The sequence below is a fragment of the Passer domesticus genome, chromosome 9 (genome assembly GCF_036417665.1).
Source record: "Passer domesticus isolate bPasDom1 chromosome 9, bPasDom1.hap1, whole genome shotgun sequence".
Lineage (NCBI taxonomy): Eukaryota > Metazoa > Chordata > Aves > Passeriformes > Passeridae > Passer > Passer domesticus.
In genome coordinates, this window is record NC_087482.1 from 8,397,749 (window position 1) to 8,467,152 (window position 69,404).

The window sequence follows — 69,404 nt, forward strand, 5'->3', positions numbered from 1 at the left end:
CAGTGTGTCCTTCCATGTGCTCTGTGCAGCCAGGGAGAAGAGCAGAGAGGGAAGGGGCCGGGCCCAGGGCTGTGCCCCGGGGCTGAGCCTTTGGCAGCTCCTTTGCCAGCCCCAGGGAGCCTGAGCTGCTCCTGCTGCCACTGCCAAGCCCTGGCCCTGCCCGGGGCTGGCTTTAGAGCTGCTGGCAGCTCCAGGGAATCCTTTCTGCCCTGACTGCCCTGCAAGGGGCTCCTTCCATCCCAGTGTGGGGCCACTGCAGGCACGAGGTCCCCCTGCCCCTGCCCCTGCTCCTGAGTGGGAGGCAGAGCTGAGGGAGTGCCTTGGAGGGCAGCAATCACCCAGGTGCCCTCACTGCCACTCAGGCCTGAAGGAGAACCTTCAGCAGGGTCAAAGGAACTGTTCTGTCCTGCCTTTCTTTGCAGATGACCCTGATGATGATCCTGATGATGAAGATGAGCCTGTTGACAAAGATGATCCTGTGGACGAAGACTATCCTGTGAATGGAGATGATCTGGATTCCCTACGCATACCCATTACTGAGCCTCTGGGAGATGCTGAGGGTAGGTCAAGGCCTTTCTCCTGGGAGAGCTGCCAGCTCAGAGCCCAAAGCTGGGCCGGGGGGGCATTGCTGCAGGTGCCAGCACAGAACCATGCACGTGTGTGCCCTCACCCTGCGCGATCCCCTCACCGCTCCTGCGGCTCAGTGGTGCCCGTGCAGATCAGCAGAGATGGCAGAAGCTTCTGTGGCTGTTGTGTTACAGGTGTGTCTGCAGGGAGGACTTTGGTGGATGTTGCACGCAGGCCCAGCTCCCATGGCAGGGGTGAGTAGCGTGTGCCTGCTGACCCCACAGGCTGAGCCCTCGTTTTGTGGGATCCATTCCTGGGAAACGGAAATATTTCTCTTAAGGTCCTCCAAGAAGGAAGAAGAAACCTATAGGAGCTAGTACATCCCTGGAGGAATCCAAACATCTGGAAAAACTCCTGAGTGGTGTGGACAGCCAGCATGGTGGGTGCATTTCCCTCATGCTTCCCCTGGGACTCAGCAGCCGGGGGCATTGGCTGCACATCTGGACACGCCATGCCCGGCACAGTGGGAAGGCATCCATGCATCACAGGCCATGCACACCCTAAGATCCCCTGCAATTTCCCAGTCTCTGCGCACATCTGGAGGGGCCGCTCTGTGCAGGAGGGAGGGCCCTGGAGCAGCTCCAAAATGCTGGCCATTTTCCTTCTCCTTATCCATGTCTTCAACAAGTGTTGCCTGGAGCAGAATGGCACAGCACAGAGGAATTACGGTGTGCAGGCTCAGGGGTTTGGGTACTGAGCAGGCCTGTGCCAAAGGGCAGCAAGGTGCCTGCAGGCCCCAGCTCTGGGGGAAACAGAGAACATCCTGCCTGTATCCACCGTGCTGCCAGCTCAGCAGTGCAGCACAGCACGGGCTCACGCTCCCCATCACTCCCACAGATGCAGCTAGCACCTCAACACATTCTGACATCATCTGGAAAAGCATGAGAAGAGTTTTCTGCTGGGGAACACCTTGTTTGATTAAGTTGATGGCCATTGTGGCTGGTGCGGCACTGTGCCTGATGATGTGCTGTGCAGCAATCTGGTATTGCTGGAAGAGAAAATCGTGAGTGTTTTGCGATTCTCTGCCTCAAACAGCTTCCTTTAAATGCTGCTCATAGTCAGGGAACATTCCCAGAGAGTCTCCAGTGGAGCTGTGGCCAGTCCATGATTCTACAAATAGCTCTGCGGAGCTTCCATTGGCCTCTCAATTGCTGGGCCTTGTCCTTGGGGCCCTCTGGGGCAGCAGCCAGAGCTGGCTCCCACTGAGGCTGCCTGGCCAAGAGCAGCCCCAGGGGCACGGGGCAGAGGCAGAGGGAGGTGGGGAGGAGAAAGAGTAGGGCCGAGGTTGCCCTTGAAAGGCAGAGGCGCTCTGGGGCCCGCTCCTGGCCAGGGACCCTGCCCAGAGCCGTGCCCTGCTGGCCGGGGCCTTGAGGGGCAGCTGTCCAGCTGGGCCCAGCTGTGCCAGCAGCTCCAGCCGTGCTGGGGAGCCTTGCCAGCTCTGGGCCCTGCTGTGCAGGAGGCTCCCTGTGTGCCACTGGCAGCTGGGGCCTCAGCCACCTCCTCTCTTCACAGGTGCTCCTGTGCATCTTCAGAAAATTATCCTAAAAATAGAGACAACGACAACTTGACAATATAACCCAGCTCTTCACTTCTGCCCCTATCTGCCCTGCCGTGGCTGCACCACCATAATGAAGGCATCCCCAAATCCATCCCTCCTCAACGAGACCCTCTGCCCCGGAGTCCCCTGGTCCTGTTCCCCGGCCAGGACTGAAGGTGGGCAGCCCTTGTCTGGCAGGGCAGGGCTTGGCCCCTATTTTATGTTTAAATAAAGAAATAGAGTTTTCACAGCTATGTCCATGTGGTAGCACCAGCAAAGCCCCCCCGGCACCAGCACTGACTGAGCTCCATGCCCAGGAGCAGCCGTGGAAGGCCACGGTGTGGGCAGGCAGGAGCCAGGCAGGGGCTGCTGTGCCCAGCGCAGGGCCCCGAGGGGAAGGGGGAGCCCATGCTGAGCGTCCCTGGGCTGAGGGCAAATTTCCTTCCATGGCATCATCTGGGCCTGGACCTTACGAGGCACAAAGGGATATTTTGGGGTCCCTGCAGAGGCGTGCAGGGATCTCTCATGAGGCACAAAGGAGTATTGATGACCTCTCCTAAGGTGTGCAGGGATCCCTCATGCGGTGGGCAGCAGGGTTAAATTTGAGGGGGTTTTTTACTCTTCTCAGCACAGCACAGGGACACTTGGCCGAGGTTTTGTCAAGCTGGGAGAAAGCCTCTTGCAAAGGCTTGGGCCCAGCCTGTGGGCACAGCGGGCGGGCGCAGCCCATCCCCTGGGCCAGGCCGGGCTGCTCAGGCCGGGCCGGGCCGGGCCAGGCTCGGGCCCTGGCAGGGAAGGGCCGCGGCCCTGGGCTCTGCTGAGGCTGCTGAGCTCCGGCCTGCCCTGTGCTGCAGCCCAACACATTGACAGCCATGGCCGTGCCCTGGGCCACCGCAGGCACCCGGGGCTACAGCTGAGGCCGCGCCTTCTCCCACTGAAGGGAGGCTGGCTCTGTTCCCTCGCAGGGCACAGCTTAGCTCCCAGCACCTTTGTGAACCTGCCTGCCGGGGAAGTGCTGGGGGGCAGAGAGTTCCAACCCTTCTCACTGGGAAGTGTGTCTGATTTTTTTCCCTCTAAATTTGTGTCCTGGCAGAGGTTTAAGTTTGCTTGCTCTCAGTAGGGCGCTTTTCTTCTTGGCAGTCAGTGGGGTTTCAATGCAGCCAGGGTTGAAGGAGGATCTCTGGCCGCTTGGGCTGTGGTTGTGGGACTGGCTTCAGCCTTCCTTTGGCTGTGATTTGCACCGGTGCTTGTGCAGGCATTTTACAGTAACTGGCTTCAGTTCTTTCCTCTTGCCCCCAAAAACCGAGAATAAACCTGTTTAGCACCAATGTTTGGGCTCCTAAACAGAACTGTTCTCATTCTACAAGTGTCACAGACACATTTTATGAAAAATCCTTTTTCCAGGGTCTTTTCTCCTGTGAAGCTGGGAAGCTTCAGCTTCTCCATGTTTTGTTGCTTTGGAATGTGATTTGGAGAATTGTTACCCAGCATGTGAAATTGTTTTTACTTGATGAGCAATGACAGCCACCTGTGTTAAAGCTGTGAACAGTCACAAGATTTGTTATTCATTCCTTTGCTTTCCCTTCCAGCTTTTTGATGAATTCTTTCTCTCTATTTAGTATAGTTGTAGTGTAGTACTTTAATATAATATCCTCATATATCAGCCTTCTGAAACATGGAGTCAAGATTCTCATCTCTTCCCTCATCCTGGAATCCTCAAACACAGGTATACCCAAGTCTTTCAGGCTTGCTCAGTGAATGAGCAGCTGATTGAAGTACAAAAATACTGAGAAACCCCACAGTCCCTTCCTAGGAAGAAACATCTCCCCATCTAAACCTCACCTGTCTTTATCCAGTTACAGGGGAAACAGACATATATATATATATATATATATATGTATGTCTGTAATAAAATAACTTCAGCTTTAAATGAAATCTCTGTATTTATCCTTTTCCTATGAAATTTTGGTTAGAAAGAAGTTTTATTTTACACAGTTACATTTAGTAAAGACATTAAATAACAGATGCTTTTAAGATGCCAAATACTGGAACTGCAGCAAATTCCTCCCTGACTGACATTCATGAGTGCCTGCTCTCAGGGAGGAATCAGAAGGTCCTGTCCAGAGGGTGAGAGCAGATGTATGCCCTCTTCTCCAGGATCTGCTTTGCAGCTTTTTTAATGGAATCATCCAGGTTTTCATCAGCATCTGTGGAGAAAGAGAGAAAAGTCAACTAAGGGACCACAAAGAGCTGTTGTAAATTTCTTTCAAGAAGTGTTTTTGAACACAAATGCAAGAGTGTGAGGGCCAGGAAGAAACTGAACATTCTCTATTGAAAAAGATTGGTTATTACAGACTGAGCTTCAGAGACCCAATGCCCAGCTGGTCAGTACTTCCCAAAGAGTCCAAATCCCTCATTTCTATCAGCTACTTGTCAGAAGTATATACATGAAATGTAGATATTATATTCCTCAATAAGGAACGCTGGCAGTTGGCTTTAGCTATGAAGTGAAGAGACTCTTTTCAACAGGTTCCAGCTCTGCTGCTTGTTTCAAGTAAAAGCGGAGCCAAACTCTTCTGTTGGTCACATCAAACTCACCTTTTTTTGATTACAGTCTGAAAGACAGAAGAGCGTAAGAACTATTTTATAGTACTTACATTTTTCTAATTGAGCCATGGCATAATTATTCTTGAAATAGGCTTCTGTGCAGAAGATATTTGTAAGAAGCACCTGAAAAAGGAGTAAAACTGAGTTTAAAAATAGTGAATGAATTTCATAACAAAAACCATGTAGTAAGAATACAGTAATTGAAACATCTCAAAGCTCTTTGATGATGGTGCCCTGAACCCCAGTCATGTGCAGTGCAGCCTCAGCTGTCCCTTTGAGGCCAGAGAACTGCCAAGGCTCAGGGCTGGGATGAGCCTTCGCCCAAAAGCTACTCCAAGACTGATTGGGAATCAATCCAGAGCAGGGCTCACACAAAGAGCAAAGTCTCAAGGCCAAAGCCAAACCTTCATCACGTTGGATTTGTTTTCACACTGATCTGGAGCAAATTTTTCTTGTGCTGCAACACCACTGTTACCATGAAACTTTACATGAGCTACTAAATAAGCACTGTCCTTTCCTGTCCTGAGCTGTGCTGCCCAAATACTGTTGTGCTTATGTGTTTTTATTAATGATTATATGGAAAGAGCTTGGGAAGAACTGCATGGTGTTAACAGATTTGAGAGAACGTGCAGAGTTGTGGTGAGGTTCTAAATGTCTGTGTATGTGTTAAAGAAGTATTTTAAACATGTTGAAAGTGTGCAGCTCAACAAGCAGAGCCCCTGAGAGGCTCCTGCACTCTGGCAGGTTTAGCCACGTTCTGCTGCACTTTTATGGGAGAGTTTGCTGTAATTCCCCAGAGATGCAGCCTGCCTGCTGCCAGGAGCACAGCCTGAGTGGGAATGGTTGGTGCTGAGGGACACTCACCTCGTGGTCATGGTTCCTGAGCCCGATGCTGATGGAGCGGCTGGCCCGGGAGATGGCTGCAGTCATTGCATACAAATTAATCACCACATCTGCCACTCTCTTCAGCACCAGCTGCTCATCCACTATTGTCTGGGAGAGAGAAAATCATTATCTGCTTGTGGTTTGCCAATTTAAAACTTTAACCAAATATCACTGTCCATACTTCATGTTTAGGTCCAGCTTTATTTCGCATAAACCGGTTCTAGCCTAGGTCAGAAATTATCATTGTTAGTTTTGGGTTTACTAAGCTGCACCTTTTAAATTCTACTTGTAAAATTGTAATATTGATGTGTGCCTTAAACCACTTTGTTAAATGCCTGTAGCAGCAGGATTTGTGCTTACACAAGAAGAAAACAACCAATTCACTGAGGGTGCTGGTACTTTGGTTTTGGTTCTAACAATGTAACTTGCCCATTACACTGAGTACCTAATGTCAGTGTGTTTTCTCACACCCAGTGAGAAGGTGTCATGTGAAGGAAGTGCTGGTCCTGCCACACTCAGTCCCCTGCAGGTTCCAGTGGGGCCCTGAGCATAAACTATTCAGTAACAAAGACAACAGACAAAATAAATAGTTACCTTGCCAAACCTACTTAGCAGGCCCCTGACTGTAGTTCCAAAATAATAAACGTTTTCTTCAAGTTTCTTGGCATTCTCCTATAAAACAAAACACAAAATAGAACAATTTGAGTAGTCTTATAACAGAAAAGCAACATACCCCCACCCCCTTTAAAGAGGATACTGGATTTTCTCTTTTTTAACATTCATCCACCTTGCTGCTAAAAGCCAGACAGGCGCATTTCTTTCTCTCAAAGATCCATTACAATTTTCTGGAGTTTACCCTCAGTAACTTTTAGTATAGGCTTATGATAACAAAAGTAACTAACAGAACGCCCCATGAAAAATATACCTTATCTTTTTCCTATTAACAGAACATTCATTTTTGGTCATAAAAACCTTTTCCTAAGTGATTAAGCAAGTATGTGTATGTGTAATTCACAGTCATTCTGACCTGAAACTCTGTTCCAATTAAACAGGAAAAACTCCTGTTTTGTAACTAACCTTATAACAAAGGGCAGCCATTAAAAACGCTTTCATATGGTGAAGGCTCAATTTATACAAATTATCCAAATGGATCTAAAACTGGATTTGGTATAAACACAGGCTTAGAGCAGCCTTCATCCTCCCTTGATACCTGGACAATAACTGTAACTTCTTACCCTGTCATGGTGCCAACATCTGCTTACCCTGGAAAATCTCACTGCCCCTAGGTATACATTTTGGTTTGCAAAAACAGGAGATGAAATTGTGGCAAGCAGCAAAGGGAACAAACACAAGAGCTCAGCAGAGAGGCCCTTACCTGGAGGCTGGGATGCACCACCCCACTGTCACCTACAAGCCCCAGATCCACCTTCCTGCCCAGGGTGTCCTGTAACCTGGTCAGGAACTCCCCCAGCGCCACTCCCACGTTTCCTTTCTTGATTGCTCTGAAATGTTGGGGAAAGAATGGCTGTTAAAAAAAATTCCAAGAGGTTCAGACACAACCAGTTGGAATTCCAAATACTTTAGCACCAAGTCCTGATCCACTGCTGTGAAGTCTGGAGAACAACTGTGGAGCCTTAAGAGTCATCAGCTGCTCTCCAAGACACCCACAAGGAATTCCAGAGACCAGTACTCAATATGCACAATGCAGCTGTTGTGTCAATACAACTTCATTCAGATACAAAATATTAATTACTGGTCTTGAAAGAAATAATTACAGCTTGTGTAAAAGTCCAAGATAAAATGCATTAAATGCTACAATTCCTAAATCTATGAACCATCCCATTAAAAACACAGAGTCCCTGTAACAGTGAACTTTTACAGACAATAAATAGAAATACTGCAGGTATTCCCTGCAGTTTGTCCTCTTATCTATAAAGTTATCTGATTCTGTTTAGTTTATTTAAAACTATTAAGAATAAATAAGAACATACTTAATTTTGTCAGTTAAGATCTTCCCTGCATGCTGCATCCCTGTCAGTGCAATGTACATTCTCAGGATTTCATTGGTGCCCTGGAAAAAGCAGAAGAGAAAGTGAGAAGGTGGGTAACCAGAGTTTACAATAGTGTTTTCCAAGCAGGTCTGTTGTGCCCCTGTGCTCTTCCCACTGCTCCAGTATCACATGATGACTCTCCCCACACATAAACTGCCGCCTTTTGCTTTATCTCAGTTTTAATTCTGATTTCATGGGGCATTGCAGAAGTTGAGCCCCTCATCATTAAACACACAAATATACCCCAATGTAAAAGAAAACAGACAAAATGCATTTTGATTAAAAATGCTCTGCACTGTTCCAGTGAAGGAATATTTGAATAGTTGTAGAACTGCTCAAAATGAGCTGAGTTAAAATCAAGTCTGACAGTGACTCTGATGTGCACATGATGGGTCACTGACAATCCAGCTTGGAAAGAGAACAAGCTTCAGAACCAACCTTTCTTTTAATTTAAATAGCCATCAATAAGTTAATTAAATGTCTAAGTTGATCTTTTATGAGTTTCTCTGCTTCTCTCGTGAGAAGCACACAAGAGGAAAGGTTACTGCTGTAACTCACACTGTGGTCAGTCTGTAAAAGCCATCATAGCTTATTTGATTATAGGGAACTACTATTGATATTCCAAAGAAAACAAGGTTAGTCCTGCAGTTTTACTGTTAGAGACTTTGCAGCTGAAGGAACAAGATCCTGGTCAATCAAACCTTCAGGTTTCTACTCCCCTTTATAGGAGGTGTGAACTGCAGTTTGCAGAAAAAGGGGATCCTGGTACTTGCCTCAAAGATGAGCAGGATCCTGGTGTCTCTGAGGTAGCGTTCATAAGGATAATCCTTCATGTAGCCAAGGCCTCCAAGGATCTGCAGAGCCTCACTCACACATGCCCAGGCACCTTCAGAGCTGAACACCTGCCATGGAACAGGGTTTGATCAGCAGAGAGTAGATAATAAATCAGCAATAAACACAGGATGCCCTGCTCTGGGGTTGTATCCACAGGACACTGCTGCAGCGTTTTCTGTGTGTTACACCGGTCCTGGAGCAGTATCCCTGTGGCTCAGGGGTTTGTCAAATTTAGTGATGCAATGCACAGGGCACTCTCCACATTCCAGGGACAGGGGCAGCCCCACACAGGGAGAGCAGCTGCAGCTGCTTGGCTGGAGCCCAGAGCAGGAGTTTTCTGCAGTGACCATGAGGAACACCCTGACAGCCACAGCCTGGATATTCCACAGGGTTTGTTGTGCCATCAGCTCCCTGGGAAAGCTGGCACAGCAGCAGCTTGGCCAGGATGGCAGCTGGAGTGTGACTGAGTGTCCCAGTGCTCATGTGAGGCCTCCTCAAACGCCAGCTCAGCGGCTGTGACATTCTCAACCTGTTCCCTGCTGGTTTTATTTTGCACGAGTCTGAGCTTGTGGGGTACAGACAGAACAGTATCTGTCATTCCACCTGGCTGCAGTGCTTCTCTCCTCTAAATGCAGCCCTGAGTTCTCAGCCCTCTGCAGGCTGAACACTGAGCCTTTTCCCAGCCCTGGTTACCTTGACCATGGCAGCCTCGACGGAGCAGTCAGGGAAGCCTGGCCTGTCCATCATCCCTGCAGTCAGGTAAGCCATGCTCTCCATCACGTAGGCTTTCACAGCCATCAAACAAAACTTCTCCTGCCACACAGCAACAGGAGGAATCGTACAGAAATTCAGATGCAAAAGTCCACAATCAACCCTCAAACTTAAAAAAACCTGCAGTTCTTATATGTTTTACATCATCAAATTAATCAATCAATAAAAAGTACCACTTTGAAACAACAATAAATAAAAAATACTTTTATACATTTATCATTCTGGACATTTAAAAGATCAGTGTACAGAAGTCAGCACCAGGTTCACACAAATTTCTAGCAAATCCTTTAAACCAGTACAGCCAAAATACACCCAATGCAATCTATGTCCTGGCACTTCGCACAGAGATTTAGGTGTTTCATGTTTTGTTACCTGAATTAATCCAAACTGGCTGAGTTTCTTATTGAATTGTTTCCTGGTGCAAGCATACTCTGATGTCAGTTCTTCAAAGAAAGAAAAACAAGTCATTCTCAGAAGGGCTGTGACAGACCATTCCAGCAGCTGGTGTCCTTCCCTGGGCGGTGACATTCCAGTCTGTGCCCAGGAGCCCCCTGGCTGTTCCAGAAGCAGCACTTTGTGAAAATCACCCTCACACTGATGTTGTTGACCAAGTGTGGGACCAGCCTGTCAAAGGCTTTTGAACCAGAGGTATGAACCTGTACTCTTAAGAGAAGTGATCAGGTTTGGTGCTAATTGGTTAGAGAGACTTCTGTTACTGTTTTGGCTAATAATTGGCAGAAAGCAGTTTTAGCCCTAGTTACTGTGTGCAGCTTTGAGCCAGTTATTCAGGTGGGAGGTTCCAGGGGAGATTACACCTTCTAAAATCAATAGTACAGAGGTTTTTTTGTTGGGAATAACATTTTACCTCAGGGAAGTCCAACAGAGGCAATAACCTCCCACTCTATGAACTGAATCTACACTGTACAAAAGGAAAAAGACCTTTATTTCAAAACCTCTGCAAGCAGGCTTTTAATTTAATTTTTCAAAACCATATTTTCGTGTTTTAAAGATATCAAAGCCTGTTATGACAAGGTCAAGACTCCTGCTCCCACTCTGAATGTCTTGCATGATCTGCCTCAGGCAGAGCAGTTTCTGCTGGCACCCAGCCATGCAGAGCTCCCAATTCACCCACCTATCGACTTCTTAATCATTCCAGCAGATGCACTGCCCATGCTAAATCTTCCACTGTTGAGGATATTCATGGCAACCTGTGAAGAAACAGATGGGGTTTAGGCCACATTCTCCTTAGGTCACTGCTTCCTGCTTCTGTGTTCCCTGGATTTCACTCCTCACTGGGACACACTGCCAGTCCTGGAGAGTGCCCTCACATCAGCCACCACAGCTCTCAGCATCCCAAGGAAAATGCTTCAAAACTGGGCTTTTCCTGCCACCCATTACATCCAATTTTGTATCTGAAGTAGATGATCCGGTGACTTGGAAATAATCTCTAATTAGATGAAGGTAAAATGTAGATAAAAATGCATTTATCTGCAGCTGGTAAACAACATTCCAGCTGGACAGCACGGCTCCAGTTTATCAGATGAAGAAAACCACAGTATTTCTCCTTGCAGCTGACCTGTGATGGCTGCTCTCTGCCTCAGGTGGCTTTCAGCAACACATCACAGAAGGGATAAGAAAGGAGGTATAGAAATGAAATACAGACCAATAACGTAAAAAAAATAGATTTTGGAGTCTGGTGTCTGTAGTGTTGTTTCTCAACATGGGTGACTCATGTCAAAGCCTGTTAGGAAAGAAGTCACTGTCCTACATTTTAACTTGTCAGGAAGGCACCATAACAATCTTCTTTTAATCTCTACTACATTAAGGAAAATAATTTCTTTTAGCACTTAGGCCTGGACTTGCCTGCTACAGCAGGAATAAGAAATGGAGAAGGAGTAAGAGCAGGTTAGCAACTCCCCAGGTCACACTCTCAGAGAAAGGTTACACTGCAAGGCCACCTGTGGTTTTCTCTCCTGGGGTCCTGCCAGCATTTCCCTGTGCAACAGGGCAGCCCTGGAGAAGCACCTGACAGCCAGGGCACCTTGGAGCTGGGCATGCCTCCAGCACTCCCTGTGACATCCACACAGCCTGTGCCAGGGTGTCTCCCTTCCCACATTCTGCTCTGGAACCAGCAGAGGACATGTCCTCCATTCAGGGCAGAAGGGCAGCTGAAGTCACTCCCTCTTCTGAGGGGACACCACAACAAACAACCAAAAGCCCAACAAGAAGAGAAGAAACACAGAAATCTGAGATGATGGCACACTGTGCACTGTCCAGTGACACCAATTTACAGATCAATGGGGGAATATCTCCTCCTGTACCCTAGAGTGTGGCAGTGCTCACACCACCCACAAGGAAACTTCAGCACGGGGGGAAACAGCCTCCTTCAGACTTCTATAAATCACCAGTAGTTATTCTCCACTGCTTACCTTAAATCCCCCTCCAACTTCTCCAATTACATTCTCTATAGGCACTTTGGTGTTTTCAAAATGTACTTCACAGGCTGAAACACAGAATTAACACTTGATCAAATATGACACAGAAATACTTAAAAGACATTCAGGAACTTAAGTCACTATTTGTAGCAGGAAATGAAGTCTTCCTAATGCATTGTTTATGACAGAATTATACATGCTTCGCCAAAGAAGTGAGAATTTGGGAAAAGGCTGTAGTTGACATCAGTTATTGATGTAAAATATTTAAAATATTATGAATATACACTGTGTAAACAGAGAACTACAGTTTGGTCTTTATTTCTAGTTCTAAGGAACTGACTGAACAGTCACCAAGATGGTGAAAAGATGCAATCATTACAAAGCTTAGAAGAGCTGAAGAACGTGGACTTCTAGATTAAACCTATTGGCCACTGAGACTCCTGAATAATTTCTTTCGCTGCACAGTGAATGAACTCCACAAATTGGATTTCTTATTTCAGACCCTGCGTCAGGAAGGGCTCCTGGGAAAAGCCAGCTAAAGAAACATGAAACTTATACTGTAACATGGAATACGTATTGATTTGCCCCTGAATTCAGATGATCCAACCAAAATAAAACCTTAAACTATGAAAACAAGTTCTGCTAACAGTTTTAGGTGGCTCTTACTGTTGGAGCCTCGAATGCCCAGTTTATCCTCGGGTTTCCCATGGGTGACGCCCCCGAAGTCCCGCTCCACGATGAAAGCAGTGATTTTATCCTTCACCTGCCCGTCCTTGTCCACAATCTCTGTCCTGGCAAACACTGTGAAAATACTGGCCAGGCCACCATTGGAGATCCAGACCTGTTTTGAGAGAGGGAAGATGTGTAAGAAAGGTAAATGTGCTGATTTTGTGGGCACAGCCCTCCAGGGTTTTGTAACAGGCTGGGAAAAGAACAGAGTGCTGAAAAATTGCTGTTCCTTCCCTTCAGTTCTAATGAGGGTCTGCTCCCAGGGTGAGCACATTTCTGAGGAGAGCTGACCACATGTGCTCAGTTTAGAGCAACTTTAAAACCAGAATGTAGTATCAATATGCATTAAATTAAAATCCACAGTGCATTTCCACAAAAGCTGGTCCATCCTGCTGCTGCTGGCACCTGAGAGATACAGGGGCAATGCAGACTGGACAAACCCTGTGGCCAAAAATTAACTCTGATGAGAAATTCTCTGATCAGCCTCTCCCCCAGGGTGGGTCTCTTCACACCACAAATGGATCAACAACTACAGACCAAGTCTGCAACGCATCCAATACTGCTGAAACCAGGACATCTCTGATTTCTTCAAGACTGGCTTTTGTCACGGTTTCTTTTAACAGAAAGGTTCCAAGCAGACCTATTTCTAATTAAATATCAAGTTTTATTTTAAAATCTAGCCTGCAGAATGAAGAGATGTCAAATACAGGTTCAGGTTTCCTTTTACCTAAGCTGTCATGGAAGGGGCTGATTTACTAAGAAACCAACCCGCCCTGAAGCTGAACACACAAATGGCCAACAGAGAAAGAACCCAGGGTAGTTTTCCATTTTCCTTACCAGGAGTTTAATGCAGTAATTCTCTAACAATAATTTTCTATTCCCTTTGTGCCTAATCTTTTTGACAGGGTCATTCTCCTCTAGCTTGGAAACCTCCCAGTTCCAGACTGATGCAAAAGACAAGAACACTTCCTACATTTGTAAGAAACCCCTTTCCTGTTCCCAGTCTGTGAGTAGGTACCTTGGAGCCATTTAACAGGAAGTGTTTCCCATCTTCACTCAGGGTTGCCCTTGTCTGGATGGATGCAGCATCACTCCCACTAGAAAACAAACAAGTTACGAATGTTTAAAGAAGTAAACATGCTTTAAAAAAACAAAACTGCATATTCCCCCTCTTCCTATTCTGTAAAAAGGAGGGGGTCTCAAATAGCAGTATATAAATTTTAGCTTTTAACTAACAAGCAAGCTCACTAGATTGAACAGTTCTAAAAGTTACCTGAGGGGACATTTCTTCTCATTACCATGTTATCAGGATTATAACCTGACCAGAATGTGTAGAATGCCACAAAAGCAACATTTTGGAGCTACACTTTGAGCTATGTGAACACACAATGAGCCTCTCACTTAAGTGACAACAAAAATTCTTCCTTTTAGTTTTGGTAGCTCCTTCAAAACAGGCTTTTATATTTTGAATAAGAACTGAAAGCATCCCAGAACAGTCACAGCACATTATTTCTGACGTAGCACAAAGCATCCTTTCAAGTAAATGAATTCCTGGGATGAGAACAAGAATCAAGGATTTCATGGACACTGCCAAAAGCAGCATGCTGGGGAAAGAGTAATTGGAGTGTTCCTTGAAATACCAAAACTAAGCCACAGATGTATATACTGAAGCCATGGGCCCCAGATAAAGAAGCCTGAAGGTATGAAGCAATGCAGCTAAGGCAGTGAGCCCCTGTGGGGCTGTGGGGCAGCAGCACCTGCCGGGCTCGGTGAGGCAGAAGGCAGCAATGTGCTCCCCCGAGGCCAGGCGGGGCAGGTACTTGGCCTTCTGCTCCTCGGTGCCAGCAATGAGGATCCCCTGCAGAAACAAGCACAGGAAACTTTGCAGCATCACCCTGTGGGAAAAGAGAGGGAGCTGACAAGCTCCAGCATGTTCAGAAAGCTTCATCTGCAAGTTTTATGGCATAGCAAGAGACAGTTTAATCAACAAGACTGTATTATTTGTCAGTCATTAAAATATTTTTTCATTAGCATTCTCTGCTCAATTCCACAAGGAATCTTCTCTTGCTATAACAAACTGAGTGTGGTTTCAAGCTTCTTTCTGCCATCCACCCAGCACTAAAAAGGTAAATACCTATGGCTATATTCAAGTTCAAAACTGACACACTTTCTCTCAGATGAGTTATCTCCTCTAGGCCCCCCAACATGCAGCCCCAGCCAGCCAAAGTTCCTCTTTTCTGAATTCTTTCCTTCCTCATCACCTGAGCCCCCCTGATACTGCTTCAATTCTATTTATTCTAGGTACTTTAAACAAGTTTAGCCAATTTAAAAAAAAAAAACAACTTGGACTCATTCACCTAAGAACAATTATCCTAATAGTAACTTCCTTGTGTACTTCCTATGCAGCCTTTCTGTCTCACACTGAACCAGTGGCAGAGGCTGCTGCAGACACCAACAACCTGATTTATGCTTTGCCAGTAATTCTGATTTGCTCCCCCTAAGCCCCACATTTTTCACTTCACCTTTTCCATGCAATCTGTGCAGAAGCCCTGGCCCCAGAGCAGCAGCATTACCTTCAGCCCAATGGCCTGGTGAGCTGCCAGGGTCACTGCAATGGAGCCATCCAGGGAGCTGATTTCTCCCAGACGTGCATACATGGTGTTTGACAGGCCCAGCCCACCTGGAACAGGCACCAGGTTTTATTTCAGTACATTTTTTGTGCCACTTCCCCGCTCCCCCAAAAATCCATTTCAAGTACAGAAATACAGGAATGTAGCAGCTTTAACTGGAGAGGTACAAAAGCGGCACAAAATGCACCCCTAGATGTTCTTCTGTGGCATTTACTCACCATATTCCTCTGGAATCTGCATGCCAAAGAGACCCAGGTCCTTCAGTCCTTGTAAGGTTTCGGGTGGGATTTTTGCATCTTGATCGATTTTCTTCGAGTCCACTACAAATACAGAATTTTTTTCTCATTTGACACTGTGTTTCTCAGTGCCCAGAGCAGCTGGGAGGCTACAGGATTCCCCCACCAGGGCCACAGTCACTCATGACCCTTCTCATTCCCAGCTTCACAAGAATTTCTTCTTTCTAGCTTCAGCCTGACCATCCTGTTTGTCCTCACCACATATTCAGGAAAAAGACTTGCAAATGGGAAAAATACAGCATTTATTTCATTTTCTCAAACATTTCTACTGGTTCTGCATGCCAGCAGATTCCAAGACTGGAATAAGCAAAGTATTTTCAGGATTCTCTATCTGAACTAAGTCTAGGTCGTGAATACAAGAAAAAAAAAGTACATAAATGAGGAAATTAGAAAATCTTGTTCTTAGGAGATTTTAGATTCTTGGGGGATTAAGAGAGCTGTTCTGTACCATGGCAGTGAAAACAAACAGGAATCATACTTTCTCCAGACTCCATAATTTGACCCTTTTATTCCTTCCCTAAACATCAGGCTGTTTACTCCATGAACCATGTTCCCCCCCACAGAGCAAAGAGTTAAAAAATGTAATTTGAATAAATCCTTTATTTACTGTCAGTGAGCAACACTACAATTTTACAGTTAAAATCACCTGGATCTTGCCAATTGTGATGTGTGACAATCACTGGCTTCTCCAAACTCCTACAGAGTTTGGAAAACCTCTGTCAATGGGAAGGCTGAGACAGTGCTGTTTAACTGCCCCAGAAATTGCTGTCTGTGCAAACCACTATTCTGCAATTGCTCTGGAATTGGCTTATCCAAGGCAGCACGAATGGAAGGAAACCCTGCAATGCTCTCTGGAATGCAGACGGGTAATAAGGCCTTTCCCAAATGGAATTATTACTCTAATACTGGAAAAACAGAAATGCTTTTGATTTTTCATAACTCCTCAACGAGCCAGCATTTCTGAGTATCTCTGCTGCATTTTGCCACGGTCAGTTTTAGCAGAGTAGGACAGCTATAAAGTTCTAGGAACTAGAACTAGGAAAAAAAAAATCACAATGTATGAAGTAGTTAGAAGCACAATTCAGCTGAGCTAAAACCAATTTCAAATCCTATCTTTATCCCAGAATTCTTTTACATCCTTGGTTTTTCCCCTGTTTTGGAGATTTAATTCTTCTGATCAGCACCCAAATACTTCCCAAAAAAGCCACAAATGGACATGCTACAGAATCAGCATCACTGTGTGAGCAGCAATAAATGCATAAACTAAATTAAATGTTTGAAACACCTTATGGAACTGCTATAGTGAAATAATTTTGTAATCACTAAATCACTTGCATGGATAAAAACACAATAATATACCTTCTTCATTGAAGAACTTTTCAACAGGTCCCACAAACTGGTTGATTTCTGCCAGTTCTTCATTGCTAATTTCTGGGTAAGGAAAAACTTCTTCCTAAAATAGGAGAATAGGAGAATTATTTAATAATTTTTAATACACGAACCATGCAGTTAAAATAAAAATCATGGGAGATATGCCTTGCAAAGACTCTAAAACACTGTGCAAATTAAGAATTGTGGAAAATGTCCCGAAACAGAAATAGGGCTCCACAGGACCCAACTTTATTTCACATCAAAACCAGACCAGAGGGTGTTAACTGAACAACAGAAACATGAGGGAGAAATCAAGAGATCTTTTAAGAACCACGAGGATGCAAAAGTTCTTCATCACCCATGAGTTTTAACCCTATTCAGGGACTGATAAAAATGAGTTTGATGTTTCCAAAGCTCAGCCCATGAGCACTGTCCCTTGCGAACACCCAGCACATTTCACCTGCTAATGCCTCGAGGACAAAGGTGAGTGAGCCCCACCACTCCTTATCATCCCCAGGGTGTTCTGGCCATGAACTGGAAGCAGCACAGCCTGACAGGTTGGAATTGGTAAAAAATACAAACAAGGAACACAAGGAGTGGGAGGCTACGTGAGAAGAACACTTCTGATTTTTACTGCCTTTCCCCTTTTAAACAGAAGAATTTATCTCTGTCCACACAAATCTGTTCATGGTACTCTGAGCAATATATCAGCATCAAAAATTCAGGACCTGTGAAATGTTAGAGGTTTTCAGAAAGCTGCTGTGTTGAAACTTGAGGGAAGAAACACCCGAGACACATCTGTAGAGGGGTTTAACACAGTGGAGCCTGAGTGCTGCCTGTTTTAACACCTTATCTGACAAGCTCCATTGCAGGAGACTTTATTGCTCAACTTATTTCAGTGGATTTGAGTTATTCCTTCTTTCCGTTTACTTCACCCTGCAATCTCTGATAAATGCACACTCTAAGCCCTGCAGTAACAAACTCTGCTTAATACAGCGTTCCATCTCAGATTTTAACTTCTTTGTCCAGTGGCATCTCAAGGCACCACAAGAACACCAATCTTTCCTACCAAAACTGTAGGCAGAGATTTACATGAAGCCTCCATCCTTGAAGAACAACCAGAGGACGAAGCCATCCAAGTTCAGCGGCATGCCCAGAGGGGGAGCACGGCGACAGGCAGCGCCCAGGGGACCCGCGGGGCTGGCAGGCACAGGGGCTCTCGGCGTTGTTTGGGTCACTCTGAGCCCCATCGCCTGTTCTGTGTGCAAAGGCTCCCTTCAGTTACCCGGCTGCAGCTGAGGGACACACAGAGCCAGGGCAGGGAGCTCCGCAGGGCTGGACCCGGGGGCTGCGGGGCAGCCGGGCCGGGCCGGGCCCTGCCGAGGGCTCACAGCAACGCCCGCAGCCCGGGCTGGGATGAGCAGCTGGGAAAGGCCCTGGCGCTGCTGCGGACGAGCCCCCGGTGAGTGCCAGCCCCGCTGTCCGCCGGTGAAAGGGCAGCGACCCCCGGGCGCGGCCGGCCCCCACCGCCCCCCGCGGACCCACCTTGCGCAGCGTGCCGAGGAACAGCTCCTTGGCGAAGGCGCGGCGGGGCGCGGCCGTGCGCAGGCCGCGGGGCCGGCCCGGGGCTGGGGCTGGAGCTGGGGCCGGGACCGGGCGGAGCGCAGGGCCCGCAGCAGCAGCAGCACCGCGCTCATGGCCGCGCTCGGCGCTCCGCCGACGGCACCGCCGAGCGCCCGGCCCCGCCGGGGCGGGGCACGGCCCGCAGCCCCACAGCCCCGCGGCCTCACCGCCTCACGGGGCGGCGCTTCGCTCGCCGGAGCCGCGGGGATGTGCTCCATCCGGGTGACCTGCGGCGGGCACGGCCCCACAGCCCCGCGGCGCTTCGCTCGCAGGGCCCGCAGTAACGCCGCTCACGGCTTCCTCACGGCTTCCTCACGGCTTCCTCACGGCTTCCCTGGTGCCCTCCCCTCCCCGGCCCGGCAGCTCTTGCCCGAGCCGCACGGTCCCGCCGAGAAGCAGCTCTTGGTGCAGCCTTTGAATCGCCCTCATGAAGCGAAAGCAGCGGCGCAGGCCAGCCCGCGAGCAGCACCGCAGGCAGGGATCGCTGCTTCCCCTCCTGGAGCTGCGGGACACGCTGGGCTGCAGCGTGGAAATCGCCCCCGAATCTCCCAAATCCAAGCCTGACTCCCCCTCCTCCGTGTGTCGGGAGCCGGGGCAGGATGGTGTGAGCAGCTCCAACCTCCCCTGAGCGGCCCCGCACTCCTGCAGCCCTTCCCGCACATAAACAAGTGTCAAAGACCTGTCTGCTCGCTGTGCCCTGCGAGAGCGCTGCCCTGCACCGAGCATCCCCCTCCTCCTTCACTTCCCCTGCCATCCCTCTGGCAGCGGGTTTTGTCTTTTTTTAAAAACCCAGGTGCCAAACCTGTGTGAAATTACTGATATTCACTGAAATCTGGCTGAGAAGCACTCAGTACGGGAGGTCACGGTCAGTTTTGTGGCACCATCACCCAACAGCCGCTGCCTCACCTGCAGGTGGCTGGGGCTGCTCACCGACACAGAAGGGCTGTTAAAGGCGCGTTGAGCTTAAGCTTCATTTACTCAAGGGTAGAATTAATTTGTTTGAACTATTTATTTCAGATAAAATAATCCCTTTAAAGGCTGCTGCTACTCTGTCATTTTAGGCATGTCCATGTCCACCTGCCTTGACTTTGCTTTGGTCTGTGTGGAACTGCAGAATGTTACAAAATGGCATTTGCAAAAAGAACAAGTAAACACAGGCTTAATGATCTCACTTATTTTGCTTCCTTTACTTATGACTCATAAAATGAAAATCCTTTACTGTTGTAGCACAAATAAATTGCCAAGTTGGTTGCCTCTCGACTGTACTGCAAGTAGGGAACAAGAAGGGCTGAGAGTGAGGGATCAGGAAAAGGTGAGGATGTGCTCAGCTCTGATTAAGTAACATTATCCTGCTTCTTTTGCTTTTGAAGGGTGGAAAAGCAATAGGTGATGTCTAATGCTCCCGGGCAGCAAACAATGGGTGGGGAACGCTGAGCTGGGTGCAGCACTTGGCAATCTTTGGGGTGCAGTGATGAGGTGCCAGTGCTTGATGGTATGGATAGAAGGGAACACGCCTCAGCCTTGTGACATGTGGGGTTAATGGGGCAGAGCCACACCATGTCCCTCTGAGGGGACCTGGGTGGCACTGCCACACCAGTGCCACATCCCAGCTCTGGGCAGGAGAGGTAAAAAATGATAAAAAAAATTAGTTTTTTATCTTCCTGGGCAGGAGAGGTGCAGGTCCCACAACACCTGCCAGACTGAATATCAGGAATGAAAGGGTTAAACTGAGGCCACCCTCTCCTGAGACAAGTCAGGCAGGTTCTGGTGATGTAGGGGTGATGTGGCAGCTTGAAAGAAAGGATAAACAGAGCGTGGTACAAACTGCTTGAAGAAAATGATCCAAAGAGTGAAAACAAGGCTGGGCAGTTGGGAAGCACAGGGAAAAGATGCCTCATCATGAAGTCCACAAGAACTGAGGCAGCAGCCAGCACACCCCACCCTGTGTGTTCACTCAGCAAGCATGAGGATGGCATTGTGGGGATATCCTAAATAAATCAACACCTGGGGTTTTCCAGTCACAGGGGGTGATATCACACCCACAGCACGAAACTGCAGGTGGACCATCACTGGCACAGAGAATGCTCTGTCCCTGCGCTGGCACCAGTGGTGCCACACCACAGATCTTGTCCCATCCAGTGCTGTGTGTAACCACAGCTGAAATCACACTGCTGGCAGCTGCAGTTCTCTGCAGAATCCCTCCACCCTGACCTGACACATCTTCAAACTGCCTTGCACAGAACTGCACCATCTACTAAAAAAAAAGTTAAAACAGTATTTTTCTCTTTTGCTTCAGCAATATGCCCAACCTTTTCCTTTCCCCACTTTTATTTATGACTCCTCTCTGCTGTCTCTGCCACTGAGATATTCATCCATGTGTTCCCATCATTTCAGGTTCCCTTCCTGGGCCATCCAATCCCTCAGCTGTTACAGCTCCTCATAACCCACATTTTGTGAACAACCACAACTCCCACAGTGATGTCCATTTCAGCCCATTCCACACAGAAGCGGAAAAATTTCTTCCTGAGAAGGAATTAATGCAAGAGAAGTGGAGATCAGTAAATGACTACAATAAAAATACCCTTCAGCTTTCCTTTTTATTCTTCCATATTTTTCCAGCAGCTGCTTAAAAACTGGTATTCAGCAATAAAATGACCTGATAACATTTAGGTCTTTGAGACATAGATATTTTATTTACTGAAAAAGTGTTACTAAACCACTTTACAAAAACATTCACCAGGCTTTGCAGCACTTCCAGGAAAATGCATACAATTCCTCCTCTCTTTATGCAATCATTGTTTGCTCCTGTTCAAGCTGACAGATGGTATGAAAGTTCTGCACTTGACATCCATAATTGTCTTTCCCACAGGCGTGTGCTCATCGATGATGTGCTCATTGCATCACCTCCTGACTTGGAACATTTTTTTAAAAAGCTGTTTCACATATGAAATCCTGGGAAAGGTGAGGGCAGGAACGGGTATTTCCACTTTTGCTCCTGGTTGTGGGCTGTGCAAGTGATGTGATGTGTTTGAAACCCAGATGTTAACATGGTCACTGTATAAATACATCAATAAATTCGTCCAGGCTCTTGTCCATTCACACTGACTGGACTGTGGCCATCTAAGAAACCACCTGAAAAATAAAGACACATTCTGTTAGTCAAAGGGACTCTCACAACGTCAGGTGGCACTTGCAGGGAAATTGTCCATCAGCTCTGCCATGTTAGATTAAAAGGAAGCACTAAATTGCCTCATGTTTTGAAGTATTTTATATTTTATTTCACACTATAATTTTTTTAACAGCCAAATAAGATTTAGTTTCTCAAGCAAGGGAAAATGTGCCGGAGAGTGTATTGAAATCAAGTTTCTGGCTCAGCGAGGGGAGGTGACCTGAGCTCAGTGCAGGAAAGAAGCTGTTGCTGTGGGATTGCACCCAAGGAGCTGTGGGCCAGCCTGGAGAGTGCTGCCTTTATGTCACACCCAGGGGACAGTGATGAGTGAGAGGCCAAGGCTGGCTATAAAAAGACCTTGCAGCAACTGGATAAAGCACATCTTGGCACTATTAATGGATACAGAAGGGACATGGGTCAAGAAGCTCTTTGCCAAAATAACCTTCATTGCACTGTAATGTCAGAGACAAGGGAAGAGCTCCATGAACTCAAGAACATTTCATTAATAATTATTAGTACAATATTAATAAACTATTATTTACATTATTTATATTAAATAATTTAAGTATTTCTATTAAATAATTTATTTATATATTTATGTTAAATATTTCTACTATTAATTTAATTTATTATTTATTTATTAGTTCAATGAGGCATCTGTTTCTCCCTTTTCTCATCTGGGAAGAGAAACAGATGACCCAAAATGCCAGTGCTTTTTCACCAGCTTTTTTTCAAAGGCATTTCAAATTCCTGCAGTCAGAGGAATTGCTGAGGACATGTCCCCTGTGGTTCACTACTAATATATAGACAGGTTGGGTTTGTGGGTTTTTTTTGTTTTTGTTTTTGTTTTTTTGTTTGTTTGTGGGTTTTTTGTTTTGTTTTGTTTGTTTTTTGTTGTTGTTGTTGTTATTGTTTGTTTGGGTTTTTTGTGGGTTTTTTTGCATGAAGCTATGCTGGCAGTCTGGAAATTTGTGAGGAGGGTAATGGAATATTGCAACAGCCCAGGAAACTGCATATTGTACTAGTAGAAAAAAAATAGGAAGAGCAGAAACAAAGTTTCCTCCTCCTTTAGGCACAAAATACACAAACAAAAGATTTTGAAGATGTACAGATTGGCATAGCAGAGGAGTTAGCACATAATCAAGGACATTTTTAAAACCTGCTGAAATGCCATGAAAATTCAGGGCTATAAACACGTGGGATGCTCCAAGTCTGAATTGGAATATTCAGCACATTCGTCACTGGGCTGGAAAATGTTGCTGCTCTTCCAATTTCAGGGGTTGAAGGACAACAGAAGCATCTCAAACTCTGCTGATTGCAGGGGTGTGTTTGGTTGGTTGGTTTTTTGGGGTTTGGTTGGGGTTTTTTTGGATGTTATTTTTAATTACAGCAGAGTCATTTTTTGGAGCCTGGTGTAAGGGCTGAGGCAGAAGCAGAGACACGAGACTACCAGAAAGATGGCAAGGACAATATACAGGATGAATCATTAAATAAAAATGTTCTTCCTTGTTGGAGATGGGCATAAAGAAATATTAGCCAGCAAGTGAAGGAATATCAGCCAAGAGAACATGGGGAGCTGGTGGAGGGGGAAGATGCTCAGGGGGTGGGCACCTCCCTTCAGGGCCCCACACTCAGCTGAGCTCTGCTCCTATAAAAAATCACTACAAAGTCAGACTGGCAATGGTTAAATGAACTAATTTCCAGCCTTGGTTCACTCTGATCCCACTGCTGAGTCACAGAACTCCTGCACGGTCCCTGCTTCTCCCACTTCCCTGGACACTCACCCAGGGCCCATCTCCTCATCAGAAACCAGGCACTGTGCTGTGGCAGAGCTGAGAAACTGCAGAGAAAAGACATTTCCATCATGCCCTCCTAATATTTCATTTGCCTTGGAATGAATTTCCTCTGCTCATCTTGTTAAAGACAGATTATTTTTGCTTTGCTCATTACACAGACCTGTCTAAAGCACTGTGTCCAAGGATGAAAAATAAATGAAAGCTCCAGTGGTGCCGTTACCCAGCAGAGCTGATGGATTGCACTCTCCTGTGGCTGCTTTCAGCTGCTGTGTCTCGTGAACCATGCTGCTAATTTCACATCTCAGTTACTGCAAAAATGCTAAATAAAGGTTTTGTTGGTTTTTTTTTTTTCCATTTTATCCCTAAAAATGTGTGATTATTCACATGGCAAAAATGATAAATCTAAAGATTTGAAAAAGTGAAGAAGTGATGGCTTCAAGTCAGCATCATGCACACACAACTTTCATTTAAGTCTTGCTTAGCTGAGGAAGTACTTCCAGCAGAAATATTAATTTAAGATTTTCCTAACTTTCATGACCAGCCTCATCCTGAAGTTGATTTACTTTTGCTGAGTAATACAGGATTTGTCTTTAATTCTTGAAATAATAGGAAACAGAAAGAAGGCTTACTTAAAAAAACTACACCTAAAATGAATTTTTTGTGTGGTTCAGCTCTTTCTATTAAATTGGTTGTGCTATGTTCCCTTCCAGGAATTTTACATCAACAAAATATGGCACCAAAATCACTAAGCAGGGTAAAAATCCAGAAAGATTCCTTTGGAAAAGGTGTATTTAATGCAGCTGTAACACAGGGTGGAGATGAATAAAACACTACACAACTATTAAAATAAATATATGCTAAAATACCATACCTGTTTTTATGAAACTCTGAATGAAAATCAATCATTAAGGCCAACTGGAAAAAAACAAAGTTAAATAGAATTCATTGATTGTTAAGTCAACAAAAATCTGAAGAAAGATACAGATAAAACATTTGAAGATCTTTATTTTGTTTTTCTGTCCTTTTAATCTTGCATTTCTTTATTTCAACAAAAAAAAAAAAAGGCAAAAATTCTTGGGAAAGAACCTGTTTTTAAAAAGTTGCTATTTAGAAGAGCTTGAGAAGTTGTTTATTGCATGACGACTCATTCCCACAATCTGTGAGTGCACTGCCACGTGCAAACCTCTTGTCTTCTAAAAATCTGCTAAAGTTCTACAAATCCTAATTTCTAAACCAGGAATAGAAGCATCAGTGAAGAACAGCTCTGCAAATTCTTCTACTTCCACTAGAGGATGTTTCACTGGTCACCTTCAAAGGGCTCCCACAGCTCAGAGTGGCACAGAGGATGATGGTAAGTGGGTACTTACCTACCAAAAAAAAAAATTGGTGAAGATGTGCATCCTGAAATTACAGCCCTCCAGAAAGAGGTCATAGTTGACTACTCCCACAAAATAATTCAAGAATGTCCTAAAATTTGTAGAAAACAGAAGCAAACATAGTGTTTAGTTTAACTGACAGCTGAGAATTAGCTTGGCCAGGCTTTCCAGAACACACTACAATCTCCTGGAAAGGCTGGAAATGCACCAAGTTCAGGGCACAATGGAATATCCACAGGTGATTGTCAAAGTGTAACTGCAATTCAAACACTGGGAAGGTCACGTGTGGCAAAGGATCCTTCAGGGCTGGAAACTGAGACACACAAACAGAGGACAAGGAGTAACTGGGCAGTACTTACTCGGTGCTGGGCTGAGGGGTCCGGGGCTCCCTGCCCGTGGCCACGAGGCACTGCCAGCTCCTGGGGGTTCCACGGAGCAGCCCAGGACTTGACCCTGGAAAGGACAAACGGGGCCCTGCCCAGGCAGGGCACAAGTGCCCTGGACAGGAGCTCCTGAGGCTGCCTGGGATCAGCTGGACACACAGCCCCTGGGACAGAAGGTCTCAAAGCTGCCAGCACTCTCCGGGGCTCGAGGGTTTAGGAATTGTCCACCAGGACCTCTGCCGTGCTTCCCTGTCTGCACATCTGGGTGCTGGAGTCACTCTCTCCCTGTCTGCACATCTGGCTGTTGGATTCATTGCTCTTTAGTGACTCTAGAACTCAATTTATTTCAGCACTACCCCACCAAGCTGAGTGAGGACGGGTCACAGACTCCACTCACCACCTCCTCCACCTGATCCTCAGTTCCTGGCCCCTCTGAAGTGAGCAGCACAAATCCCACTGCCTCAGCAGGGCCAGGATACCATTGGAAGGAATTTCCTTCATTTCAAATATGAAGAGTTGAAGCTCTTGGATTGCATTAAATGAGAAACAAAGAGTTTTAAATGATTTATTTGATTTCTCCACATGATCACAGTTATAGTTTTACATCAATAGGGTCTGTTACTACTTACAAACAGAATGCATATTAAAATGAAAGCACTCCTTTCTTCCCCAGAGTTACAAAAGGGTCTCGAGCCTCCCCAGAACAGAAGCTTCTTGTAAGCATAATGATTTTTGAAGTCTTTAAGAGTCTGCATTCAAGACCTAATTCTAACAGTTTAATACAACTCAAAGCTGATTTAAGTTCCTAGCAGGAGATAGGCAACCTCAAAGTGACTGCAGACTTATAGTAATGCTAATTTACACACTATGTACAATTTAGATAATTCTCTATTCCCCCTACTGGTCCCATTTTCACCACCCCCTTTTCTCTTTTCCAAATTGAATCTTGTTATTGGTTCCACTTTTCTTTGAAATATATACACGAGAATCCATTTTTCAGTCAAGAAGTGCGATGGTATTTTACAAGGGAACAGCAAAATGCATGCTTAACTGCAGAAAACACACAGCTTCATATGGAACAGCAAGTCAACATCTAGAGATTCAGTGTTTAAATATCTGCTGACTGTCTTTCAGCTCATTTTATCAAGAAACAAGAGGCTTCTGCTGCATGCAGTACATGATGGGAAAATCATTCTACACTGTATGTTAGACTCTTTTTTTTAGCAATACAAGGCGCACATTATATTAGGATGAACTTTGATTTTTTGTTTCTTTACATTGTTTTACATTTCATTCTTAACTTAAAAAAAAAAAAAACCCCAAATATATATTTGATTGTTGTCCCAGAAAAGATTTTTTTTGTTGTTGCCACACCTTCATTCTTTACATTTCCCTTTCATTTGTCCAAATCAGCATTACTGCTTTGCCACATCGTTTATGGGAAGAGAGAATCATGGTCAGTCTATGCAGTTCTGTACCAGTTTGTAATTGGCAATGGTATCTGATAAAAAACCCTCTCCATTCTACTCCTGTCTGCAGGCTGAAGAATTCATTTTAATTCATTTTCTTAACCCCAGGCAGTGTTAAGTGCTGGAATTCTCCTATTCTAGGCACGACCCACACTGCTCTAAGCAACTGTTGATCAAGGATGGAGTCAGAGAGGTTTTACTATGACCCTATACAAGCAGCAAAGGTCTGGAGACTTGTGCTGACACCAAGACACTTTTGTTTGGTTGGAGTACATAGAAACACATAGTCTAAGAAACAAAACAGAACAAAACTAGGAAAAAAAAAAGTCCACTGTTTCTCCTCCTTGGCTTGAAAGAGCAAGAACAGAGTTTCCAAATCCCGTGCTCTCAGGTTACCAGTTTTGGTTTCTAACCAGCCTCCAAGTGATCTGTGATTTCACACTCCCTGCAGGCCCAGGGCAGGCACATTCTCCTCCCCAGTGTCCATGGAACCATGTGGAAATGTTTCTGTGCATGCACATTTGTGACATCTCCTCAACACTTTGGTTCACAAATGCATTGACTGCACATGGAAAATCAGTGGGCAGGCATTAAACTGTGGCTCACTGTTTAAGCACAGAATATATGTAACTCTAATTTAAATGAATGAAAGGGTTTTTTAAACACAAAGCAAATGCAGATCTGGGAGATTTAACACCTTCAGCGTTAATCAACACAGTGAGTCAGATTTTCCTCTCCACTGCTACTGCATATTCTGCCTTTATTCCATCTACAGAATTTTACTTCCATTATGCCTCTGCATCTGAAACAAGTACAGACTCCATCACCCAGTGAAGAGGAGCTTTCTTACCTCTGTTTTAATTAAAAGATGCAGTTTCTCAGAGATGTTTGCACCTAAATGGTTCTTCATCTTTTCTGGAACAACCTATAAATTACAGTTAGACTCTACTATTGGTACAGATGTATGAAGAAAAGTCTACATATTGAAACATGTTATCACTTTACTTCAACTAATATCAACAGTAACACTGATATATTTTGCAATTATACAATATGTAGAGTGTAGCCTCACACTAATAACATTAGATGACATGCAGACAGTTCTACTTTCCCTTATAAGAACAGTATATATTTTTTAAACTGCAAGGAACAGAGCCTCAGGGGACCCAGGTGAGCCCTCTTAAGGTAAGCCGCAGAATTTAGAATAGAATGAGTGACACAGAAAAAGAATAATAATCACTTGTTTTCTTTTCATGGAGATCATTCTGAGGAGAAGGAGCAGAAGGGGAAAACATATTGCACATGTGTGAAACAAACGTGGACTGCTGGAAACAAAAGGCTAAACTCTAGATTGCTGTATTTGCTCTCTGTGGAGGTGAACAAAGTGCTCAGTTTGCAGTTCTGCTGGTATTGTGGTATCCATGGTATGAAAGGGAAAAAATGACTGAACCTCTCCCATCCTCCCCACACTAGAGATGCCATGAGCAAGCCAACAGGACAAGTCACTCTGTTGCTCCCATGTCCTCCCGATTTGGGACGCTTTTATTACTGTTTGTTTTCTGTTCCACAGAAACCCGACTGGTTGGAGCTGTGATTACTTTTACCCATCTCTCACTGGAACTTTTTGCTCATCCTCTTCAAGGTTTGCTTTTAGGCTGGTACAGTTTTGCAGTTGTGATTCCTTTGTCTCTACTGTTTAGGTGTTAAGTCCTTGCAGTGGCTCAAAGTGCTGAAACTACAAAGTAGGTGCCATGGATAACTTTGTACAGGATTTCGGGATACAAATTGTAGAGAAATTTGCAAATTGTTTGGTTACAACACATAAGCAACAACAGCACAGCCTATTTTTATGTGATGTCTTGCAACTAACTGGACTATGGAAGTGAAGGTTTGAGCATAAACTCAGCCTGCTGAGTGCTGGGTGTTTCAAACTAACAAATGTGATGAGTAAAAATGGTAAAGCCACTTCATTGCTAGCACATGGCTACATGGAATTACAGATTTTGAATTTTTTTTAATATATATATATATATAAAAAAACCCTATACTAAATTCTAAAGCAAACCTTCAAGTTTTAGAGCACTTCCACTGGAAACACTCTGGACTAGAATTCAGCTTCGCTGGGGGTAAAAATGAGCAATTATGGTAAACAGGAACCAAAGTAGCTGAGAAGGATGGAGGTTTGCCATTTTCATGTTTGAGATGAATGTTTTTGCAGTGTTTACATGCACCTGGCGGAACTCTTCCCATGTGCTCGTTCAATCCATATGCTTACAAAAGAAATGTGGATCATGTAAATTCACAGTTATCACAGCCTTTAAAGTGTCTAAGAACTTGTGTGACCAATGCTCGGAGGTGCCCCCTGGTAGGTGGGCACCCTCCATTGCTACGGAATAATTACTGCATCTTAACGAGTTTGCTTACCTGAAATAGCAGAGCAGCTCTAATACTGATTACGTATGATATCATCGTGTTAATAAAATAAGGATTTATACAAAGCAGTATTGGACTATAACATTTAAATGCTATGTTACTTGGCACATTTAGTAATGATTGCTTAGAAATCTTAACAAGTCCAGGGGACTTGTGATGAAAATACTGAAATGTTTGAAATTGGTTTCTAACGTTTAATGGTTTTGGTCTACTTTCATATGCTATTCATCTATTATACTGTCCTATCAAGTAAGTGGAATTCCTTGTAAAGTCTATATTGCTAGTTTTGTGGACTGAAAAAATTTCTTTCCAAGCACAAATGTTAACTATACAGTATATATATATATATATATATATATATTTATATGTATATATTTATATTATATAAAGTTTACTTACGTACTTTCATCAACCATATCAGGTCTACTTATTTTTTTTGCCCATTGAGAGTAAAAGAGCAAGAATGCAACACTTGGTTCTGTCTGACTTTTTTCCCTGTTTTTTTTCCATAGGCTAGCTTTTCATTATGTGTGTAAAATTGTCCAGGGGTTTGGTGTAAAAGGTAGCTTTCCTCAGATTCAGCAAGCAGCACGTTGTCAAGGCAAGTTTGGAAATAAGAACTAACCAGATGGTGGTGAACATCTATCCAGTAGATAAGTAAAACCAGTATGGCCTGGGCTAACTGGAATTATTTTATTTAGTAACAGCAAGCCTTTAAGCTCATTAAACGGCCTGGGTAAAAACTGACGGTGTGATTTTGTTGCTTCCTCTAAGTGCCTTTGCAGCTGGGTTTGGAACTAGAGTCACGAGGAGGGTCTTTAGGCCTAGACTATGGTGCTGATGCCGCTGTGTTTGGGCTTGGTGCTGGCGGCGGCGGGCGGCGGGGGCGGCCCGTGGTGGTGCGGGCCGTGGTGCGGGCCGTGGTGCGGGGCGTGCGGCAGGTAGGGGCCGTGCCCGTGGCCGTGCCCGTGCTGGTGGTACTGGTGCGGGTGCGGGTGCGGGTGCGGGTGCGGGGGCGGGTGGTAGTGGTGGTGGTGGTGGTAGGGCGGCGGGTTCTGGTGGCAGAACTGCGCGTGGTGCGGGTGCGGCGCGGCGGCCGCGCCCTCCGCGTGGTGCGGGGTCTGCGCGGCCGCGTGGCTCTGCGAGGGGGGCTTGCCCCTCTTGCTACCGAACAGGGACCCTAGGAGTGAGGAGGAGTTGGGCATAGTCTGGTGAGGGCGAGATGGACACTCTCGGGTTGATGTAGCTCTTCGGCGCATGTGAGGACTGCTAATGATGGACCCCTAAAAAGAAATTAATAGAAAATAAAAATTAAAAAAAAATATATCTTGAAATGTTCGGAAAGGGAAAAAAAAAAAAAAAAAAAAAAAAGAAAAAGTTCACACTGACCCACAAACTCCTCCTTTAGGGTTAACATGGGTGGATTATGTTAGAGAGCTCTAGGGGAAATTTTATCTCCACCTTCCCTAAGTGGCCAGTGGGGCACTCATGCCCTTCTTAGAGGATGTTAAGCATTGGGTGATTTTCTCTCAATATTTTGACATAAAGTGATATGACTTCAAATTAAAAAAAAAAATGTCATGGAAATGTAACATGATATAAGACCTACGAGTGTGTTTTTAAAGGAAAAATACATTTTAAAATACTGCAAAAAATACCATACTTGCTTTTTTACCACAAAAAAAAAGCGCTAGATTAAATGCAACCTAAATAGTTAAACATACAGCAGCAAATATTACAGTTACAGCTCAGATTTTAAAATGGTATTTAAATATTTATTTATAGCAGTTTTCCACTACTATATATGACAGTGCTGCTTCTCAGGCCTATCTCTGCATTTTGTGGTAAATGGAACCATACCATTTTTGCCACTAACATTTCTATGTGCTTATATTTTTCTGACCTATGGTCCAACATTCTCTATTATTTAGCCTGGAATTTAGTTGCTGAAGTTGAGGGTTTGTATTTTTAAAGAGTTATGGGACACAAGAGTAGTTAGGCAAAGTATGCTAGATTTAAACTGTAATCTACCTAAAGCAAACACAAAAAAAAAAAAAAAGAAAAAAGAAAAAAGAAAAAAAAAAGAAAAAATCTGTAAGCTGAATTCAGAGACATGAACAGTATATATAAATGGTTTGAAGATGAATGAAATCTCATTAAATCCACATTGAATTCACCTATCTGAATAATTTTTTTTGTCCTCCCATGCCCTATCTGTGCAATTCCATGGTGTCATGACTGCATACATTTAGCAATTGAACTCGAAAATAAGCAATGGGGATGGTTGAGCATGACAGTCAATAGTTGTAGCTAAATATCAAACAGCAAGAACAGTGTACTTGGTAACAAAGAGCAAGGTGGGCTTTTAAGCTGGGACCAGACTGAAATGGTGGCAAAAGGACACATCATATCCATTTAACCATGCTGGCAGGAACAAAGGGAACAAGGTTAGCTCAAACCAAAAATGGCATTGTTCTAAAACAAGCTGTCAGTGCTTTGTAAGCTGGAAGAATACAGAGTGAATAGCCTAGGCATGCATTTTACTCGTGGCAGGCAGGTTATATATATGTGTATATATATATATATGTTAGAAGAAAAAAGAGCAAAAAAATATGTATGTATATAAAAGAAAGGTTTGAAATGCACATCATCACATCCAGCTAGACATCAGGAACTTCCTACTTACTTCCATATTGCTGTCTAGCGATCCTGCACTGCTGCGTCGCCCACGCTTGCCTGCCCAGGACATGCAACAGCAGAGATTAGAGACTGCGACACGACCGGCGCCAGGAGCCGCGGCCCCACAGCCCCACAGCTTCAGGGCCAGCAGGGACAGCAACTCCCTGCACCTGCCTGCGTTTCTAGGGGATCAGTGGAAATTTGGAGAGCTGCTGGTGCTGGGGATCGGCTCACACGAGCGGGGGGTGATTATTTTGTTGGTAATTTGCACAACTTTTGAAGTAGAGGTGTTTGGGCAGCTGGGTTTAGTGCTGCGCTTGTGATGCTGAGCAGCAATGATTTTAAAGGGTTTGGTTTACTGGAAGCTAATCGGCCATGGAGGTTTTTTTTTCTTTAAATATTGAGATATAGTTGTGGGGTGGCATTAACTTAAATGCAAAATTTAACGTTGAAATATTCTGAACTTCAGTGTGGGGCACTGTGAGGGCCATCGGTTTTATCAATTAATCCGTTTTATCACTTCATCGGTTTTATCATTTTATCGAATTTATAATTTCAATTTCAGCTTTGAACCTCAGTGGATTTCATACAATATTCTTTCATGAGGTTTAAAAAAAAAACTAAACTTAATTTTTGATCAGTAAATCTGGAATCTGTCTTGACATTATGGCTAGATTTTGTTTGTTTAGCTGTGCAGTGCTTTATCTTTAAGCATGTTGGATTTGTACTCCAACAGTCTCAAACTGCAAAAACTTTTGCCTAAACCCACACGTGAAACTCCAGACAGTTTGCCTAAAGAGCCAGAAGACCTCAGTGGCTGGATAGGACACAGGATCTCAGATTTTCTTTCTCACTTCACAGCAGAGAAAATAGCATCTGGCTGCAGTGGAAATAGAGATTTTTAGAAGATAACTTGTGGAGCTTTGCTTTGCAAAGTTTCAGAATACTTTCCTGGCAGGGTGCAGAAACAAAGCTGAGCTTTGAGGAGCCCTCCTGGTGCTCAGAGCTTCCCTAAAATCTGCAGGGCTTTCGAAACCAAAGCTTTCTCAGCACTCTCTCCTTGTTTTCCTGCAAGGCCAAATATCAGTCTCCACCCTGCATTGGCTGCATTCAGAGTTTTCTACACTGAGAGGTAGTTTTGGCAGAGAATGTGAGGATTTCAGCATCACTTAACCAATTAATGATGCACCCTCATCACAGACACCCCAAAAGCACCTGTGATCAGAACTAGAGAGCAGTGGAACTGCTCATAGGGCAATTCAGACTACCCAAAGGATCAGGATGACCAAAAACTACCACCTGCTGGATTTATAAGCATAGCATTGACCTGGTTGGTCACAGAACACTGCCCTGAAACAAGTTTCTTGTAAGAGCTACAGTTCCAGGCTACTGGAACATTCTCCCCTCTTAAAAAGAGTTGCTCCCCAGTACAACCCCTCTGCAGTGACATTAAATTGAGGGGAAGGCATTTGTGGTCAAGGTGTTGTGTTTGACTTGAGAAATTCATTGGGATTTGGAACAATTTCCCTGGATGGGCTCTTTGTCAAAAGCTCACTGCTTCATCTCCTGCTGCAGTTTTAGCCTCAGCCAAACTCTACTATCTTATGAGTCCCCCAAGAAAAACTGGGTTTGTTCATCCCTTATGTTGACTCCTAGTCAGGTTTGATATTTTTCTGCTCTGATAACGGGATTAGTACTGATTAACACTCCAACCCCTCTTGCTTGCTGATGCAAACACACTGCGGCAGCCACCTCGGAACTTAGCAGTCAGGGTTGCAAATAAGACTGAGAGCTGACACGGGGCATTAAACGTGGCCAAAAATGAAGGAAAACACAACAATCCAATGCCTTTTGCATATGGCAGGAGTCACAGTCTGATCAAATAACCACGGACACAGTAAATACGGACAGAGAGCGACAGATGGAATTTTGCTCAGAATAACTCCAGGGCAAAGTAGTACTTGCAAAGCCAAGAACAAACAGAAAAATCCACTTTAAATGCCTGTAATTTCCCTCAGATAGGCACTACTGCCGTACAGAGGCTTAGTTCTTTTTCTTAAAAACAAATTGATCCCGATTCTGTGCTGACATGCAGTGTGGTGGGTTTACTCAGTAAATCCCCTGGAGCATTCCCCCTGCCAATGTGTGTTTATTCCAGACTGTTCCCTGGTCTTTGGGATAGCATCCCATCGCAGAAATGCCTCCCTGGAGCTCCAGCCTTCACATGCATCTCAGGGAAATTCTAAACTAGAACTGCACCCAAGCATGTACTGGCAGGATAATTAGTAGCTGTGGTACAAAGCAAGGTGGTATTTATCAAATCTGAAGATTAGTTTTGCTTAATATATTAAGCTTACTTTAATATTTTAAGGCTGTTAGAGTGGACTTTAATTTATAAAAATAAATTTTCAATTAATTTAACCTTATCTGTTAGATATGAATATTCCTTGCAAGAAATATCTTGAACTTACACAAGTGTATGCCTCATATATGAACATGCACTATATAGGGCCAAGAACATTTCAAATTTATAGTAGAGATATGAAGTGATTACAAGATTTTTACAAACTTAACCATGCCAAAAGAATATTGAGCTTCATTAATAAAGGCCACTGCACCTTGCAGAATGGATGTGTGCAGGACACATCACAGGATGTGTGGTGATCTCACAGTTTAGGCTACAGATCAGCTCAGTTCATGGAAATATTTCTCACTCCTGCTCTGTAGTTCTTGAAACTCTTCTGGGCCAGTGAGATAACTGATAGCTAAAGACTATCAATGATTTGATATTATGATTTAGTATTATGATTTGGCTTTGAGTGTCTTGGGGGAGAAAGCTTGGAAAAAAGTTTTAAGTTAAATTACTCTCTCCAATGACTGGAGAGACCACTTTTGAGGGGGAAAGTACTGTTTGCCACCTTTACATTTTCAGCTTGTTTCTGTGTGAAACAGGTACAATCTTAAGATTTCACACTGAAACAGAACTATTTTAATCCTGGAAATACCTTTGGTTTTGTTTTGATTTTGCAGTAATCTTTTTTGGCCTGTGGCTGTTTTAGACAAGCCCAGCTCTCAGTAACAGGAACCACTGCACCACCCTCACCTGGTCAGTACTACCTGGCTGTGCCAGTTGTGGAGTACTGGGGCAAACAAGAAAACTGCAATTTTTAAACCAGTTCAGTGTGTAAATACTACTCCCACCTTACAGATTAGTGATGTGGGAATAAAGTTTGAATTCCTCTGTAAACTCAATGTAAAAGCACTGGGTCCCCCAGCAATTCAAAGTGGCTGGAATTCAAATTGAAGAACCTAAAATCAGTGCAATGGGACTGTTTCTGGGAGAAACAGAATGGGAAACACAGCCAGTCCAACTCTTTCTGCTCTGCTTTAGTGACCAAATCATTCTTCCTGTGGAACAGTGGCCATGAGGGGACATCACACTTTTCCCATCTTTCTGTAAACTCATAAAACTCAGCTTTAGATTCATTAAAATTTGCCTGGCTCTAATATTTTTGTATAAATTAAGAATTTCAAGGTCTGGAAAAAATAAATTCAGTTCTTCCAGCTCAAGAATGTGCAATAAAAATTATACATTTATCTTTAGAGAAAAATAAAGCCCTAAATATTTTTGACATATTCGCATCTTGGAACACTTGGATGTCACATTCTGTTTTATATTCCATGGAAAGAACTGTCAAGGCACAAGGAACAACAGCATCTCCCAGTGAAGAGATCCTCAGCACATCCTTCCCACAGCTGGGAGTTGAGCTGCTGTGGCCAAGGCATGGAAACACTCTCAGGAAAGGATACCTGATGGACACATCCTGCTTTTCTGTGCATGCCCAGCCTAGGAGGCAGAATCAGTCAGGGTATTTGCTAGATCTCAGAAGCTGCTGAATTGTCACTCAGAGAAATTTAGTAATTTCCACAGCCTCCATTTACTGGGATGTCTGGGGGACAGCAATGGATTTTTTTCCTAAATAGTTCTGTCAAGTACCTGTGCAGCCAAATGCTGTTCAGTCACATTTCCCTTCACTGAATAAACAGTTAAAATTTTGAGTTTGCAATGTTCACTGGACATTTACCTGCCTTCCTGCATAAATATGAAATCAGGCCATTTTCTCTTGTTTGTTAGATTTATTTTTGATTCAAGGTAGAAAGGTCTCTCTAAAAATCTACTTTCCTACAGGCCCACACACTCCTGTTCCTCCTCCTTGTTCATCCTGTGCTTCATCCACAGAAGGATTTGAGGGAACCTAACTCAGGCCTGTTTTAGAGAAGCAATTTAATATGGGATAATCACTGAGGGGCAGTATCTTCCTAACTGAAAGAGATTTCTTTGCTTTTCTGTGGATCACTTCTCCCACATTAAAAATAAAATTAGCCTCACATGCAAGCTATTCCCTGAGAGAAGGCAGAATGATATGGATCATCTCCCTTAAGTCATTCCACCAAATAACACAGCAAATAACAGGCTGGTTGTTTCTCAAGTCAGTTGCACTGCACAAGACCAAACAGAAGCTCTCCATAATTCTCAGTTATTTCAGGTTAAAATTAAGTTTAGTTGGGTTTAACAAACTCATTGATAAACCCTGCAGTCTGTGAGTGATTTCTACTTTTTGTCATGGAAAAAGGTTATTTTCAGTAAGAAGCATGCCAGTTGTAGGCATGCCCTGTGAAATGTGTTTGTGATTACAAATGTTGGTTTGTTGAATTAAACCCATAATATGAATTCAAATACATGGCAGTGTTTGAAAGAGAGGGATGAGTAATTCTAATGGAATGAAAAAATTAATCAGAAATCACATTTAGGGGTACAGATACCCACTGAACTCACATATTAACAATATGGTAGTTCTCATTCTAATGAAATAAAACCAAAACAACAGAAAAAGATGAAGTATCTTCAAATCTGAGAGATAAGAGTGGTGAAGACTAGGGCTTGATCTAAAATCCGCTGGAGCCAAGCAAGCACCAATAGTCAACTTCAGCCTGATTTTGGATCAAGGGCCTAAGTCTTTTTAATGAAGCACATGGAGATGTGAGTATGAAAGCCTAAACAGAGAAGAAAAGAATTGAAAGAGCTCACTCTCTACATATTTGTATGCACATACATATACCCACAAAACACAGGCTATCATTTCAGTTTACAACAATTTTATTTATTGCAGCATAGCTAATGTCTCCTCTTTAGTTAAAAAAAAAGGAAATAGGTAAGTAGTGTCTACTACCAAAGATATACAGAATATTGAAATTATGACTACACTGGACATCAACACTGCAATTGAAAGAACAAAGCAGAGTATGCAACACAGCCTATGAACTAAAAACCAAATAACTAAAAAAAATAGAGTTGCTACTATCTATGGAAGTACTTTCTGAATAGTGGACATGGTGTTCAGATAAGAGTTCTTGTCAGTGACAGGAATCTTTAACACTGAAAGATTACATGGCTATGCCAGGTGTGAGGCAAACCATCAAATAAAAACATGCCCAACTTCCCCTGGCTTGCTTTGGCTAACAAATTGTATCACCACTGCTTTCCAGTCTTTAACCAGTTAATAAAACTTAAGACACATCAGTGGCTTTGTGGGTTATCAGCATCCTTGTCCAATAGGGCTTCTTTGGTTCTGTTGCAAAGAGTACTTCACAACAACCTCTTTTTGCAAGAATTAGGAACTGTGTCTGAGTTACAGAACCAGAAAAGAGCATCAGGGGCACACTGGTGTTACACAGCTCTAGAGAGAATTTAGTAGGGCTTCACTCAGTTTCATTCATCGAGGTGGTGACACAGGTACACTTGAGCACAGAGTACACAGAAAGCGCTCGTCACACAGAGACCAGGAGCTTTCCTTCCCTTTCCAGGCCTAGTCTATGAGGGGGAAAAAGCAAAGGCAATGAAAAAAAAAGAAAGGAAAACCAAGTGAATTGCTCTTAGCACAAGTCAGTCACTTCTGTTTTATTAAAAACTTACAATTTTCCTCTGTCTTCACTGTCCTTTAAAAGTTTCTATAGCAACCTACAACGGCTTTAATACTTTCAAACAGCAGCCGCTTAACAGAACAAAGGTAAAAAAAAAACAACCCAAAACAAACAGAAATTAACCACGAGCCGAGGAGGGGGGAGTAAGGAGCTACTTGGAAGTGTAAGATTCCACCACTGCTATTTGTGGAGGCATGCAGCGAGCCGGGGAGGAGAGGCAGCTCTTACCTGCTTCGGACACGTCGCGCAGGGAGGAGCTGAGCGCGCTCCGCTTCAGCCCCTCGCCGCCGGCGTAGCTGTCGTCCAGGCACGCCCGGGGCAGGGTCCCGTTCCCGGAGTCCTTCTTCAGGCTGGAGCACTGCGACATGCTGGGACGCACCACCCCCTTCTGCTTCTCCAGCTCGGCTGCAACACACACGGGGGCTTTTACAGGGGTGTTTGTGGGCATGAAACAACCCAGAACGTCCCACAGGGAGTTTCACCCCTCTACCCACAGCTGGATTTCTCTTTTGGGAAAATGGGATAAAATTTCATCTTCAGACACTCACGGGACTACCAGCAAAATGTATCGGTTTGGACCATGACTTCCTTACTGACCACAGGAATTGCAACCCGGAAATGAAGAAAAATTCAATGAAGCTTATTGGAAGAGCCATCATTGGGAATTTCAGTGTGAGGTAAATTGCCCTTAAAATTCCTGCTGTAATTTGTGATACAAATCACAGAGCCAGCTCTCCTCTGTCCACATTATCCCTAAAATTCTTACAGGAATTTATAGTACAAATCACGGATCCATCTTTCTTCTCCACATTATCCCTAAAAATTCCTGCAGTAATTTATACTACAAATCACAGACCCAGCTCTGTTCTGTCCAAATTATCCCTAAAGTTCTTCCTGTAATTTATGCTACAAATCACAGACCCAGCTCTCCTCTGCCCATTGTTATTTGCAGCTTGTCCAAGATGAATTCCACTGCAGCTACACTGCAGTAAATAGTAGTCAATGAACTCAGCCGGGGCTTAAGGCATTATTGGCTTTTTCCTTCTTCTCAAGATAAAGTCACAGAAAAACCCACATTATTTTGAACTTTTACAGAGTTCTAATGTGTTATACTCTTATACTTTTTATTAATGGTAATTTTTAATTTAAAATTTAAATTTCCCAAGGGTAATATTACTTTTTATTATTTTGATTAGCTGGAAAATGCTCCATTATATGTACCTTTGTACTTACACTCTATTCTGTGCTTTTCCATTTCTTGAACTTCTGCAATTGATTCCCTCAAATCATCTGTAAACTTCTTCCTGTCCTGAGGATTTGGTGCATTGAAATTTATGAGTACTTTGATATCTGCTCCTGGAACAGCTGACGTGAGCCGAATGCCATTGGGATAATCTGGAAGAAAAAGGCAAGAAAAACTAAGCTCTGATTAATACAATTACTTTTCTTTTAATAAAAATACCCACAAAACCGGAAAGCTTTTAGTAATATTACCACAGAGGATACAAAGTCAGAGAAATAAAAGTCTGACAGCATAAAATTAGAATAAAAATCCCTAAGGTACATTGGAACAGCCTAACTGTCAAATACTGAACGAATACTGAGAGATATCTCTATGTAGCTGCTGCCCTTAAGGCACAATATGCAATATATATCAAAAACAGTAGGGAAAAAAAAATCTAAGGGGATATTTTTTTTTCATGGAACAGATCCCATGATCACCTTATCCACTTGTGACCAAAGTTTTGCTGAGTGTAAAGGCTACTTGAAGACATTTCAAATGCTACAAATTATCTTTTAACTCACCATTTGCGGGTGAGTTGACACACAAACAGGTACAGATTTAGTATTTCCTATTGGATTGTTCTCCCTGTACATGCTACTTTCCTTTTTTTCTTTAAAATGAAATTAAAAGTATCTGTGAAATCACATACTGAAGAAGTAAAAGGACTGATTTGGTTTTTTCACCCTTCTTTTGACCCATATGATGGACTTTTAATAAAAGGCAGATGTTTCAGGAAACTGTCTTTGCCTCTTTTCTAGGTGTACTTCTGAAGTTTTAACAGCTGGTCAAAAATACCTCCTGGTTGAGACAGAATGTTCATTTACAGAAAGATACTCAGAATGAAAATATGTTCTGTGTTGAGAGCTTTGTAACAAGCTAGCTCCGAGCTAAAGCTCACAGTGAGATTAATTTGACCAAGATAGAAAATGAGGGGAGTTGCCTTCCAATTAAACTGTGTCCTTGGCCTGCGGATGAAGTAATGCACCGAGCAGGTGGTGGAGAAAAACAGCCTGGGAAAGTAATAAGTAGTTATACCAAAATAGCACGTAAATAGCTGATAGCTAGTTAGCCAATGGTGAGCTGGGATTTTGCACTATGCATGAGCTAATTAAAAGGTGTATAATAATCCGTAATTCGGGAATAAAGACGAGACTTGTCGATCATCATATGGTGAGCAAGTCTTCCTTCTCCATCAAATGGTGACCCCGACGTCGACGACTACGGACAGACACGGCTGCCACGGATGGGGAAGTAGGAGCGGGTCCTTCTGAAGCAAGGGGGGGGACGGCAAACGACCACTGCGGGTCGCGGCCCTAGGAGCTATAAATATAGTCCTAGCCTACGTGCTGCCGAAGTCTGTAAGCCTTGCAACAGCGCTGATTAGAAATGGAAAGGCAAGCAGCATATGATTTATTTATTTGCTTTTTAAAAAAGCGGCAGATTAAAGACATGGACTTGCAGAGAGAGCTCCCACAGTTGTTAGATTACGGGTACGCTACAGGGTTGTTTTTCAACCCCCATACGGTCCATGAGCTAACAGAGTGGCGTAAGTTCGGGACCAGGAGGGCGGTTACGCGCACCGCGGGACAGCCCGGGGCAGACGCAGAGGCGAAAACGCGTATGCCGGCGGCGCTCCCGGTGCTGTGGCGGCGGAACGGACCGAGCGCTGCGGAGGCGGCGTACTCGGTGCCGGCGGCGGTTACGCGCACCGCGGGTCCAGTGACACGCGCAGTGACAAAAACTCGCACGGCAGCTGTCCGTGGGGAAAGCGCACAGATCGTGAGGGAAGTGCCGGCCAGGGCCAAGCCGGCCAAAGCGAGACGCGGCAGCCGAATAGGTGCTGGCGGTGGTGGACGCGCACCAGTAACGCGAAACCCGAAAGCTGGAACTAGGAGGGCTTTTTCACTTTTTGCAAGCGCACAAAAGCACCAGCGGTGTGGGACGTGCTCCCGCTGGCTGCGGGTGTTGGCGCAGAGCCAGGGGGAACCAGCCCGAGCGGAGATCCAGGCCGAGCGGAGCCCAAAGGAGATCGGGGCTGCGCGGGTCCGGGCGAGAGCGTTCCTTTCCGCACCCCCGGGATAGCGCAGACTGAGGCTGTGCCGGAGCACACAGGAGACGAGTGCGGGCAGACATTCCTCAAGCACCGGCCTGTCACAGCTGCCTAGCAACCACAGCAGACAGCCCATCGCAGCAATTCAAACAAGTGTCTGAGAAAAAACAGGTCAGGAATTTCCTTCAAGATCAGGATAGAAAACTTCTGAAAATTCACACAGTGCTTCATCCAGATGTTATACGGGGCATTTCACCCAACTGTTCCACAGACTTTACAGTTTGTTTACCAGTTTTTTTTGTAAATGTGTTTGCTTTTCTAAAAGTGATTGAGTATTTGGGTTTGATGGCTTTGAGTTTGATGACTTCATTTCCTTTCCCTTGCCTGAGGCAAGAACAACCTTTTAGGGGGGCAGAGTCTAAGTAAACTTCCTAGTTTCTGTTTGGACTACATATGAGAAGATTTAAACTGTAATATTTCTGTATACTATGGGCTTTATAGTCTTTGCTTTCTTCTATTCATTAAGAGATGGCATTAGATAAATGGATGTAAATGTGCTAATTATTTTGACTATCCTTAATTTAAGTGAAATTATTTGTGTTTAAGATTATCTGTCATCTTTTTCAGTTTTGTTTTAAAATATCTATCCAAGATTCAAAGTTTTAAGAATTATTGATATTAAGTTTATAATCTTTGTTATTTTTAGTTTTTGTAAGTAATGCTGATAGATAGTGACTGTTGTTAATACTAGATGAATACTTTGGGAAGGTTGTCTTAACCCCTTCAAGCACTTCTTGTTAAGGAGTTTTCAGATTTTTGTGATAAGAATTATTATTAAGATATTGTTGCAGTATTTACAGCCAGCTTTCATGTGTTTTTCTATTTTTTTGTGTGATCACCTACAAGACACGTGTCTCTTTAAGATCCTGTCTTTTTATTTCCTAACTATTTTGATGTTTCTGAGGGTTTTTATCCAAATTGCCAGTTTTGTAGTTCTTTTAATTATTATTACAGAAATACTCCAGCAGAGAATTCAAGAAGTTTGCTGTGTTTGGAAAATCTCTGTCTTGACAGAAACTTCAGAAGGATTCAATTATTTGCTGGTTTGATTGGTTTGTAACCCTAAGGTTTCTTGTTTATAACAGTTGTTTTTAAAAGCCCTGTTTAAAAAATGTGTTAAGTGACACTCACCAATTAGAGTTTGGGCTCTGGCCAAGCTCTAGCTCTATTTGGATGGAGTGACTGACAATCAACCCAGATGTTTTCTGCATCAAAAAGTATTCAAGTCCTTTTGACTTGGCAATTTGACCATCTATGACAGCTGAGCCATTTTCAGAGGTGATTTGGAGAAACATGAATCCGGACATGGTTTCTCCAATTCTCTGTCATTTTAAGGTTTGTCAGCTGTCGCAGACTCTGGGATAAGAGTTCAGTGTTACAGTGTTTAGTAATTTTTTTATTTTGTATGTGTTGTTGATTGTGTGTATTATCTAAATTAATTCCTAATTACTTTTATTTTAACATTTCTTTATGTAACATTGCAAAATGAAACCAGGACCCATTTTTCACCTCCAAGATTTTGAGAATATTCTTCAGTCCTGCAGGGATGTGGGATTTGTTTCTGTTTTAACAGGTGCCCTGTCTCAGCTTGAAAAGAAAACGGGGGAGCTCAGGGTATTGGAGTGGCTCTCTCCACCGCTACAGCAACAGAGAACTGTGAGACTGAAAATTGAAATGATTGCATCCCTCATAAAGAAAGGACGTTTTAGGGCAATCCAAGTTACAGGAGCAGAGCCTTCCACAATACGATTGCCCATTAAAAAGGACACGCTTGACTGGTATTTGGTGAACTCTGGGGAGCTCCAGGAAGCCCTTTTAGGAGCTGGAGCTGTCGTGGAGACTGGGAAAATGCATCCTAGTCCCCTCCAGTGGATGACAGAATGGGACTGGATAACAAAGCCCATTTGGAGTCTGTCACCATTAAGGGGGGCTATCACGGCCTTTACGGACGCTGGTAAAAAGTCCAGGAGAGCAGCCGTGACATGGAAACAGCAAAGACAGTGGTGACAACATTTGTTAGATGCAGATGCCAGGGACAGTCTACAGACATTGGAACTTTTAGCTGTAGTATAGGCAATGATGAATTTAAAAGGTCCTTTGAATATTGTGACTGACTCCCTTTATGTAGCAGGAGTAGCTGCCAGGGTACTATACTGGGGGAGGGGATATCTTTGTGTTTCCTCTCCAACAGGACCCTTGTGGATCCCCGCGAAGTGGACTCGAGCTGATGTTCAGGACCATTGCGGCCTTGTCACCGGAGGACAAAGAGAAGGTGCACAACCAACTGACGCTGATATTGCGGCCCTATTTGCAACACCTCCAGCCCTACTCTAACGACGCGCGATGTGCCTGTGTTCATCTTCCTGACGATTGGATCGAGTGGTGTCAGGACCTTACAGTAGAAGTAAAAGCCCCTCAATCACAGCCATGCTTGGACTGTGGGGACAATAAATGCGCTGCATGGATCGTGCTAGACTGTGGAGGCTGTAATAAGGTGTTTTGGTTGGAGCAATCGACTGTTCGGCAGAACTGGTGCCCAAGCTGCCGATTCTCCTGGAACTTGCAGAACTCGTGGCAGCAAGCACTAAGGGATTTTACAGGGCTTGATTTGAGAGGATCGTTAGACTTGTATGAAGCCCCGGAGCAAATTATTTTGGCATATGTTACTTGGCAACTTAAGACCTTGTGTGAGCGAGTAGAAAAGCAAGTGCGTACTCACATAATAGCTTCGCGCTGTCGAAAGCTTGTGCCCCTCACACAGACATCCACTGTAGGACCGATTAAAAAAGACTGTGGGGTTGAGGAGGCACTAGACGACTGCATCAAGCAACTTAAGTCCTGTTCTCTTCGCTCCAGAGGGACTGCCAAATAGGGCAACCCACATTCTGGAGCAAGCTGAAACAGGTAGTAGTAGCTACACTTTTACCTGGAGGGGCAGCTAATAAGGCCATGAATTTGGCCAAGCAATTAGGCTGCTGGGCCAAAGACGAACTGAACGCCACCTCCCAGGTAGTGGACATGCTGTCTCAAGATGTACAAAGTGTAAATCATGCAGTATTGCAGAATAGAGCAGCAATCGATTTCTTATTATTAGCTCAAGGCCATGGTTGTGAAGAATTTGAGAGTATGTGTTCTATGAATTTATCAGATCATTCTGTATCAATATGCTATAGAGATATTGTGTGATAGTATTGCTAATGCTTGTATTACCATGCTTGCTTAATTGCATACAAAGAATGGTGAGTCAGATGATGGAAAGGGCTTGGAAAACAACACTTCCGGCTCAAAAAGAAAACGGGGGAAATGTTGAGAGCTTTGTAACAAGCTGGCTCCGAGCTAAAGCTCACAGTGAGATTAATTTCACCGAGATAGAGAATGAGGGGAGTTGCTATCCCGATTAAACTGTGTCCTTGGCCCACGGATGAAGTAATGCACAGACACAGGTGGTGGAGCGGGATAGCCTGGGAAAGTGGTGATAGTTATACCAAAAACAGCACGTAGATAGCTGATAGCTAGTTAGCCAATGGTGAGCTGGGATTTTGCACTATGCATGAGCTAATTAAAAGGTGTATAATAATCGGTGATTCGGGAATAAAGACGAGACTTGTCGATCATCATATTGTGAGCGAGTCTTCCTTCTCCATCAGGCACGCGTTGTTTCCTGTGGTGGTCACACTGGGGTCTTTGGTGTTCTCTGAGGCCGAAGGCTGTGGTCTTCCTCATGACTGAACTTTTGAACTTTTCTCCTTTGTGCGTGCACTGTGGTCCCCTGGTGCTTATCTGAGTACGTCTGTTGGTTGGATCAGCTTGGAGACAGAGGAGCTCCTTAGTCTAGGCTTCTTGCATTCCCTGGTCTTCTCCTGGTGTTATGAGTAAAAAAGTGATCTGTAGCTATGATATTTTATTAAAAATCCTTTCCTAGGATTTTTCCCCTCCTGAGGAGCTGAGTGCCTCAGGAAAGAAATGTAAACAATAACGATCTGCTGCTGTGGAATGCAACAGATGCATCTTCCATTGCTCCATGTGGATTGTTTTCACTTGATGACCAATCACAGCCAACTGTGTTGAGCCTGTGAGCAGTCACAAGATTTTTGTTATGCATTCTATTCTATTATTCTTCTTTGTAGCCTTCTGGTCATTTTTTCCTCTCTGTTCTTTTAGTATAGTTTTAATGTACTATTTTAATAGAATATATAATAAATCAGCCTTCTGAAATGGAGTCAAGCCTTGTGTCTCCACACCTGGTGTGTTCTTCCCCACAAATTATCCTTGTTTTTTTAAGGCTGCAAAGTTAAACCGGTTGGGCCAGTTGCTGAGAGTTGAAATGTTGACTATTTGTTGTTGATAGCTTCATGTTGCAATCACCTCTTGTTAATAGTTTTTCTTCAATTACCTGTTAATGGTTAGAAATCAAGCGCAGTTGTCCCCCTGCTGCTTCCCAGGAGCCTGAAGGTTGCAGGGGGAGGTGACATCAGAGCTAGTATGCAGATGAGAATGCATTTCACCAAATTTTGCAATTTTCCAGGAAAAAAACCCCTAAAAACAAGAAGCCAACATGGAATTATTAAACCTAAGTAATGTCTAAAAGTGAGGAACTTAATCCTTAGTATCTGCTAAGATCCTTTTTACTTTTCACCCTAACCTGAAAGGATGTCAGCTAGAAAGAGGACCTGTAATGTTAGAACAAAAAAGCGGAATTCCCACTACTCCCTCGAGGATGGAAGCCCCAGCTCTGCCTGCATACCAGCGGACACAGCTGCATCATCCTCCTCCTCCGTGCCACTCCTGGGAGCAGCGTGGGTGCGGGCGACCTGTCGTTTCCCACAACCTGAGCTGAATGTTTTTAATAAAGGCATTAAAAAGGAGAAAGATCTCCTGCCCTGTTTATGACACTGGTATTGTCCTTCATAGCAAGAAGCTTCAGAAATTTGCATTTTCCTATGCCCTTTGTACCTTGGCAGAGTTTTCTTAAGTAAAAGGTTAAAATTCAACATATAATTCTACAATTTAAAATTTAAATGCTTAGTCCATATATTGCTAACTTAATTGAACCCCCCAAAACCTCCATTTCAACAGCAGTCCCTGCCTGGCTTCTGCCTGCCCACACCGTGGGCATCCACGGCTCCTCCTGGGCATGGAGCTCAGTCAGTGCTGGTGCTGGGTGGGCTTTGCTGCTGCTGCCACCTGGACAATGGGGTGACCGCTTGTCCTAGGTTACAGTATAAACATGTATTCCATTCCCATCCTCAAGAGCTGCTGAAACCAGGAGGGGCATTGTTTCTTCCTTATCATCCTGTTAATCAACAAGATCACCGCTCTGTCTCCACCTACCAAGGAGAAGAAAACACAAGTTTTCCTAGGTGCCGTAGGCTTTTGGAGAATGCACATTCCCGAGGACAGGCAGATTGTGAGCCCTCTCTACCTTGTCACCCACAAGAAGAACGATTTCCACTGGTGTCCTGAACAGCAACAAGTCCTTGCCCAGATTAAGCAGGCAATCGCTCATGCGGTAGCTCTTGGCCCAGTCAGGATGGGACCAGAGGTGAAGAATGTGCTCTACTCTGCAGCTGGGAACCATGGTTTGTCCTGGAGTCTTTGGCAGAGGTGCCTGGTGAGACTCAAGGCTGACCACTAGGATTCTGGAGATGGAGTTATGAAGGCTCTGAAGTAAACTACATTCCCAGAGAGAAGGAAATCTTGGCTGCCTATGAAGGAGTTCAAGCTGCCTCAGAAGTAACTGGCACCAAAACGCAGCTGCTTCTGGCACCCCAGCTACCAGTGCTGGGCTGGATGTTTAAAGGAAATGTTCCCTCCACACATCACGCCACTGACACCACATGGAGCAAATGGATTGCCCTCATCACGCAGCGCACCCAGATTGGAAATGCGAATGGCCCTGGCATTTGGGAAATTCTATCAAACTGGCCTGAAGGGGAGACTTTTGGATTGTCTTCTGAAGAAGAAGAGGAGCAAGTGGCATGTGCCAAGGAAGCCCCACCATATAGTGAGCTACCGGAGCCTATCAGACAATATGCCCTCTTCTGTAATGGTTCCTGCTGAATTATAGGCACTAACTGGAAATGGAAAGCTGCAGCGTGGAACCCCACAGGACAAGTTGCACAAGCTACTGAGGGACAAGCTGGATCAAGTCAGGTTGCAGAGCTTAAAGCCGTCCAGCTGGCTTTGGCTATTGCCAAACGAGAGAAGTGGCTGAGGCTCTATCTCTACGCCGATTCATGGATGGCAGCTAATGCTCTGTGGGGATGGCTGCATTGCTGGAAAAAGGCCAACTGGCAGCGCAGAGGGAAACCCATCTGGGCCACCAAGATTTGGCAGGACATTGCCACCCGAGTAGAGAGGCTGACCGTGAGATTCGACATGTGGATGTGCATGTACCCGAGAGTCGGGCTAATGAAGAGCATCACAACAACAAACAGGTGGACCAAGCTGCCAAGGTGAAAGTATCACAGGTGGATCTAGACTGGCAGCACAAGGGAGAATCATTCCTAGCTCTCTCGTTGGGCCCACGGTGCCTCTGGTCGTCAGGGGAGAGATGCAACATAGCGATGGGCCCGTGACCGAGGGGTGGGCCTTGCTATGGACAACATCTCACAGGTCATCCACAACTGCGAGAGCTGCGCTGCAATCAAACAGGCCAAGCGGGTGAAGCCTCTGTGGTACGGTGGGCGATGGTTGAAGTACAGGTATGGGGAAGCCTGGCAAACTGACCTCACCACGCTTCCCCAAACCTGCCAAGGCAAGCGCTACATGCTGACCATGGTAGAACCTACCACAGAGTGGTTGGAAACCTACCCTGTGCCTCATGCTACTGCCTGGAACACCATCTTGGGCCTAGAAAAGCAAATCCTGTGGAGACAAGGCACCCCTGAGAGAATTGAGTCAGACAATGGAATTCATTTCAAGAACAGCCTTATCAACACCTGGGCCAGAGAACATGGCATTGAAAGGACATATCATATCCCCTATCACACACCAGCTGCCGGGAAAGTTGAATGATGCAACGCACTACTTAAGACTATCCTGAAGGCACTTGGTGGAGGAACCTTCAGGAACTGGGAACTGAACTTAGCAAAAGCCATCTGGATGGTCAAAACCTGAGGACCTATCAATCCTGGTGCTGCCCAGTCTGAACCCCTGCACACAGGGGATGGAGACAAAGTTCCTGTGATACACATGAAAGGTATTTTAGGAAAGACTGTTTGGATTAATCCCACCACAAGCAGGGGCAAACCCATCTGTGGGTATTTTTGCTCAAGGACCTGGTTGCACTGGCTAGGTAATGCAGAAGGACAAGGAAAGTTGTTGTGTACCACAAGGAAATCTAACCTAATTTTAAGCAAGAATTGTGTGTAAAGTTTCATTTTATATAATATATATAGATAGATAGATACATATATATAGTAAGAGGATATTGGCTTGGGTATAGATGGTAATAGAATAAGGGTTAGATTATGTCCTAGGTTATAATATAAAATTATGTTCTATTCCCATCCTCAAGAGCTGCTGAAACCAGGAGAGGCATTGTTTCTTCCTTATCTCCTGTTAATGGGTCCATCAATGTCTTGCCACATGACTCAGAGATAACTCCCTCCCAGAGCCATTTCTGTTTCATGGCTAATCAAGGACCCACAGCATGAGGCAGAATGTTATCAGCCCACTGTGAGATGCTCTGCCCATGGGGGAGGAGCTAAGCATCCCCAGCTGGATATAATCTGGGTTTTGGAACACAACAAGCAGTCTTTCCACTGGATTCCCAGAGGAACCGCCGCCCTTACCCACTGCTTTTCCAGAGGATGAAAGCTACCAGATTGTTTCTACAGGATCACCACTTCCACAAGTCCATTTCATCTGGACTGCTACCACCACCCTAACTAGCAGGGTGTCAGCAGGCTGTATTCTGAGCCTGTCAGTGGTTTTTCTTTTGTATTATTGCATGAATTTTGGTTTTTTTTTTCCCTTTTTCTAATAAATTGTATTTCTGACTTGGAGTCTCTCACTGGTTTTGCTTTGAAACCACAACACAGATCCTTCTCTTTATTTCAACAGAAGAATGGGCCGCTGCCTACCCTGCAACTGGGAGTGGGGAGGGTGGGGGGCGGTGGGGTGGGGTGTCGCCTTCAGTGATTCCTAGAGGGCAAGGCCAGGGGTCTCAGAGGCAGAGGAAGGGATGTGTTGGTCTCCGGAGGGGCTGGAAGGTGCTGGGCTGGTCCTGGGGTCCCTAGAGGAACTCGAGTTGGCTGGGATGGGACAGACGGAGAGAAAAAAAGGGATGAAGGCAGCTTGGGGAGGCCCATGGGGAGAGCAGGTGGCAGTGGGATCTACGGGGTAAAAGGAGGTTCCCTCGTAGTTGGTGGTTCTGGGGTCCTCTTCACAGAAGACTTGAGAGGGCTGTCCAGACCGTCCCTGCTGCTGGAGGAGCTGCTCACGCTGGCTGGGTGTGAGGTGCAGCCACCGTCTTCCAACTCCTGTCCCGAGGTGCTCCTGTGCAGAGAGGAGGTGGCTGAGGCCCCAGCTGCCAGTGGCACACAGGGAGCCTCCTGCACAGCAGGGCCCAGAGCTGGCAAGGCTCCCCAGCACGGCTGGAGCTGCTGGCACAGCTGGGCCCAGCTGGACAGCTGCCCCTCAAGGCCCCGGCCAGCAGGGCACGACTCTGGGCAGGGTCCCTGGCCAGGAGCGGGCCCCAGAGCGCCTCTGCCTTTCAAGGGCAATCTCAGCCCTGCTCTTTCTCCTCCCCACCTCCCTCTGCCTCTGCCCTGTGCCCCTGGGGCTGCTCTTGGCCAGGCAGCCTCAGTGGGAGCCAGCACTGGCTGCAGCCCCAGCGGGGCCCCCAGGACAAGGCCCAGCAATTGAGAGGCCAATGGAAGCACTGGGCAGCAGCAGAACCCTCAGCAGAGATATCTGGACAACCAGGGACTGGCCACAGCTCCACTGCAAACTCTCTGGGAATATTCCCTGACTATGAGCAGCCTTTAAAGGAAGCTGCTTGAGACAGAGAATCGCGAAACACTCACCATTTTCTCTTCGAGCAATACCAGATTCTGGCATAGCACATCATCAGGGACAGTGCTGCAGGTGCCACAATGGCCATCAACGTAATCAAAAAGGATGTTTCCGAGCTGAAAGTTCTTCTCATGCTTTTCCAATCTGTTGAGTTCTCGGCTGCATCTGTTGGAGCAATGGGGAGCGTGAGCCCGTGCTGTGCTGCACTGCTGAAATGCAGCGTGGTGCATACGGGCAGGACGTCCTCACTCCCTGTTTCCCCCAGAGCTGGGGCCTGCAGGCATTTTGCTGCCCCTTGGCACAGGACTGCTCAGTACCCAAACCCCTGACCCTGCATGCTATAATTCCTCTGTGCTGTGCCCTTCTGTTCCAGGTAACACTTGTCAAAGACATGGATAAGGACAAGGAAAATGGCCAGGATTTTGGAGCTGCTCCAGGGCCCTCTCTCCTGCAAAGAGCAGGCCCCTCCAGATATGCTCAGAGACTGGGAAATTGCAGGGGGATCTTAGGGTGTGCATGGACTGTGGTGCATGGATGACTTCCCGCTGTGCCGGGCACGGCGTGTCCAGATGTGCAGCCAAAGTCCCCGGTTACTCTGTCCCAGGGGAAGGCTGAGGGAAATGCACCCACCACGCTGGCTGTCCACGCCACTCTGTTTTTGTTCCAGATGTTTGGAAATGTCCAGGGACTTACGAGCTCCTGTAGGTTTCTTCTTCCTTCTTGGAGGACCTTAAGAGAAATATTTCCGTTTCCCAGGAATGGATCCCACAAAACGAAGTCCCAGCCTGTGGGGACAGCAGGGACACACTACTCACCCCTGCGATGGGAGTGGGGCTTGTGTGCAACATCCACCAAAGTCCTCCCTGCAGACACACCTGAAACTCAACAGCCACAGAAGCTTCTGCCATCTCTGCTGATCTGCACGGGCACCACTGAGCTGCAGGAGCGGTGAGGGGATCGCGCAGGGCGAGGGCACACACGTGCCTGGTTCTGTGCTGGCACCTGCAGTGATGCCCCCCTGGCCAAGCTTTGGGCTCTGAGCTGGCAGCTCTCCCAGGGAAAAGGCCTTGACCTACCCTCAGCATCTCCCAGAGGCTCAGTAATGGGTACACATTGGGAATCCAGATCATCTTCATCAAACGTATTATCTTCGTCATCAGGATTGTCTTCATCATCAGGTTCACCTGCAAAGGACGGACAGAACAGCTCCTGTGACACTGTTGAAGATTCTCCTTCAGGCCCGAGTGGCAGTAAGGGCACCTGGGTGATTGGTGCCCTCCAAGGCACTCCCTCAGCTCTGCCTCCCACTCAGGAGCAGGGGCATGGGGAGCACGTGCCTGCAGTGGCCCCACACTGGCATGGAAGGAGCCCCTTGCAGGGCAGTTGGGGCAGAAAGGACTCCCTGGAGCTGCCAGCAGCTCTAAAGCCAGCCCCAGGCAGGGCCAGGGTGTGGCAGTGGCAGCAGGAGCAGCTCAGGCTCCCTGGGGCTGGCAAAGGAGCTGCCAAAGGCTCAGCCCCGGGGCACAGCCCTGGGCCCGGCCCCTTCCCTCTCTGCCCTTCTCCCTGGCTGCACAGAGCACATGGAAGGACACACTGGCATTGCACACGGGAGGAAGATGGACAGCTAAACGCTCCTTCCTCCCACTGACAGCAATCCTGTGAGATCACTGTAGGGTACAAGAGTAGAAATTTGGAGGCCAGGATTTCCAGAATCCATCAAACTTCGGAGGATCTTAAGGGAAATGACAGAGGAATATCACTCTGGACAATGATTACACTTGGACAATGATTGCTCTGTTAGCAAAGAGTTGCTGAAAACCTACCATCACCAAGCTCCAACATCCTTAAACTGTGCTTTAACAGCGTTTCCCAGTGATGGAAGTCACGTTCCCAGTCTAGAAAGGAGCACAGATGGGAACTGTTCCATGCTGTGCTGGGATCCCCTTGTATAGGGAACCAAGCACTGCAAGGGGGTCAGGTAATGCTGTGTGCCTGCACTGCCAAGCAGCAGAGAGGGCAGCTGAAGCCTCAGCAGGGCTCAGGCCCAGAGGCACAGCAATTACCTCCGGGGCCTTTGCCTGGCATCGCCTCCCTTCCTGGGGCAGAGGCTGCCATGGAGCCACTGCTTCCTCCGGGAAATGCAGCTGTCAGCACACTCTCTCCTTCCATGTCTGCAGAAAGGAAAAAGGACAGCTGAATCAGGAGGGTTTGTTTCCCAATGGGAATGTGGCATTCTCAGGAGGCAATGCTTGTTTAAGTAATGGATAAGATTAAGGAGAAAGACCAGGGCCCTTCCTCCTCCAAAGAACTGCCCCTCCAGATGCGCTCACAGACTGGGAAAGTGCAGGGGATCTCAGGGTGGGCATGGCCCATGGTGCAGTTTGGGCTCCCTGGCAGCTGATGCCAAATGCCTTCCTGCAGGGGCTGGGCAGAAGCTGCAGCCAGGCCAGGCTGGGAAACAGCCCTGCAGGGCATGAAAGCAGCAGCAGCAGCAGCAGCGGGGCAGCGAGGCTGCCATGGATCCCTTCCCACTGTGCCGGGCACGGCGTGTCCAGATGTGCAGCCAAAGCCCCCGGCTGCTGAGTCCCAGGGGAAGCATGAGGGAAATGCACCCACCACTTTGTCTCTCCAGGTCACTCCAGATCCTGTGCATGTGTTTGGATGCCTCCAGGGACTTCCTGTCTCCTCCAGGTTTGTTCCTCCTTCTCGGAGGACCTTAATAAAAGCATTTGCATTTCAGGTGAATGGATCCCACTGAACCAGGGCTCAGCCTGCGGGGTCAGCAGTCACACACTACTCACCCGTGCCATGGGAGCGGGGCTTGTGTGCAGCAACCAGGAAAGGAGCCTGAAAAGTCTTTCCTGCAGACACACCTGAAACTCAACAGCCACAGAAGCTCCTGTCACCTGATTCCTGCAAGGTTCTCAATGATTATTCTTTTACCAACATTGAAAACATACCTGGTGGAGGGTTAAGACCCTGGAAATCATCATTAAGCCAAGCTGCTGGAGAAGCCTTCCTAGCATGCTCATCTAGAGGGGAGCACAGATCAGATCAGACCCATTTCCATGGTGTGCTGGGATCCTCCTCTGCCTTAGAGAACTGGGCACTGCAAGGGGGTCGGGTAAGGCCTTGGCTGCCAGTTGTCAGTGGACAAGGCCAAAGCAGCACACGGGCCTGGGGAGCTCTGGACTGGCTCTGGTCACTCTCCACCCACTTTGCAGGCCCTGTGCAACATCCCTGGAGTGGTGGCTGGAGGAGCCCAGGGACCATGGGGGCTCTCTCCCTCCCACAGAGGAAACCCTCCCCAAAGCCCTGGGCAAAACCATCCCCAGCGCTTCCCGGGGAGCAGGGAGCGCTGTGCCGGGAAAGGGGATCCAGGCTGCCGGCTCACCTGCTCGCCACACTTGGAGTGGAGCAGCCTGTGCAGCCCTGGCAGGCAGGGCCACGGCCAGGAGGAGCAGGAGGAAGAGGTGCAGAGCAAGGGCCATGCTGCCTTGCCCTCTGCCAGTCCCGCAGCTCTTGCTGCCACCTCTGTCCTGACACCGCTGTCCCAATGTCAGCACCGCTGCTGCCACCGCTGCTGCTGCCGCCGCAACAGTTGTGCTCAGGGACTGACTGCTGGCTCCTTGTGCTGCTCTGCAACCACGGGGCTCTGGCACCTCTGTGATCTCAGAGCCTTCTGTGACCTCATGGCCAGGGTGGAGATCTTTGGAGTGGGTTCTGCTTTCTTCGGAAGGGAGCTCATCCTGCTCAGCTGCTCTGCCCAAGGGCTGTGACACAGTCCCAGCTCAGCTGATCTCACAGGCTGGGACATGAAGGGATGCAGAGCAGCTCTGCCGAGAAGGACTTGGGGTTGCTGCTAGAAGAGAGGCTGGACATGAGCCAGCCATGTGCATCCAAAGGAGAGTGCCCAGCAGGTTGAAGGAGGTGACTCCCCCCCTCTGCTCTGGTGGGACCCCACCTGGAGTACTGTGGAAGACGTTTTACAGTGACCTCTGTGAGCCATCGAGAAGTTAGGTAGGAGGATCCATGTTTACAACTAAAATAGTTTTCTAGCAATTTTCTATGTCATTGATCATAGAAACCAAGAAAGAAAGGATAAATAAAAGAAACCTGCAACTCCCTATTCCAATGAGTATTTTGCTTGTATCTCGCGACCAATGAGTAAAGTATAAAGTTAAGAGCTTTGTAAAAATGCAGAAAAAGCATGCAGACTAGAATAAAAACAGGGTTTGAAGCCTTCTGGAAATGGACTGTGTTGCTTTGTAGTGTCTCAGTCTCTACCACGACAGAGTACTGCATCCTGCTCTGGGTCCCCAAGACAGGAAGGACACGGTCCTGTTGGATCTAGTCCAGAGGAGGGACAAAAAGCTCTGAGGGCTGGAGCCCTTCTGCTTTGGAGACAGGCTGGGAGAGCTGGCAGTGTTCAGCCTGGAAGAGAGAAGACTCCAGGGACACCTGATTGCTGCCTTTCAGGGCCTTATGGGGGCTTGTAAAGAGATGGGGACAGAATTTTTAATAGAGTCTTTTGTGACCAAACCGAGGGGGAATGGTTTTAATCTAAAAGATGGTCAATTCAGACTAGATGAAAGAAACACATTTTTTACACTGTTTGTTATGAAACCCTGGCACAGGTTACCCAGAGAGGCGGACATCCATCCCTGCAGACATTCAAGCTCCTGCTCTGAGCAACCTGACCTAGTTCAAGGTGTCCCTGCTCACTCCAGGCCATTGGGACTAGATGGCCTTTAAATGTCCCTTCCTACCCAAGCCATTCTGTGTTCCTGTGCACCATCAAAGCAGTGCTGCATTAGTGCTGGGCTGATTATGCTGGCACCTGTATTTTGGTACTTGTGCCATTTAGCAATTGGCCACGAGAGGATTGATGGGCTGGGCAGTGAAGTCTGCAAATAACACACAGTGTGCTCAAGGAGAAAAAGGAGAGGAACACGGCTTCCAGTTCAGATAAATGCCAGCATTTTGCTTCCCATTCCTGGTTAGAGAAATAAAGGAATGTCCTGAAGATCCCTTCATGTGGGTTCATTATTGGCCGTATCAGTACTTGTGTTCTGTAAAACAGGTTAAGTTGTTACAGCTTCTTGCCCCATTTATCCCTGGATAAACCCCAAATACTGCATTGCTCCTTGTCTACTTTCTTCCAAGTCAGGGCAAATTTTGTTCATTACTGAGTGGGACATAGTCATCTGTTCACAAGCAAATTCCTCTTGCCATTCACACAATGGCTAGACTGCTTTGTTGATTTGCTCCAATTGGACTGTAATTAAGGCCTACCTTTCACTAGAATTAAAGCTGATGCATTGGGAGGCAAAGTGTTCAGTCATTTCTCCTGGAGTCTGACACTGTAGAGAGCTGTTCTGTAACCAAATGACATTTGAAGACAGGTGTAGTCTACCATACTTCTGGCATACTAAAAGTGAGAAAAAACCCTTTGAATCAGGATTTTATCCTTTCTTCCTCCACCTCCTCCTCCCAGGAATTTTAATCTCTGGAGTCTAAGCTCTTCAGCTGCCTCACAAACATTCTTTTAATTCAGACAGGCGTCCATGCATTGAGCCACAAATCAGGACCGTGGTGTGAACCTTGAAGCAATGTAGGTTTATAGCACTGAAAATAATAATCCAATACCCAGGTTAAGCCAGGCCTATTGGTTATTTCCCAAATAACTCTACCTATCCTCAGTGATGTTTCAAAAACGATCATTGTGAAGGCTAGGAGCGGGGAGAGAGAATGTTATCAAAATTAAAAATAGAGCTTTCTGAGATCTTTATTTTCCTATAAAAAGAGAGTCCAAACTATTCATCTATGGAACATTAAGTAAGAAGTGAACAAAAGACTGTCAAAATAATTGCTTGGGGAACAAAAAACCCATAAATAAAAACAAGCTTAAATGTAGATAATAAGTAAACCATCATGCAAAGAAAAAAAACAGACCTGCCAAAACTAAAACCAATAAGGCTGTTTCATCTGTCTCAATTAAAAAAAAAAAAAAAACCAAAAAAAAAAACCCAAAAAAAAAACCCCCTGAAAATAATTAGAGATTCTCAAGGGCGTTACTATATACAGAAACTTCCTGGTATTGGGAAAAACATGAAGGAAAGTGTAGCATGCAATTCACAGATGTAACCTAGAATTTGTTAGGGAGGGCCAGGGGTGGCAGTGGCTGCTCAGGGGTGGCTTTGGCCCATGTCCCTGGCAGCAGCCACTGCCCAAGCAGCTGCGCTGCCCCCGGGCTCTCCTCCCGGCCTGCTGGGCTTTGTTGGCTGGCACAGCCTGTGCCAAGGGCCGGCAAGGTGCCTGCAGGCCCCAGCTCTGGGGGAAACAGAGAACGTCCTGCCCGTATTCACCGTGCTGCCAGCTCAGCAGTGCAGCACAGCACGGGCTCACGCTCCCCATCGCTCCCACAGATGCAGCCAGCATCACAAGACCTGTTCCCAATGCCCAGGATGGCCTCGGAAGGGGTTTCTGTCAGGGAACAGGCTGCTGGCTAGGGTTACTGGCAGGCGTGCTTTCTTTGGAGCTTGTCTTCATGTTGTGCTGCTTTGGAATTGGGTATTCCTGGAACAGAAAACAGTGAGTGTTTTGTTGCTCTCCCCCTCAAACAGCTTCTTTTGAAAGTCTAACGTGGTCGGGGAACATTCCCATTGAGGCTGCAGTGGGGTTGTGGCCAGTCCATGATTGTCCAAATAACTCTGCTGAGGGTTCTGCTGCTGCCCAGTGCTTCCATTGGCCTCTCAATTGCTGGGCCTTGTCCTGGGGTGCCCCGCTGGGGCTGCAGCCAGAGCTGGCTCCCACTGAGGCTGCCTGGCCAAGAGCAGCCCCAGGGGCTCGGGGCAGAGGCAGAGGGAGGTGGGGAGGAGAAAGGGCAGGGCCGAGGTTGCCCTTGAAAGGCAGAGGCGCTCTGGGGCCCGCTCCTGGCCAGGGACCCTGCCCAGAGCCGTGCCCTGCTGGCCAGGGCCTTGAGGGGCAGCTGTCCAGCTGGGCCCAGCTGTGCCAGCAGCTTCAGCCGTGCTGGGGAGCCTTGCCAGCTCGGGCCCTGCTGTGCACGAGGGTCCCTGTGTGCCACTGGCAGCTGGGGCCTCAGCCACCTCCTCTCTCCACAGGAGCACCTCTCCCACTTCACAAGACCGGCCTAATACCTCAGCCATGGAGAACTTGGCCTGTCATCATGCATCTCCGTGCCAGTGTCCGTTGTCCTTACCACAGGTGTATTACCAGCTTGTAGCTGGAAGTATGCTACAACCACTGTCTAGAACAGATCCGTCTCTCCCTGAAGGGAATGACCTAGCTGCCCATCCAGGATAGGAGGTGCAGCCCTCTAGCCAGGGAATGGATTATTCAAAAAGTTATATTTACTTGTAAAAATTTTAGATGTTTATTAAAAACCTTATTAGAAATATAACAGGACACTGAATAAAGACAATGTTACTGTGCCGGGAGTAGAGGATTTTTCCCACCACATTCTCATGCACGCAATGGAGATCTCACCTTTTAACTCTTTTGCCCTTCTTAAAGTTCTGTCTATCGACTCCTTCTTTGATGTGCAGTGCTGGAGTTTACTTCCTTACATCTCGATTGGAGGTCAGGTGCTGCTCTCGTAGCAAGGTGACCCTCTTAAATGTCTCAAACTCAGGTAATCCCAAGATAACAACACAACAGGGGGTAAAACATATCTATATATATATAAAACTTCTCTTAACATATATGCATGATATTTATCCTTTAATTGTGAGAGTCAACTGTCGCATTATTCATCTATCACAGGCTTGAGTCCAGGTTCAGCTCAGGTGTCTGTGTGCTACCACCAGCACTGGCGGAGCTGCTCGTCTGGGCACAGCCAGGCATGGGCAGGCAGCAGCTGGGCATGGGGCTCATCAGACTAACAGCACCCTCATGTTATCTTTGTCTTTCATTTTAAAACATTTAGATATATTTTTCCTTTGTAGCATTGAGAAGAGTTTTTCATAGAATACGGACACCAGATATTTGTTCCCCTTTCCTCCAACAGTTCTGCATTTGACAAAGTAGTTTTACAGTTAAGGAAACCTAGAATCTTCTGACACTTGGGCAATAAAAGTAAAATTGCCTTTAATTCTTAATGTTTAGTCTTACACAGCCCAGACAAGACCAGCACAGCTCAGGGGAATTATCCCAAGCAGGCTCAGGGCACTCGGGTTCTGAGCAGTCCTGCTGGGGTCCTTCCATGGGGGACACATCCTGAAACCTGGGGAGTGACTGCATGGGGTGCCCATGGTGGGGAAAGGACAGAGAGGGAGAGCAAGGCTCCAGTGTGTCCTTAGTGGGCCTGAGCCTGTCCCCTGGGGCTGGGGTAGCTGTCACGGGGCAGGGAGGGCCAGGGGTGGCAGTGGCTGCTCAGGGATGGCTTTGGTCCGTGTCCCTGGCAGCAGCCGCTGCCCAAGCAGCTGCGCTGCCCCCGGGCTCTCCTCCCGGCCTGCTGGGCTTTGTTGGCTGGCACAGCCTGTGCCAAGGGCCGGCAAGGTGCCTGCAGGCCCCAGCTCTGGGGGAAACAGAGAACGTCCTGCCCGTATTCACCGTGCTGCCAGCTCAGCAGTGCAGCACAGCACGGGCTCACGCTCCCCATTGCTCCCACAGATGCAGCCGGCACCACAACACGTCTTCCCCATGCCCAGAAGGGAATTGGTTTCTGCCAGGGAACACACTGCTGGCTAGAGTTAATGACAAGCCAGGCTTTTCTATGGCATGCCGGGCATTGGGCATGCCATATAAAAGCCTGTAAGGATGGCAGTAGGCCAGGGTCCCTCATGTGGCACACCAGCTGGAGGGGGGGTTTTGTAGGTGTTGGGTTTTGCAGGAAGGCATGCAGGGCTTTGCGTCCTTTGTAGAGTGGTGCATGGGGCTGGGGTTCCTCGTGAGGTTCTCAGGGGATTTGAGATCTCTTCTGTGGCATACAGGGGACTGGAGACATCCGTAAGGCTGGCAGGGGCTTGAGTACCTTGTGATTAACGTGGCGGTTTAGTGCTTGCCGTCAAGGCCTGGAGAGGAGCTGAGTCCTTCCTAAGGTGGGCAGGAGGCTGTGGTCTTTTGTGAGGCACACAAGGCTGCCCTGGGGTCTCTGCATTGGTGAACACTGATTCTCTGCGAGGCACAGAGGGATATTTTGGGGTCTCTGCTGAGGGGTGCAGGGATCCCTCAGGAGGCATAAAGGAGTCTTGATGGTCTCTACTAAGGTGTGCAGGGATCCCTCATGAGATGTGCAGCGGGGTTTTTCAGTCTCCTCAGCGCAGCAAAGGGCCACTCTGGGTGGAGGCTGTGCAAAGTGGGCAGAAAGCTTCCTGCCAAGCCTTGCGGCCAGCGGGCGGGCGGAGCCCATCCTTGGGGGTCGGGCGGGGCCTCTGGAGCCGCCGCGCCCTTGTCGGGCAGGTCCCGGCCCCGGCGGGGAAGGGCCGCGGCCCCGGGCTCCGGCGGTGCTGCCGAGCAGCAGCGGAGGCACAAGGGCCCCGCTCCGGCCTGGCCCTGTGCTGCAGCCGAGCACAGGGACAGCCACGGCCGCTCCCTGCGCCACAGGCAGCACCGGGGCTGCAGCTGAGGCCGTGCCTGCTCCCACTGAGGAAGGAGCTTCTTGCAATGCCCACTTCCCTAAAGCACGTGGGCAAGCCAGCACAGCATGGAAACGCTTCTGAACTGTGCTCCCATGGACACTGGGATTGAGAGATGGATTGACTGGAAGTCCTGGTCCGTCACTGTGTGGAGATCACGCTGCATGCTGGAGGCAACTTCTCGATGCCCCTTTGCTGAGAGAACAATCAAGGATTAGCAGTTGTGGCCAAGAGCAGCCCCAGGGGCTCGGGGCAGAGGCAGAGGGAGGTGGGGAGGAGAAAGAGCAGGGCCGAGATTGCCCTTGAAAGGCAGAGGTGCTCTGGGGCCCGCTCCTGGCCAGGGACCCTGCCCAGAGCCGTGCCCTGCTGGCCGGGGCCTTGAGGGGCAGCTGTCCAGCTGGGCCCAGCTGTGCCAGCAGCTCCAGCCGTGCTGGGGAGCCTTGCCAGCTCTGGGCCCTGCTGTGCAGGAGGGTCCCTGTGTGCCACTGGCAGCTGGGGCCTCAGCCACCTCCTCTCTCCACAGGTGCGTCTCTGCAGCTTCACAAGACCGGCCAAAGAGTTCCATCAGGGAGACATGTACCTGCACCTGCGCCTCTCATCAGCCATCCCTAAGCCATGTCCAACATCCCTGCCACAGCTGCATTATCAGCTTGTTGCTAGGGACATAGTGCCACCACCCTGAACAGGAGCCTCTGTCCCCAAAGTGCTGGCCCTGGTGTCTTTTGCAGTGAGCAAGGGAGTGAGGGAAGCCATGACAAACATTAGCAATGTCCGTTGCTTTTACTGTGGCCAACTTGGACATTTCCAGAAAGACTGTCCTCACCTTCCTGTTGGGCAATTTATTAACTATGTTCCACTTCCTAGGCCTCTTCCTTTCCAACAGCCCTATCGGCCCACATACAACTTTCAGCAGCAATATTATCAGCCGACCCAGGGAAATGCTTAGCAGAGCATGGGGCCACGCCGCGCGACAACAGCAAATTACCGGCCTTGCCTGCAAAGCCCACCTCAGCTGCCAGCCATCCAGGAGTCCCCCGCCCCAACAGGCTCCTCGCAGAGGACCGCAGTCATGAGGACGGACTCCAGTTGTTCCGCAGAACCGGAACTTTCCCCAAAGCCTCCGACCAATGTTAGTAAGTTCTGTCCATCTGCTTTTCCCCGACGAAGATCTAGTTTGAGTTCCAGCTGGGTACCTTGAGCCCCCTTTCCACCCTCAACCAACTACAGTCCTGCTGTTTGGGGACAGTGAACACACTCCAGATCAGGTAAGTATATTACCAGAAGTTGTGACTGTAAATCCAGGCAATGAAATTACTGTGTCAGTTGTTTGTTACAATCCACCATTTACATTGTTGAAATTTGTACCTTTTGCACAAATGTTAATTTTAACTGGCCAGGATTCAGAGGTTGAACCTGATTCAAATTTTGATGTATTTGCATGTCACTAGATTTGTAAAGACAAACCCCTGATTGATTCTTGTATTTCCAAAAATGGGAAATCCATTGAACTTCGTCTCATGGCTGACACAGGAGTGGACGTTACTATCCTCCCCAGGGCAAAGTGGCCCCGCGACTGGGCACTGGTGTCCCCTTGTGGCACAATCTCCGGTGTTGGTGGAGCTGTCAATTCCATGCAAAGTCCTCATCTTGTAAGCGTAGAGGGGCCTGAGGGGCAAGTCTCCACCATCTGACCATTTGTCGTGTCATCCAATATCTCCCTATTTGGCAGGGATGTTTTATCCCAGTGAGGTGCCTGCCTTTATATCCCTGACCCCAAGTGGGATTTTTGGCATGGGCCACTGCAGAGCGAATTTCCCCACCATTGAATTGGAAAACCGATGTTCCGATGTGGGTGGATCAGTGGCCCCTCCCATCAGACAAATTAAATGCGCTCATCGAATCAGTCAAGGAGCAAGAACAACTCGGGCAATTAGTTACATCAACTAGCCCGTGAAATACCTCAGATTTTGTCATCCAAAAGCTTGGCAAAAGCAGTTGGCGTCTGCTCCAAGACCTTCAAAAAATTAATGAGGTTATTGAGGATATGGTCCCCTTCAGCCTGGCCTCCCCTCCCCTTCTATGCTTCCCCACGATTGGCAGCTTGCTGTCCTTGCTATCAAGGACTGCTTCTTTAACATCCCACTTTACCCAGGAGATGCCCTCAGATTTGCATTTTCAGTACCATCTCTGAACAGAAGTGAGACTTTTAAAAGGTATCAATGGGTATCAATCCTCAAGAATTGAAAAACTGCCCCGTGTTATGCCAAATGTAGGTTGCTCAGGTTTTATCACCTGTCAGGAATCAGTTTCCTGAAGCTATCATAGTCCATTACATGGATGACATACTTATTTGTGCTGCCACCAAAAGTTACCTTAGTGCCGCTCTCGAAAAGACTGTTTCTACTATTGAGAAAGCAGGTTTTGTAATTGCTCAGGACAAAATACAAATGTCAGCACTGTGGACATACCTTGGGTATCTCATCACTGGGAGAACTGTAACACCACAGATTTTTTCTATAAATGAACAGCCACAGGCTCTAGAGCACATTCAACGCATTTGTGGGATCATCACTTGGGTCTGGCCTTTGCTCGGCTTGACAAGGCAAGAGCTGGCTCCACTGTTCTCCTTGCTGAAGAAAGACACCGACCCCACAGCCCCACAGACCCTGACACCAGAGGCAGAGGAAACATTGCAGAAAGTAGCAGAGGCAATGAGGACACGACAGGCTGAACAGGTCAGAAAAAACCTTCCGATTGAATTTGTCATCCTGGGAAAGTGCCCACACTTTCATGGGCTCCTATTTCAGTGGGACACAACACAGGAAGACCCACTCATCATACTCGAGTGGTTGTTTCTCCCACATCAGCCTGCGAAAACAGTGTATACACCATCAGAGTTGCTAGCAAAATTAATTGCCAAAAGTCACCATCGCCTCTGAAGCCCCGTAGGCTGTGATCCCTCATGCATTTACCTGCCTTTGAAGTTAGGTCAATTGGACGCCTTATTAAAAACAAATGAAAACATCCAAATTGCTTTAGATAGCTATCTCGGGAAAGTCTCAATTCACTACCCAAAGCACAAATTATTCAAAGATTCGTTCCATGTAGTTCCAAAAACTTTCCAAAGTCATCTTCCTATTAAAGGCGCTGTCACAGTGTTCACTGATGGGTCTGGCAGGTCCCACAGATCGGTATTTACCTGGAAAGACCTGAACACTCAAAAGTGGGAATCTGATGTTCAGACCATGGAAGGTTCCCCCCAGATTGCGGAGCTTTTTGCAGTTGTGAGGGCCTTCAGGATATTCCAGCAACCATTTAACTTAGTGACTGATTCATCTTATGTTGCCGGGATAGTTGATGGAGCAGAGCATGCTCTGCTCAAAGACGTGCAAAACAAACAGCTGTTTTCCTTGCTTTCAGAATTCATCTGGCTCATCTCTCATGGAGAGCAACCCTATCATATTCTACATGTAAGATCCCACACCGACATGCCTGGCTTCCTTACTGAGGGGAACCAGAGGGCAGATGCATTGGCAATGACAGTCACCACCACAATTACTTCACCAACTTTACCTGACATTTTTAAACAAGCACAATTGAGCCTCATGTTTTACCACCAAAACGCGCCAGCCCTGGCACGTCAGTTGAAATTGTCACAAGAACAAGCCTGTGCCATTGTAGCCACATGTCCAAATTGCCAATCCCGTGCCCTTCCAACAGTATTAACAGGTATCAATCCTAGGGGACTGAATGCATTTGACCTGTGGCAGTCAGACATTACTCATTACCCACTTTTTGGGAAATTAAAATATATTCACGTATGTATACATACATTTTCTGGTGCAATCTTTGCATCTCTGCATGTAGGAGAGAAAGCCAAAGATGTCACCAAGCACTTTAACATGGCCTTTGCTACCCTAGGAGTTCCAAAAAAGATTAAGACAGATAATGAATCAAGTTACACCTCCAAAGCATTTCAAAATTTTCTCTCAGCTTGGGGAAATCACCATCACACCGGCATTCCTCGCAACCCTCAGGGACAATCAATAGAAGAAGGCACACACAAAGAAATTAACAACCTGTTAGGTTTACAAAAAGATTCTGCCCTTTTAATGACACCTCAAGAAAGACTCTGCAAAGCACTATATGTGCTCACTTTTCTTAACTGCCATTCAAAAGAGCCAAATCCTCCAATCCTTTGGCATTTGCATAACAACATATTTGCCCATCTCAAAGAACACCCACCTGTGCTCATCAGAGACCCTGAGTCCCACCAAATTAAAGGTCCTTTTCCACTAATAACCTGGGGCCAAGGGTACGTGTGCGTTTCAACAGAAACAGGGCCGAACTGGATTCCAGGCCACTTTGTCAAACCCTACCTGAATGCAAATCAGCCTGCTGACCCACCCAGGAAAAGCCAAGATGCATCTGATCAGCCAGACACCGCAGCAGATGCAGTCACTTGGAAGCGTCGGAACAAGAAGACCAGAATTCCCAACATTGTAGCACGAACTCTCATCACAAAAAAATATTTTCCACTGTCATACCTTGCTGCAGAACCCCTCCTTTCCCCCCCAACTATCCCTATCCCTTTTCCCACATACCTTGCCCCCAACCCATCCCACAAGTCCCCACGCCTCTCTTTCCTGCTTGTGTCCTACGATTATTAGAAAAGGGGGAGGGTGAGGAGAGTGACTGAAAGAGTGTACAGAAATTTAATGTCATATGTTTCTCTTGCTATTTGCTACAGCAAAATCACCCTGGAAGGCCACCCTGGAAAGAATGAAATTCAAACAAGTGCTTTTCACTGCAATCACCATTCTGCTCCATCCGTGAATAGCAGAAGGGTGGATGGTGCAACAACTGACAGAAAATGTATGGCAGAATCTGGCGAAAACTCTGAAACAAGATAAGATCTGCTTGCCAATGGGCAGCGTGGACAATCCTCTATCTACGTGCCTGGTGGGAATGCCTCTGTTGCAAAAAGATTATCCATATGCGGGGAAGAAACCAAATCCGGTTGACACCTGGGACACCTGGACAAAGATTTTACCACATGCCACACAAGAGCCCCAGGAGTTAGATCTCTTGGGCTCTGCTCCAGCTACATACTGTGTTAGGTTTTTCTATCTACAAAACACACCCATTTGGCATGACTCTGCAGTCTCAGGCACAGTAACTCAGAAAGATGCAACACCTAATAGCAGAAAGTATAATTCAGCCACATGGTGCAAGTATACCTCTAGCACACCATCTGAGTCCAGTGATGTTCCCAGAGTGTCACCGAGAGGCGTGTTTCTTATCTGCGGTGACAGAGTGTGGGCAGGGATCCCATCAAAGATCAAAGGAGGTCCCTCCAGCCTCGAACAGCTGACTGTCCTCACCCCAAACACATCACAAATTATAAATTGGCAGAATCAAGAAGGATTGGCATCAAAAAGGGATCTTACAGTCAATTCGACCCAAATTGCGATGACAAAATTTACGATTGGAGCGAATCCAAAAGAGTCTCTGCATCCATTTTTCTACCTTGGTACGCAGCTGCAAAGGCTCTCGGTGAAATTTCCCACCTGGGGTGTTGGCTCAGCCGTCAGGCCAAAGCTGCCTCCGCAGCCCTGTCAGATCTGCTCACGGAAGAAGAAACCACCAGGCACGCCACCCTACAAAATACAGCTGACATTGATTTTCTCCTTCTTGCGCACGGTCACAGCTGTCAGGACTTTGCTGGTCTGTGCTGTTTTAATTTAACATCTAAAAGCACCTCCATACATGCCAGCATTCAGCAAATTCGAAACCAAGTGCAAGACCTCATGACGGAGACCAGAGACATCAATGTAGTAGGTAAAGCACTCACACAGTGGGGAATCCCCAGGTGGCTTGTATCAATTCTCAAAAATTTGGTGTGGATTTAAGTTGTCATTTTCATGATAATGGTTGCCCTGAGTTGTTTGAAAAGAGTAATAGAAAAGTCACTTGGAAAAATTTATTTAATAAAGAAAGAAGGGGGAGATGTGGGGGTCATGGGTGAGAAAGCTATCTCAGGAATGCCCTGGGAAAGCACCATTGTCTAAGTCAGGGAAAATTCATTCCTTTCCCATGGTTCGAATGCTGTACTCCCTTTCCCATCCCACTCATCCTGTACCCTTTGTATCTTTCATTAGTTACTCCTGTGAAAACTTTTCCCCTCCCATCCCCCTCCATGTAGCTGTGCACAAAATCTGTAACTTTCCCCAGAGATCTCGCACTCGCCCTGGTATCCCTCTGCTGGTGTTACCATCCCTGCTGTCCCTTCGACTCACCGTGTGTCCCTCAGCCTACCCTCCATGTTTTCCTATCCTTTTTGGACCCTGCAATAAATCAGTTGAAATTATCCAGGACTCAAGCTGCCCTCCTTCTATCTGGTGAAGAGAAACATCTAGCCTGGGTCGAGCGGGTGAAAATCCTGACCCCGGCAACCTTGTTCTTATCAATTTCTATGACATCACACACACAGTCCTTAAACACACACAGCCATCACCTATATACACTAGTACCGTTTCTTGGTTGGTATCTGGGTGGATCTCAAAGTGGCAAATGCCTTGGTCATTGTCAAGGCATATGTCTTGAGCACTAATCACATTACTGTCACAGACGAATCCCTGTTGTTCTTGAGCAATGTAATGTTCCAAGTTTACGGTTTGCCATCTCCCCTGGATTTTCCAAGCCCATACCCTGTATTCTGAGGGGTATAATGCTGGCTGCTTGTGACTGAGCCCTAAGGCAGCAATGGCGTGAATAGCGTGAACTGTGCCATTATGCAGAGTGAGCACGAAGGCTGGAGCTGTATTAGTGGGGGGATTATATGTAAAATTACCATGGCCCACCAAGACTGGAAATCTTTCTCAATGTCTGTAGCACTGCCCCAGACCACCTTCAGCACTTCAGTGGGAAAGACTCCTTTACTTCCTTCTCTTATGATTAAAGCAGCTGTTGACTGTACCCATAATTGTGTTTGCATATAGCTGAGGGCTGAAGATATGTTATCCTGTGCCCCCTTTAATGTGTCTGCTAGCAAGCTATGGTCTTGATCTTCAATTTCTCTCCATTTCGGCAGCACCCTCGAGACTTGCCATTGACTATTTCCCAATGCCAAAAGAGATGACTGTAAAGGCTGTTTTAATTTTATTGGATGGCTAGCTGCTACAGCTAATTTGTTCATTAATATTTCTGAGTCAATCCTATTCAAAACCCCTAGCCCAGTCCCTAACATCTTGGTTAAATCCCTTTGCATTCTGTCTCTGAAGTGCGCTTGTTTTTGTAGCCATCTTGTCCATCCCTCGAAGGATGACCTTATGAAGGAGGAACAAGCTGGCTGAACTGTCGAGATAGTAGTTTGCATTAACAGTTTGACATGTCATAATTCTGGATTAAATAACAGTTGTTGTTGACCCATATTCCTTATTATGTATGGGCCAATTTCATAAACTCTAGGTTCAAGCTTAAATGGCGTATTTTGGGTTTGTGCTTGAGTGCTGGGGTGGGTTGTAACAGGCTTAGCTATAGCATTTATTTTAAATTTGAAAGACAGCCCAATAATGTTGCAGGCCCAGAAGCAAACCATGTCAACAGTTTGTCTTAATGTGAAGTTGTGCCAACAGTCCAATTCATTTGGATGATTGCAAATCTTCCAGTGCTTATTTACACTGATTTGGGTTGCTTTACTATAGGTAGTCCCATTAATCATTCTACACCCTATCTTAATTACCTCCCCCATGGTCCCTTGAAGTCACCACAACCTCTGTTTCTGCCACTGCAGTGTTTTTTATATTTGCTTTTTGCACATGACCACAGTTGTTAGGTTTAAACCTTTTAAATGGGAAGGTTTACCCATGGATCCGGTCTATTGAGTAAGGGCTTGGGACCAAGGCCATTCAGCATTGTTCTGGCTAGGAGTACTTTCTAATTTTTGGATGACAGCGATGATTGTAAACAACACTTCAGCACAAATCCCCACCCACCATGATGCATTCATTTTGTGCGGGTAAGTTTCAGTTTCAGTTTACCATCACCCGGTGTTATTCTCCAAGGGGCTTCTGGAGCTTTCTTAACACGGCTGTGGTGGATCCAAGCACTTTGTTCCTTAGTCTTGATTGCAGTGAAGGTAGTAAGGAGCACTTGGTATGGTCCCTCCCATTGTGGTTGCAGGGCCTTCTCTGTAAGAGACCTAACATATACATAGTCTCCAGCCTGCACATCATGTACTGATGCATCGAGCCCTGTACCCCGAGTACCGGGGGTACCTCCAGGCGGTCATGCTCCACTGGCTCCCCTTGGTTTCCACTGAGGAAGGAGGCTGGATTGACAATATTAGTCACCACAATGTCCACAGCATCTTGCTCCACCATAATAGCTTGGTATTTCTGAAATCGTTGTGGGAAAAGCCAATGTCCGCCTTTCACCTCCAGCACTGCAGACACCGTGTGAGACACTGGCACAGTCATTTTGTGGCCCAGGGTGAATTGACTTACCTCTTGGATATTCAGTACAACTCCTGCAGCAGCTCTGAGGCATCCAGGCCAGCCTTTAGCTGCTGCATCCAATTGCTTAGAGAAGTAAGCAACTGGTCTCCGGTACGGGCCGAGGTCCTGTGCTAATATTCCCAAGGCCATTCCTTGCTTCTCATTGGAGAACAAGACGAAAGGCTTACTCACGTCTGGCAATCCCAGAGCTGGAGCTGACATGAGGGCTTTTTTCAGCTGGTGGAAGGCCTGCATAGCTTCCTCTGTCCATTGGATTTCCCTGCTTTCAGTTGCAATAAGTTCATATAAGGGCTTAACAAACAGTCCATAGTAACAGATCCATAACCTGCACCACCTCGTCATTGCCAGGAAAGTTCCTAGTTCTTTTGCAGTCTGAGGTTTTGGGGTCTGGCATATTGCCTCCTTCTGGCTTTGGCCCAGGGTACATTGTCCAGTACTGACTTTGTATCCCAGATAAATTAATGTCTGTTTTACTGCTTGAGCCTTTTTCTTTGATACCCGGCACCCTTGGAGTCCCAGAAAGTTCAAGAGGCTTACTGTCCAGGCCACGCATGCTTCACTTGTCCGTGTGGCTATGAGGATGTCATCTTTGTAGCAGCTTCGCTTCCTCTGGAGGGGCTTCCCAGGCCTCTAATTCCTTTGCAAGTTGTTCTCCAAACAAAGTGGGTGAGTTTTTAAATCTCTGTGGGGGTACTGTCCATGTAAGTTGAATTCTTTGCCCACTTTTAGGACTTTCCCATTCAAATGCAAAAATTTTCTGGCTGGCTAGGTGGATAGGAAGGCAAAAGAAGGCATCTTTTAAACCTGAAACGGTAAACCAAGTTAGTTCAGGTGTTAAGCAATTTAATATCGTGTAGGGATTGGCCACCACAGGATACAGATCCTCAGTTATCTTGTTCATGGCTTGCAGATCGTGTACTAACCTGTATGACTCATCAGGTTTGCTGGCTGGTAGGATAGGGGCATTAAAATCAGATTGACATTCTTTTAATAATCCTAGATGCAAAAACTTCTCAATTACTGGGCTAATTCCTTCCTTATCTTCCTTCCTCAGAGGATACTGTTTAACTCTGCCAGGTTGCATTCCCTCTTCTAGTCTGATCTGAACAGGCGGAGCATTTTTTGCTCTCCCTGATACATCAGAGGCCCATACCCCAGGGAACACCTGATTCATTACGTCTTCATCG

General features: G+C 46.3%; 4 protein-coding genes and 2 long non-coding RNA genes across 8 annotated transcripts; 2 read left to right on the forward strand and 4 right to left on the reverse strand.

The window, feature by feature from the left end:
- Nucleotides 1-1,483: 1,483 nt before the first annotated feature.
- Nucleotides 1,484-2,418, forward strand: LOC135307114 (uncharacterized). The gene is made up of 2 exons (XR_010367845.1): nucleotides 1,484-1,630; nucleotides 2,140-2,418. It is a non-coding gene; the product is annotated as an uncharacterized LOC135307114 (long non-coding RNA).
- A 1,709-nt stretch (nucleotides 2,419-4,127) lies between these two features.
- Nucleotides 4,128-15,426, reverse strand: LOC135307598 (complex I assembly factor ACAD9, mitochondrial-like). Its single transcript, XM_064432008.1, has 16 exons — nucleotides 15,325-15,426; nucleotides 15,050-15,156; nucleotides 14,234-14,334; nucleotides 13,495-13,573; nucleotides 12,414-12,588; nucleotides 11,742-11,815; nucleotides 10,445-10,520; nucleotides 9,685-9,755; nucleotides 9,235-9,354; nucleotides 8,481-8,609; nucleotides 7,648-7,727; nucleotides 7,032-7,158; nucleotides 6,251-6,328; nucleotides 5,636-5,764; nucleotides 4,822-4,894; nucleotides 4,128-4,371 (listed from the first exon to the last, which is right to left on the reverse strand). The coding sequence occupies exons 1-16, from the start codon at nucleotides 15,344-15,346 to the stop codon at nucleotides 4,271-4,273; spliced, it is 1,542 nt and encodes a 513-aa protein (XP_064288078.1). The 5' UTR covers nucleotides 15,347-15,426; the 3' UTR covers nucleotides 4,128-4,270.
- Nucleotides 15,427-19,026: 3,600 nt separating this feature from the next.
- On the forward strand, nucleotides 19,027-20,988 carry LOC135307599 (uncharacterized). Its single transcript, XR_010368311.1, has 2 exons — nucleotides 19,027-20,021; nucleotides 20,791-20,988. It is a non-coding gene; the product is annotated as an uncharacterized LOC135307599 (long non-coding RNA).
- Nucleotides 20,989-27,512: 6,524 nt separating this feature from the next.
- Nucleotides 27,513-32,050, reverse strand: LOC135307600 (uncharacterized histidine-rich protein DDB_G0274557-like). The gene is made up of 2 exons (XM_064432009.1): nucleotides 31,709-32,050; nucleotides 27,513-30,305 (listed from the first exon to the last, which is right to left on the reverse strand). The coding sequence occupies exons 1-2, from the start codon at nucleotides 31,769-31,771 to the stop codon at nucleotides 29,847-29,849; spliced, it is 522 nt and encodes a 173-aa protein (XP_064288079.1). The 5' UTR covers nucleotides 31,772-32,050; the 3' UTR covers nucleotides 27,513-29,846.
- A 5,745-nt stretch (nucleotides 32,051-37,795) lies between these two features.
- LOC135307115 (IQ motif and SEC7 domain-containing protein 1-like) lies at nucleotides 37,796-40,558 on the reverse strand. Its single transcript, XM_064431764.1, has 2 exons — nucleotides 38,917-40,558; nucleotides 37,796-38,088 (listed from the first exon to the last, which is right to left on the reverse strand). Exons 1-2 carry the CDS (start codon nucleotides 38,936-38,938, stop codon nucleotides 37,835-37,837), a joined length of 276 nt encoding a protein of 91 aa, XP_064287834.1. The 5' UTR covers nucleotides 38,939-40,558; the 3' UTR covers nucleotides 37,796-37,834.
- Nucleotides 40,559-49,939: 9,381 nt separating this feature from the next.
- Nucleotides 49,940-53,717, reverse strand: LOC135307116 (uncharacterized). Of its 3 annotated transcripts, none has more exons than XM_064431767.1 (10): nucleotides 53,494-53,717; nucleotides 53,060-53,131; nucleotides 52,901-52,972; nucleotides 52,716-52,814; nucleotides 52,163-52,270; nucleotides 51,923-51,994; nucleotides 51,176-51,283; nucleotides 50,915-50,974; nucleotides 50,793-50,828; nucleotides 49,940-50,264 (listed from the first exon to the last, which is right to left on the reverse strand). In XM_064431767.1, the coding sequence occupies exons 1-10, from the start codon at nucleotides 53,588-53,590 to the stop codon at nucleotides 50,107-50,109; spliced, it is 882 nt and encodes a 293-aa protein (XP_064287837.1). In that variant the 5' UTR covers nucleotides 53,591-53,717; the 3' UTR covers nucleotides 49,940-50,106. The 3 variants fall into 3 exon arrangements, with proteins under 3 accessions (XP_064287837.1, XP_064287835.1, XP_064287838.1); XM_064431765.1 differs by having other exon boundaries at nucleotides 50,730-50,828; XM_064431768.1 differs by lacking the exon at nucleotides 51,923-51,994 and having other exon boundaries at nucleotides 50,730-50,828.
- Between the last annotated feature and the right edge of the window lie 15,687 nt (nucleotides 53,718-69,404).

Excerpts from the sequence above, each read along its gene's own strand:
- LOC135307598 (XM_064432008.1), bottom strand. The coding sequence starts at position 15,346 with ATGCAGATTCCAGAGGAATATG. Across the intron at positions 13,574-14,233 it reads TGCCTCACCGAGCCCGGCAG|TGGGAGTGATGCTGCATCCA; the intron begins GTGCTGCTGCCC and ends TTTGTTTTCTAG. Across the intron at positions 10,521-11,741 it reads AAGTTGGAGGGGGATTTAAG|GTTGCCATGAATATCCTCAA; the intron begins GTAAGCAGTGGA and ends GTTTCTTCACAG.
- LOC135307600 (XM_064432009.1), bottom strand. The coding sequence starts at position 31,771 with ATGTCCTGGGCAGGCAAGCGTGGGCGACGCAGCAGTGCAGGATCGCTA. Across the intron at positions 30,306-31,708 it reads CGCTAGACAGCAATATGGAA|GGGTCCATCATTAGCAGTCC; the intron begins GTAAGTAGGAAG and ends ATTTCTTTTTAG.
- LOC135307115 (XM_064431764.1), bottom strand. The coding sequence starts at position 38,938 with ATGGAAAAGCACAGAATAGAGT. Across the intron at positions 38,089-38,916 it reads GGAAAAGCACAGAATAGAGT|CCGAGCTGGAGAAGCAGAAG; the intron begins GTAAGTACAAAG and ends TGTGTGTTGCAG.
- LOC135307116 (XM_064431765.1), bottom strand. The coding sequence starts at position 53,590 with ATGGCCCTTGCTCTGCACCTCTTCCTCCTGCTCCTCCTGGCCGTGGCC. Across the intron at positions 52,271-52,715 it reads TGACCTGGAGAGACAAAGTG|ACATGGAAGGAGAGAGTGTG; the intron begins GTGGGTGCATTT and ends TCCTTTCTGCAG. Across the intron at positions 50,829-50,914 it reads GCCCCACTCCCATCGCAGGG|GTCCTCCAAGAAGGAAGAAG; the intron begins GTGAGTAGTGTG and ends ATTTCTCTTAAG.